Source organism: Taudactylus pleione, unplaced genomic scaffold (genome assembly GCF_031769625.1).
Source record: "Taudactylus pleione unplaced genomic scaffold, aTauple2 ptg000012l, whole genome shotgun sequence".
NCBI classification, from domain to species: domain Eukaryota; kingdom Metazoa; phylum Chordata; class Amphibia; order Anura; family Myobatrachidae; genus Taudactylus; species Taudactylus pleione.
This window is the reverse complement of record NW_028284415.1, coordinates 4,711,856-4,783,944: the sequence shown is the minus strand read 5'-3', so window position 1 is coordinate 4,783,944 and position 72,089 is coordinate 4,711,856. Positions and strand designations below refer to the sequence as shown.

Here is a 72,089-nt window from a genome sequence, read left to right as displayed (position 1 = left end):
CTGTGATGCAATATATATATATACAGTCAATGGTGCTTAAGAAATATATATGATATGTATATATATGTATCCTTTTAAAGACATATATATTGCAATGGCCTACCAAATGCTTGTGTGCCTGGTGTATCTCAGAAGCCTGATGTAATGTTAGTCAGAGTGTGCAGGGTGCAGAGTGCAGAGTAGGTAGAATCAAGCTTTCTGCCTTTCCAATGCACAATTGGAGTGGTTCATATTTTCTGCAATCATACTGTAGTACCAGTTCAGGGACAGATGTAACCCTGGATGATTTACCACACCACTCAAAAATTCAAAGAATTGCAACAGAAACTCTATACAGCACTCTTGCAAAAACTATTTCACAGTGCTTAAAGACTAGCAATTCTGTGTGAGCATTTTGTGGAGTAGTTATGAATGTCCGCTGGTAGTGGCTTGTGACGTATGAGGTACTGCTGTGGTAAGGACAGGTATGCCTGAGGCCACTGTGGGATTAACCCTATTATACCTGGGCCCCACTCCACATTATTTTTTTATTTCCCTTATCAATAACCAAAAACTTACCATTCTTTCAAATCCTTTCTGGACAACTTTAAGTTTAAATTTGGTTGCTCTCTTCCAGAGTGCATTATAATAATAAAGAATTATACTCATATTGTTTTGCATACACAGCAGGAACATCTAAATGGGAATTTACAGGAAACCCCTCTTAGATAGATCACTTACGGAAAGAACAACCTGAGTTTGAAGAGATCAGCTTCCCTCAATTCACCCCTATTACAACCCACCACTTTAAGGGACAACTGAAATGGTCCCCTTATCATCATTATAATCACTTAGTGTTCATTCCAGCACCCTGCTCCTGTCACACCCTGTGCAGTTCCTATTTCCTGCCTGGGGTGTCGCTCCCTGCCCTGATGCTTGTAGCACACTCAGCTGATCCAACAAAATGCTGAGATACAGATCAGAGAGTGCTAGAAGCACCAGAGCAGAAGGCGACACACCAGGCAAGGAGAGAGGAACTGCACGAGTTGTGACACGTACAGGCAGTGGCGGTTCTAGGGGTGGGCTAACAGGGCCGTCGCCCGGGGCGCCGGCCCCTAGAGGATGCCACTGAGTCCCCAGAAGGTTAAAAAAACCAAACCCCATAATAAAAAAAAAACAGCGCCAGTCCCCCCCCGCGTTGCCGGGCGCCCGCTGATATTTGTTATCAGCGGGCACCTGGCTCCCTCCCTGCAAAGGCAGCCGAAGCTCACTCCAGAGCTCCAGCTCCCGCATAGAGCACTATGGGAGGGATGTCATGAAATCACGTCTCTCCCATAGATCCGTGGAGCCGGAGCTCACTCCAGAGCTCTGGCTCCAGCAGAGAGCACTATGGAAGGGACATCATGAAATCACGTCTCTCCCATTGATCCGTGGAGCCGGAGCTCACTCCAGAGCTCCGGCTCCAGCAGAGAGCACTATGGGAGGGACATCATGACGTCTCTCTCATAGATCCGTGGTGGAGCCGTGGTCGGACCGGACGACAGCAAACGCAGGAGCGGGGCCTAAGGTAAGTATTCTGTTTGTATTTTTTATTTTTCAGAAGGGAGGCATGGGGGCATTACTACTAGGGGCATGTCTATAAGGGGGCATTATACTGGGGGCATGTCTATAAGGGGGCATTACTACTGGGGGCATGTCTATAAGGGGCATTACTACTGGGGACATGTCTATAGGGGGGCATTACTACTGGGAGCATGTCTATAAGGGGCATTACTACTGGGGCATGTCTATAAGGGGGCATTACTACTGGGGGCATGTCTATAAGGGGCATTACTACTGGGAGCATGTCTATACAGGGGCATTACTACTGGGGGCATGTCTATAAGGGGGCATTACTACTGGGGGCATGTCTATAAGGGGCAATACTACTGGGGGCATGTCTATAGGGGGGCATTACTACTGGGAGCATGTCTATAAGGGGGCATGTCTATAAGGGGGCATTACTACTGGGGGCATGTCTAGAAGGGGACATTACTACTGGGGCATGTCTATAAGGGGGCATTACTACTGGGGACATGTCTATAAGGGGGCATTCCTACTGGGGGCACTACTATAGGGGGCATTATTACTGGAGCACTACTAATGTGGGCACTACTACTGTGGGCATTGTATTAGGGGCACTACTACTCAGTACTGTGGGCCTTGTGTATAAGGAATTAATTTGGGCATTGTGTAAAAGGGGCACCACTATGTGTCATAACATGAATAAGGGACTAATGTGTGGCGTAATTTGAATTGGGGATACTGTATTATAAAGGGAATTACTGCATGTGGCATAATGTGCTATACAGGGCATTACTGTATGTGGCATAATGTGTTATACAGGCCATTACTGCATGTGGCATAATGTGTTATAAAAGCCATTACTGCATGTGGCATAATGTGTTATAAAGGCCATTACTGCGTGTGGCATAATGTGTTATACAGGGCATTACTGCATGTGGCATAATGTGTTATACAGGGCATTACTGCGTGTGGCATAATGTGTTATAAAGGTCATTACTGCGTGTGGCATAATGTGCTATACAGGGCATTACTGCATGTGGCATAATGTGTTATACAGGGCATTACTGCATGTGGCATAATGTGTTTATAAAGGGCATTACTGCATGTGGCATAATGTGTTATACAGAGCATTACTGCGTGTGGCATAATGTGTTATAAAGGCCATTACTGCGTGTGGCATAATGTGCTATACAGGGCATTACTGCGTGTGGCATAATTTGTTTATAAAGGGCATTACTGCATGTGGCATAATGTATTTATAAAGGGCATTACTGCATGTGGCATAATGTGTTATACAGAGCATTACTGCGTGTGGCATAATGTGTTATAAAGGCCATTACTGCATGTGGCATAATGTGCTATACAGGGCATTACTGCATTTGGCATAATTTGTTTATAAAGGGCATTACTGCATGTGGCATAATGTGTTTATAAAGGGCATTACTATGTAAGACATACTGTGTAAGGCGCATTACTGCACATGGCAATTATTCGCCACGAGGGGAGAGCTTGGGGGAAGCCCAGCACCTTCGTAAGTGCTGGGCATGCCCCACAGTGTGATGAATTGGGGGTGTTCCGCAAGGACACGCCCCCTTTCCGGGAAGCGTGTGCTTTCAGCGCGTGCAGAGGAACGTCATCTACAAAAAGTTGTTGTTTTTTTTTTTTCTTTTGGGGGGGGGGGCGCAACTGTGAACTTTCGCCCTGAGCTCCACAATGTCTAGAACCAGCCCTGCGTACAGGGTGCTAGAATGAACACTATTCACTGATGGGATAAATATCACTATTGTTTTTTTCTTTTAATTAATGTAGAAGCCCCTCTAAAGCATGGTTGCTAAGGCAGCTGCCTCATGTCACTGCATTGTAGAGACTCCTTACAGGTCACTTTTTCTCTATTTGCCACAGTGCTTAAATTGTCGGCCTGCCCCTAGTCCTTACTGCACTGTGAATGACTGTCCCAAAAGCAAAATGGAAATAAAACCTGCAGCATGAAGGACACAACTGTTTATGAGTTATGATGCTGTTTATATGTAGATTAAATTATAATAAAATATGCATTTTATGGGGTAACCATTTATTGAAAACTCAGACTAATAAAATGAAGCGTACTAAGCAAACATATTTTACTCCACCGATTATCATTCATTGATATGGTGGCACTGACGCTGTAGCACCGGACAGATATGAGAACAGTTAGCATTCAGATCTGTCCTCATTCAACTAATGTTTTTGTGGGAGATGGCGCAAAAAACTTGGCATGATATTGTGCCATGGCTTTTTTTTGCATCTTTTTTGCATGGCAGCTTTCAGGTCCTTAACAGTGCCCTCCAGACATGCAACATCACGATATCACGCACAAGACATCATGACATTGCGCAAAATGGGGGTCGGACTGGCAGCACCGGTAACTGCAACGCTGACCAGGCATCCTGAGGATGCCTGGTCGGCTGCAAAGATTGCAGTGTGCCTGTATGGAGCATCCTCAGGATGCTCCGGACAGCACTGCACCAAGCAATCACTTTTTTAATGGAGCACCAAATGGGGGTATTTGGTGCAATTTGAGAATAGATGTATATGGATACATCTGTAAATGAAGATATGTTAGTTATAGTTGTTCCCAGCTTCTTAAATTATATCCAGCAAAATACAACTTAGGTAGGGTATGTGAGGGAAACTACAGCCAATAACTGTATCTGGTCCCGAGGATTCACTTTCAAAAAATCTTTTTTTTTTTTTTTTTTTTTTATATATTATCAAAACAATAATATATCAAAACACCTCAGTTACTTACCTCATGAAATTTCTATGCAACACCCCCAGAGTTTTCTGTTTCTATTTTGAGAGCAGTCCTCAAGCTCAGGTCTGGATGAACTAAAAATAATTGTAAACTGCCTTTTTTCCTGGTACAATAAATATAGCATATGTCCTTTATAATTGACTCATGTGGTGCCACTTTTCAGTCTTTTAGTCATGTTCAGGTGAAGTTTATTTTGGGGTAGAGGCAGGGGCGGATCTAGACTTTTCTTTTAGGAGGGGGCGGTTTAAGAATGAATCATGACTCCTCCCAGCTCTACTCATTCCTCCTCCCACTTCCAGTCCTGGCTCCTCCCATTTTCAGGCAATTACTTTACATCATAGCTTGTGTATCCATTCCGGTCTCCATCTATTTATCTTTTTGCTTCTTCTATCCATTTTTCCCCTTTTATTTTACATTTCACACTCTTCTCCCTTGTCATTATGCCCTGTCCTAAGCACATATTTTATGCCCATCATCTCTTCAATCACCCTCATATATTTTATGCCCAACACCCCCTCCCCTCACCCCTTATTGTATGCCAAATCAACCCCACCCCTCACCCTTTATATATTTTATGCTTGTAAACCATACTTGCCTACGCTCCCAGGAGTCGCGGGAGACTCTCGATTTTTTTGGGTAAACCCCCGCACCCCTGTAAGAGTAGGCAAATCTCCCGCATCCTGCCCACTTCCTAGTGAAGTGGGCAGGATGGACAGATTTTCAGATAAATTTGTGGGTCTGTAGGGAGGGAGCAGCGCTAAATACTGCACTTTATCTTTGTGAGGTCACATCAGGGATCAACCTGTGTGTATGTACACTGTTCTCACCGAAGTGACCGCGCACACAGACACAGCGAGCCGGGGAGCGCTGCATAGGGGAGACAGGGTCTGATTCAGTAAGGAATGCAGTTGCTAAAGTGCACACAATCGGGTGATTGTTGCGTTCTGCGCAAGTGTATGCATCACAGTGCACATGCACGAACCGGCCAATGCAATCGCAGTGACTACGCAGACCCATCGCAGAGTGATTGACTGGAAGTGCCATTTGTGGGTGGTGACGGGGGGATGCTCGGCAAAACGCAGGCATGTCAGTGCGTTTGAACGCCGTTGCGTGGGCGTGTATAAATTATCCACTGCGATGCCGTACACAGCCTGAGAACTCATAGCTTGCGATAAAGTTAGCAATTTCTGAGTAAGGTCAGAGCTTATGGAGGTGTGCATGTGTCGGCGATGGTACTCGATAGTACCGATGGCTTCACAGTCTTACTAAACATTACAGATGTGTGTAAGGTAAAGTGGGCGTCCTTGTGTAGTGCTGCGGCGGCATTGCAATCACAATGAATTAGCATACTATCGCAGTTAAACTGCATGTGTACTCCCTATTGCATTCGTAGTTGCGTTCCATAATGAATCAGGCCCACAGATTACTACGACAGACATGTGCATAATGCATCCCTTTCCCCCCCAACCTGAGGTCACACTCCTAACTACCGCTGGATTACACAGATTACACACTCTACCCAAAAACACACACATTGGCTTTGCATTAACACACAGGCCCCCACATGAAAAAAAACAAAACACATATAGGCTACAGCATGAGAAAAAAAAACACATATAGGGGCATATTCAGTTGGGCGTGAGGTTTAGCAAGGTAAAAAAGCTCACGCCCAATTTTGGAATACCGCAGATATGCGCGCTCCCAATACCCGCGGTATCCAATTAAAAAAAAAATGGTCGCTGGGTTTTCAGCTCTGAAAACCCTGCGCCACATACAAAAAAAAAAAAAAGGATTCGGAACTTACCTGCCCGGGGTCTCCGCAGCTCCCGGTGGCTTCCCCTCTGTCTTCTCACTGGAGAGGGGGCTGCTGGGCCCCGCACTGCACAACCTGCACCCATAATATTACTTACCTTTCCAGAGTCCCACGTCAGCGCGGGGTCCGGCGCTGTAAAATGACTGGAAAATGCCCGCGGTGGTCATTTTCCCGTCGTGTGTGCATGCGCAGTACACAGAAAATGTCCGCCGCGGCTATTTTCCCGGAGACCTGTGCACGCTCTAGTGCCCAGAGTCTATAACTCCAGGCCGCGTACAGTTCAGTGCGCTGCCGGCCGCCGGATGGAGAGGAGGGCGCCCGTGTCGGAGACTGCACATGGGCCCCCTCCTCTCTAGAAATGCCCCTGCCCAGCGCCCATTCCGGGGGGCCACATAGACACTGGGGGTCCCACACACAACAGTCACACACACACACATACTCATACACACTTACAAACATTAATAAACACTCACACACACTGACTGCTGCAGTAGACCCGGCTTCCGAAGCTGGATGAAGAAGGCACCGCTTCGGAAGGTGAGTAATTAAGGACTAATTAAGCCAATTGGTAACTTCCAATTGCTTAATTAGTCCTCGGGGGGTACCTCCGGGGGTCCAGAACTAGTCTCTGTGTCTTTTCCTAAAATTACCGATTTTAGGAAAACACACACTTGCTCTGGAGGTGCGTGGAAAAAAAGAAAAAATCTGCAGCTATTTCAATGGTAAAAAACCTGCACCTGCTGAAAAAACCTTGCAGGTACGGGTTTTTTGCTATTCTCACACCCAATTGAATATGCCCCATAGGCTACCGCATGAGAAAAAAACACACATATAGGCTACCGCATGAGAAAGAAAACACACATATAGGCTACCGCATGAAAAAAATAACCACACATATAGGCTACCGCATGAGAAAAAAACACACACATATAGGCTACCGCATGAGAAAAACAAACACACATATAGGCTACCACATGAGAAAAAAACACACACATTTAGGCTAACGCATGAGAAAAACAAACACACATTTAGGCTACCACATGAGAAAAAAACACACACATTTAGGCTACCACATGAGAAAAAAACACACACATTTAGGCTAACGCATGAGAAAAAAACACACACATTTAGGCTAATGCATGAGAAAAACAAACACACATATAGGCTAAGACATGAGAAAAAAAAACACACATTTAGGCTAACGCATGAGAAAAACAAACACACATTTAGGCTACCACATGAGAAAAAAAAACAAAAACATTTAGGCTACCTCATGAGAAAAAAACACACACATATAGGCTACCACATGAGAAAAAAAAACAAAAACATTTAGGCTACCTCATGAGAAAAAAAACACATATAGGCGCACTGGGCCATCATCGACCCGCTTGCGAGCGCATAGCGCTCGTGAGCGGGTCTGAATCAGGCCCTAAATGCACTAAAACAACCTTGACAATAATATTAACGGCAAAACCAGGAGTGTTTTGCATTTAATATTATTGCCCTATAAACCAGGAGGCCAGAACCGCACTTAGCAAATATACCCCTCAATGTCTTATGAATATGTTGGGTCAGTGCTGAACACTGCACCCTCAGAGCTGGGCTTTGGGCATTCCAACCAGGGTGTTATTTGTGTGTAGCCGTTATATGATTTGCCTGTATATGCATGTTTTTCATCTGTTGCTCCTTATGATATAAAAACATACTGGTTGGGTAATTGGCTTCTGACTAATATGACCCAGGTTTGTGTGCCTCTGGTATGAGATATTAGATTACAAGCTCCACTGGTGCAGGGCCTGAGGATTAAACCTCTGAATTTTGGAGCAATGGAAATATAGCAGGGACGTGCGGTCAGGGGAGGCAGAGCCTCCGCTGTCATACTCCCTCTCCTATCATACTCCCTGTCATGCTCCAGAGTTTTGATATAAACACTGTGTTTTTATACATGTGTGCCTCCCTAGCCATTGACCTCACCGCACATCACTGAAATAAAGTATATAAAAAATTAACACACAAGACCTTATTCAGTGCTAAACGCAAACATAATATCAAATTGGGTACAGATTAAAAAGGTAAATTTTACTACCGATTCTGAACTGGCTGCAGGTGCGAAATGCGACCAACTGTGAATAGGTAGCAAATGCGACTTCCTCCCCATGCAAGTAACAAAACCGTACAGTATATGCCAGGAATATGTCAGGAGGTGTGGCTTGACTGTGAGTACAAAACCTGTTATAAATAGCAATACACAATGCATACACGGGGCCTGATTATGCAAGGATCGCTATTATGCTAATACGCACGCTACGCAGTTGCTAATATCAGCTGACAGTGGTGAAATGCAAATGTTTGCAATCACATTGCGATTACAGCCTAACATAAGGACGCCCACTTCCCCTTACACACATTCGTATACTTGGGCAACATAGCGAAATAATCGGTAACATCGAGTAACATCGGACCCATACGCACAGTTAAGGCAGGTCAGACCTCACTCAAGAATTGCTAACTTCAGCGCACGCTATGAGGCCTCAGGCTGTGTATGGCCACGAAGTGGATAATCTATGCACACCCCTGCAACAGCATTCCAACGCACTGGCAGGCCTGCGTTCGCCCGACCACCCTCCCGTCACCACCCACAAATGGCACTTCCTCTCAATGCTCTGGGTCTGTGTACCCTTTGCAAATGCAGTTCAGATCACAAATGCTAGTTTGCCCACTAGCACCGCGATCACAGTGCAAATTAATTGACCGATTGCGTGCGTATTAACAACTGCGTTCCTTGCTGAATCAAGCCCACAGTCTACTAAATGCTGGAGAGTGCAGATAAGTACTGATTCAGCTTTGGGACTAGAGTACGATATAGCAAGTAACTGTGAACCTGAACAAACTATTGTAATGCAAGGGGTGCAAATACACATATTTGAGTGCAACTCACACCCTGACCTGATGAACCAGCCAGAACAGGGAGCCACATGAGAACGCTCCCAATTCTGACACTCTCCTGGGTTGCATGTAGGGTAAATACTGGCTGCTTTTGCATGTAGCCCACAAATACTGCACAGCTTTATTTGTACACTACAATTTAGATGTCAGTTATGACACCTCCCTACCGAATCTAAATCTCTCTGCACATTTTAAATCTGTCCCACCTGCAGTGCAGCATGGTTTTACCAAGATACACAGTTACTTGCTATATCTAAAGCTGGATACACATTTAAAGATGTGTACCCAGCCGACCTGTTATGCGATGGGCCCTGGCGGGGGTCCCGGCATTGGCAAGTGCATACACAATTGCCAATATCGGGAGTGACATCACAATGGCGGGGGCCATGTTGCATTTGGCGGTATGGCCCTCGCTGACGATGTCGTCCGTCGGACGCGTGGGAGCGCGCATTGTCAGCGACATTGGCCCTCATTCAGAGCCGTACGCTATTTGCGGTCGTTCGTTTAAAAACAAGGGGTGGCTATTCAAATGATCCGTACGCACATTGCAGTCTGTTCACACCTCTAAGTCTGAACGAACGAGCAAAACATACGCTCGTTTATTTGTTAAAAACGCCCCCTGGCCGCACGCATCCTACGTCATGTCCGCTATTTATTAGATTAATCGAGTACATCGACCAGCGTATGAACTGCTCGCTATTCTTGTGGTTGGTGTTTGCTACCACAAATTTGCGTGCAGTTCTGGCTATAAAATAACCCAGTGACGTGGTCAATGACGCTGCTGTTTTAAATATACACACCCATAAAACGCCCGCTTTGACCTTTAAGCACGCCTGCGTTCGGATCTCCACTCCCCATTTTCAAGCACCTTCCCCTGTTACCACCCACATACGCCTCATTCTGTCACTCAAAGTAGCAGGCACTCGCTATATAGCGAACAAACGATTTTCGGCCGCACTGACTGGTTCGCGCATGCGTACTAAAAAGCGTACGCATGCGCAGATGTGCAAACATCGCTCGGAACGAGCGTACTGCCGCTAACGAGCGGCTCTGAATGAGGGCCATTGAGTGGACACACTAGACCACAGGTTCTCAAACTCGGTCCTCAGGACTCCAAAAAGTGCATGTTTTCCATGTCTCCACACTGAATCAAGTGAAATAATTAGCTGAACCTGTGGACCTTTTAAAATGTGTCAGTGAGTAATGATTACACCTGTGCACCTGCTGGGTGACCTGCAAAACATGACCTGTGAGGACTGAGTTTGAGAACCACTGCACCAGACGATGTTGCTGACACTTTGTCCGATTCGCCCGACATATCATCTAGTGAGGCACATTCAATACTACTGGGGACATGTAATAACCATCCACACTCTCCTGTTTCCATCCCCCACTCCTGACACAATACATGAAGCTCAGTCTTGCTTCTTAAGGTGGGTACACACCTGACAGATATACTGTATCTGCAGATCGAGGGATATGGAGATTTAAGATGATGGTCGTTCATACACACTGAACGGCCATCATCTGCTTGTGCCCTCGGCTCCTTGCGGCTGCCGCTGTGTGTGTACGTACACACCTGCTGATGGACAGATATGTCTGCAGACATATCTGTTCATCGGCTGTGCAGTACAGCCAATACGATATGTCGGTGAACGACGACATTCACCGACATATCGCGGTTACACACTGGCCGACGGGCAGCAGATATATTGGCCGATCAATTGATCGGCCAATGTATCTGTCAGTGTGTACCCAGCATAAGGCAGAAATGTGATGTCAATATGTTATGTCCATGAAAATGAGTCGATAGGAGCAGCAAGAAGAACATGTATGGGTCGGACTGTGGGACAGGAAAGGAGAGGGTCGCACAATGTGACATTTATTGTGAACTGGGCACAGTGTGGCATACAATGTGAACTGGGGGGTACAGGGTGACAAATAATTTTCCTTCTGTGAAGCTAAGAAGACTTAGAATTTGCAAAGAGCAGTGAGTCATTTATTTGATATTTGCATTTTAGCCTCCATAAGCTTTTTCCTTATTTCAACTCTGTACCTACTCAGGAGGGATATGCAGGGCCGCTGCTACCATTAGACAGCTGCCTAAGGGTGTTGGCCAGTGGAGGGCGCCGTTTAGTCCACAAAAAATATGTCTCTTACAGTCCCGGTCAGGACTGCTGATTACCAAAGCTGACGCAGGACTCCCCCAGGCCCCGTCACTGCACTCTCACTTGTTAGTGCGGCGGAGTCAGCAGCGGTGGTGGCTGCCCCTTCCCTCTCCTATAGTCTTCTCTTTTCATCCGGAGTGAAGCCTCTGATCGCCAGCGGCCAGCATTCCCAGTGATGCAGTTCGATGAGAGGAGCCTGCCCTACTGGATCTAGTTAGATCCAGTCAGCGGCAGCGTCTACGCAGGTGTGCTGATAGCGTGGACTGGAGCGGAGCCCAGCAGCCAGCATGAAGAAAGGTACAGTAAGTACTGCACAGGAGAAAGGGGCCTGTTCTACACTGGGAGGGGGCACAGCATAAGGGGCTCTACTAGGGGCATTACTGTGGGAACAACATAAGGGGCACTACTAGGGGTGCTATTAGGGGCATTACTGGGGACCAAACATAAGGGGCACTACTAGGGGCATTACTGGGGGCACTGCATAATGGGCACTCCTGGGGCACTGCGTAAGGGGCTCTAATACAGGGGGCATTGCATAATGGGCACAATTACAGTGGCATTGCATAAGGGGCTCATACAGGGGGCATTACATAATAGGCACAATTTAGGGGCATTGCATAAAGGGCTCTAAAACAGGGGGGGCATTGCATAAGGGGCTCTAATACAGGGAGGGGCATTGCATAAGGGGCTCTAATACAGGGAGGGGCATTGCATAAGGGGCACTGCATTGATTTTTATTAATAATAAACGTTTCAAAATTGCATAGAAGACTTTTCTTCTTGCGGCCCACACACTCTTAGACCTTGAATATTTGGCCCGATTGGCATTTTGAGTTTGACATGCCTGGTGTAGTGGGTGGGGGGCTTGTATGTATGTTAATGAGTGCTGACAGGGTTAGTGTGTTTGGGGGGAGTTAATGAGTAGTGTCAGAGTGAGTGTGTGTCTGTGGGGTGGTTTAATGAGTGCAGACAGGTTTAATGTGTGTGGGGACATTGGTTTTATTGAGTGCTGGCAGGGTGAGTGTGTGTGTGGCTTAATGAGTCCTGTTTTTGTGGCACAGATGTGTGGCATATTATGAATTGGGGCAGTGTTATGAGGCACAGTATGATTTTGAGTCTCTGTCGTGTGGCATACTAGTTGGATCATTTCTATATATTATGAATTTGAGACACTGCTGTGTGGGTTGCTAACATGTGGCATAGTATGAATTGGAGGGAGCAGGGACAGTGGGTGAAATGTTGCCTAGGGTGCCTAGAAACCTTGCACAGGCCCTGGGGATATGGGGCCCCAAAAAACATGAATGTACCAGGCCCTAAGATTTATGTTGCCAGCCTGCTTCACGGCATAGAGAACGTTATATGGCCCTGACTTTCTCAGCTTTCTGCCCTTTGGTTGTGTAAATAGATCTGTTTTTGACATCTCAATGTCTTTCTTTTTTCTTTTTCTTTTTACCTCAACTGCTAGCATGTACTCTGGACTTTTTCTTAATGTACTTTATTGTTTAGAGCCCTTAATCACTGGTGTTAAAAAATATGATTTTAGTAGAATTTTAAATAATAGTAAAAGCTTATATGCAGGTATGGGACCTATTGGTCCCATAAACTCTATAGAAATTTGAGCTTGCGCCTTTAGTTGGGAACGGCATGGAGGAGGCCATTGAAGCATACCCACATTGTCAAGTGCTTGTGTGATATGCAGTTTCTTGATTTTCTAGGAAGGGTATAAAGGCTAATAGTATTTGCAGTGTATGGAATATAGGGGCCCATTTATCAAAGTTAATTTGAGGTAAATTCCCCGAAAACACCTGTTTCGGGGGTTTACCTCAAATATTAAGTATGAAAAGATACATCCGGGGGATCTCCGATACCTGCTGCGATCCCTCCATTGCCGCCGGCAGCCGCCTCACCCATAGGTTTCTATGGGGGATGCGATGCTGCCAAATGTATCAATATCGGGAATGCGAAGCATTCCAGATATTGGCCCCCGCAGCTAATGCCATCTGAAGATAGCGTTAGCCGCTGTAGTCTATGGAGACTTACCGCATTTCAGCCGGCGGAGGGATCTCCCAGATCCCGCTGCCGGCAATGGGCGCCGCTCATGTGCAGTCCGCGGGACTGCGCATGCGCAGCAGTCCCGCATGCACTCCAGCCACATCGCAGGGATCTTTCGGAGCCCGTCTCCCTGCATGTGCCGGTACATACATTCAGCCGGTATGATCACATTTTGCAATGCCATCATGGGCGGTACTGGATGTCCTGATCGCATTGCAAAATGCGATCATTAGTAAATGGGCCCCTTAGACCTTTAACAATTGTTTGGGTCCCTGTTAAATGGTCTGGACCATAGTTTTTTGCGTGCCAGATATTATAATGAATGGTGAGGGCTACTACAATCATTTCAAAGTGTGAAACAATCATATGTGATGTTTTGTTATTAAAAGCATTGCCCTTTTATTTTTATGAAATGATGGCTTGTGCTTAGTAAATAAACTAAACTAAGGTACTGAGGAACCAACCTGTCACCTGTTTTACAGTGTACAAAAACCCTGCATGATGACTCAAAGATTTTTATTCAACAGACCATAAGATCTTCTTCCAGTCTTCAGCCCAATGGTGGTGTTTTCATCTAAAACGTTTCATCTGTGTAGAATTTGTGTGTGTATATATGTATATATATATATATATATATATATATAGTATATATAAAAATGTGTGTGTGTATATATATATATATATTTATACAGTATACATGTATAAATATATGTGTATATATCCTGCACTTGCCCTAGGCTTCCATCCATCCTAAACTGTTATTCCATATATCTTTGCCTCGTACTGGCACCTCTGCATGTATGTTCTAGATTGGGAGCACAAATATGTACTTGGATGAATAGACACTGAGGGGTATATTTACCAAAGTGCAGGTTTATAGAAGTGGAGGTGTTGTCCATAGCAACCAATCAGATTCTACTTATCATTTAGCTAGCACCTTCTAGAAGATAATAGCTAGAATCTGGTTGCTATGGGCAAAACCTGCACTTCTATAAACCCGCACTTTAGTAAATATACCCCTGAGAATCGTTGCCTGTGCACACAAAGTTTATTATCACCGATAGGTCTGTGATCATGTATTTAACAAGTCATATTGTGTAAGTTATTTTAACCATAACCATATGTGCAGCAGGAGCGGCTGGCTAGGAGTTCAGGGCTATGAGTAGCGTGCAGATCTGCAGAGCTGTTACATACATTGTGTTACATTATGCCTGTCAACAGTGATATATCAGTGCCGAGAAAAATGCAGATTGGGGCCAGATAAATTATTTAAAAAAAAATGTAAACTTGGAAGCAAACTACATTCTGTCGTGTAGATGTCCCCAGGCCAGTCTTCTCACACTTCCTGCTTCCATCTGAAAACGTATGGGGCAGCAGGAGAGTCTGTGAGAGGGCCCTGTGCCCTTCTTTAGCCCTGCATTGTAACTGACGCACTCCTCTTGATCTGACTGTGCACATCTCTCAGTATTTGTCTTCTATATTGCAAAAAGTAATGCGTTTTTCCATTAGTCAGATGATCTGTTCACTTTATAGAACCCACCAATTTGCAGCACTGTGCAGCAGTACATGCTGACATAATTCCCTTAGAATTGTCTCATCGAGACCCTGAACCACACACTACTTGTTGAAAGTGTATGGATTTTAGAGGCTGGTGTTCTCTTGGGAGTCTGGAGGTGCTTAAACCATAGGGAAAAGGGAACTACTACACTAGAAGATAACAAATCAAGTTACCCCATAATCCAATAAATACATATATTATAATGCGGGGCTGCTGCACACAAACAATATGGAAAACCATATTATAGAGATCAGAAGAGAGGAAAAGATTGTCATATATTGGCGCATGAAAAATAATATATAGAATACAGTAAAAATGTACTTTTATTCAAAAACGGCTGATGTTTGCAATCTGCGCATGCATATGACGCAGTGCGCGTGCGCGAACTGGGTGCTGCGAAGGGGAATGCGATCGCAGACAGCACACAGACCTACCACTCAGTGATTGACAGGAAGTACCGTTTGTGGGCGGTGATGGGGTGTTGTCATGCGAACGCATGCGTGTCAGTGCGTTTCAATGCTGTTGAAGAGGCGTGCATAAATTAGGCATTGTGAGACCCTACGCAGCCTGAGCTGTCACTGCGTGCAGGAGATGTAGCAAAGACTGCGGGAGGGACAGGCCAACCACTAATTGTGCGTATGGTTCCTATAGTTCTCAATGTTACCGATGTTTCCGCTGTCTTGAGGACGCAAGTTAAGGGAAGTGGGTGATACTGTGTAGTGCTGGGCGTCTGCTTATTCCACTGCGATTGCCGTGCGTATGCATTCACTAGCAGATTCTCGCAGTGGTCGGGTGCATGCGCACACTTGCGTTCCTTGCTGAATCATACCTTCTATATATTATTTTTCATGCACCAATATACAACAATACTTTGTCCTGTTTTGATCTCTACAATATAGAGTCCGGGACTGCTCCTAGAAATTCAGAAGTCTCCCAAATATTCTAGAACAGTAGGCAAGTATGGCAATAAGTAGAGTCAATTGTCCCCAAAACTGTAGGACTGAATAGAATGTAATGTAGCATTGAAATTCCTGGTACTCACTTTGGTCATCAGCTACATCCGTTATAGGGAGAGGCAGCATAAGCAGATTTTTTCCCCCGCTCAGAAATTCTAGTTTTTTTTATGTACATATCATGAGTTTTTTTTTTGACTGACACATTGATTAACCTATACTATTTTCATATTTTCAATCCTTTTTCCAGATGTTTTTTGGATTTTTGTTTCCTTAAGTTAATATCTCTTTAATGTCCTCATAAAGTAATTACTACATTACAGTTATATTAGCTCTAATGAGCTAATTAAATTTCATTTTATTAGATCTGGTTTTCTTTATTCTTTCTTTTACATTTTTTTTTAATTGACATTAATTTTTTTTCCAAGTTGACTTGTTTAAACAATGTGGAATTTGGATTTAAACATATTTTTTCAATTTCTGCATAATTATTTTATATAGGCAAGTTTCAAAAGCTTTTACAGCCAAAGTATACCCCTCAATATATTTATAGAGGAATAAAATATAAATAAACTTTATTTTTAGCAATGGATTTATTTATTTTTAAGTATGAGTGTTCAGGGCATAGAAATCCAGCCATGTTTTATAGTGATCCATAAATGATGTCTGCCCTGTCAGTCCCAATGCAGCAAATATTACAGGGGGAAAGGGGGAAATAAAGAGGAACATTTTTCATTTCTTTAAACGCAGCTTGTTCTAGCGAGATGTACTGGAATTCTGAAGACTCCTTACTTCATTTTGTACCATAGCTTTTACTCCTTTCAGTTCCTTCTGGGATAAAAGTGCAATGTGTCCACTTATGGTTTATAAATAAGGCTTATAGATGGCATAAAATGAGCACATTGATAGCTAACAGTAGTGATCTGTGTAGAGTGCAGAGAGAACGTATTGTCCACCTCTTTCTGTGGACTATTTCTAAGAAATCATTACAAGCGGCCACAAGTTATAATTTGTAATACTGAAGTTGTAGCTCAGTTCTATTGACAGAGGAAACCATGCAATTGACGGTGCCATATATCAATATACATAAAACAGTCACGAGTATCTTTTGTTTATGTAGTAACGTGACTTGATCTCCCATTCGATTGTCCCATTAGCTTAATTCCCAACATCCCAAGGGGGATGAGATTCCCGAGCTCCTATATTTCATGAAGAAGTACGATTAAGATGCACAACTAGAAGCAGTTATTGTTGATTAGGAAAAATGGCAGTAACTGAAAGAACCACTCAACTTGAATTGGCGTGTATATTTTCATGTGGATATATGTCCTTTTAGACACACCATAAATAAGAGATATTTCCCTCAGCTATACTAGATGGATAAAAGTCTCCCTGTAAGGATCCTTCATCAGAGAGCCAGATAGTGGAAGTAGCACCAAGAGGATATATAGTACATGTGATAAAATGCTAAAAGGTCCACAAGGGTCCAACATCAGATAATGTAAAGTACATGGAACCAGGTGAGAACCAAATATTGATAGTTAAAGGAAACAAAGTGTAAGGAGTGACCTGCTCTATAGAGTTCACAATCTGATGGGAAATTGGCAGAATGTCAAAATAGGATACTGCTCCAAGGGGCTTACCTTCTGAACCTTGTTGTCTCCAGGTACTGAGACCTCTTCTCAGTCCCTGAGAGTATGCCTGTGGATACTTCCCCTTCCTTTGCTCATGCAGCCTCACATGAGTTTTTGGCACTCCAAACTCAAACCCCCACTGCCTAAAAATTACAGCTCAAAACCTGCCCATACCTAGCTCCATCTATTGTTAGTTACTGATTTTTGCCTTACGTTGTACCAGGCTCCTGCTTGTTCCTGACTCTAAATCTGTTCCTGTGCCCGACTTCGACTTGTTGTACTGAGTTTGTACCTGAACTTCTGCCCCTGGTCTTTTGCCTTGATACCGATACAAACTAGTACCTGTACCCATGACCCCTTGCTACATCTAAGCATTTTCCAGATTACAATTCTGTACCTCATTATGGTACCACACCACCATACCTACCAGCTAGTCATGTTAAGTGGGCAGTTTGAGGGCCATGGCCTACCAGGAACAAAGCCCATACTACCTTCCTGGTGAATGCAGTGGTCCATTAGACTCTGCTCCTAATCAGTGCCAGCACTAACCTGTAAGCAACAAAAAAAAAAAAAAGTGTCCATTAATCCAGCCTGTATATGAGACACAAAGCTGAGTTAAAAAGAGCAAATGAGTTTGGAGTAAAGATTGTTATAAAAGTGTGAATATACTAGTGTAAGATTATGGAACTAGGCTGGTAAAAAGACAAGTGTTTAGAGAATATTTAAAAAACTTAATCGCTTAGGGGGTGTCTGACCAGGCATGTTCTATAGGTAGCTTGCATCACATGAGGAACCTTGCAGGTGAGTGTGAAGGTAGACTTCAGAGGGAAGGAAAAGCAGAGGCTGGTCTAAAAGGGTGTGAGAGTATCTAAAGGTGAGGTTTGAAATGTGTGAAGGGGCGGTGTTGATGGTGGCTTTTGTAAATAAGTGTAAGTCATTTAAATTAGATTCTGGAAGCTATGGGAAGCCAGAGTAGGGATTTGTAGAGGGTGGGGAATTGCCAGAGAGGACGATCAATATTGCTGTGGCTGCAGTAATTGATATGAGAGAATGTATGAGTTTTGGTTGCATCTTGGGTGTTTTAGACATTTTGAACTTAGTAGTGTCGGGACATCCATCTGAAATTAGCACAGGTGATCACACAAGAACTTGTGTGTCTCCAGCATATAGGCGGCACTGGAAAACAATTCACCAATAGGTACAGTAAAAAAAAAAAAAACAGAGGGCAGCTGAGAACACAGTCCTGTGGAACTCCACCCCACGCCAAGAGATTGTAGAAGCGGAGGAGAGCAGTGCCAAATTAAAGCCACTGAATGAACAGTTGGATAGGTAGTAAGCAAACTAGGAGGGATCTGTAACACAAAGGTCAATGCCAATAAAATGAAGGGTATATGGGAAAGGATGGGTTTCATTGGTGTCAAAAGCATAAGAGAGTTTGAGGAGAATGAGTATCAGTAAGTAACCTTTAAGCAAATTGGTGATCACCTTTGTGTGGGCAGTGATTGCAGAAAGTGAGAGGAGAGAAAATGAGTTGGGCAGTGGAGGGGACTTTTGAATGTAGAAGGTATGTTTGGTACGTCAAAGTTAAAGTTTGGATTGTGTAATGGCTACTGTTTGTGATTGTGTTATTGTAGAAAGATGCTGCCAGATTGGATCAGGTTATAAGAGAGCAGAGTTGTTTTAACAAACATGAGTGCTTAGTGCCACCCCATGGCACTAAACAATGGAGGCACTGGGGTAAGTGTATGGACCCTGTCACTGGGATCTATTACAAATAGGAGGGTGGTGGGTGATAAAGGGGGGTTCTTTTGCCTCTGGGGGGGCTATTTTTACTGAGATGATTTTACAGTGGGGGCCTATAGACACAGGGGGTTGCAAAACACCACCTAGGTATGTTTTTTTAAAATAAAATATTTAAATATATTTTTAAAAATACATTCCAAACTTTAATTTTTTTTTTTTAAAAACCTCGACAATTTCTGCATTTATTTAAAAAAAGAAAAGAAAATGTCAGTTAAATTGTTAAGGAACCAGCATTGGAATAACGCAGCTCTTTGAAGCAAAGGTCTTCTTCCATAATCATCTTTAATCCAGTTCTGAGGGGGGTACACTACACTAGGCATCCGAGTTTTCGGAGTGTTGGATCATACTAGTCTCTGTGATGTAGAGCTTCATGTTGTTATCACACCCTGATATTACAGAGCTATTTACATAATTTTGCCATGTTTTTGACAAATCTGCATTGTCAATAACATATTTTATGTAAATTACTTCAACTAAATATCATTTAACTTTGTTATTAAAATCATGTCTGCTTATTACTGTACACACTGATTATTATATCCCTAGACTGTAAGCTTCCTGAGACTTTATCAGATTATTATAGCACTAAATGATCATTTTCTTGGTGCTGGATGTGATTATAGCGACACTTGCGTGAAAAGTCCTCTGGTTGTAAAATTCAATGGAAAGGGTTAATTGTTTATTAACGGATTCCACACCCCAATCCATGGTAGGGCCTTGTTACAGTGTTTCATCTGAAGCTATTTTGGTAACTAGGTCTAATGTCTAATTCTGGCTGCATGGGTTTATGCTGCTCTTGTATGGATCATTTGTTAGCTTACAGATCAGTTAATGTGTTTCTCTTCTGTCCATAGATAAATGATCATAGAACATACATTCACTGCAGCCCCCTCCCCTTGTGACAGCTCTGCAGCTCACTCTCACATATACCCATTGCTGACATCTAACATACAACCACTGGGCCTGATTTAGAGATTTATGCAATGCCGATATTTATGCAGATTGAGCCATTTTTAGCCATTGGGCATACGTGAAAGCCATACTGCGCAAGCGCAGAGTATACACTCGCAAAGTGAGTGACAGTCAGCATTTGGGGAAGGTAGCAGGAGGTGGTCAGACAAAAGCAGGCTTGTCTGACAATTTAAACGTTGTTTCATGGACGTGCATAAATGAGCCTTTGCGATCTCGTTCGCAGCATGACAGCTCTCATCGTGTCAGGAGAGACGTGTCTGCAGACTGTCAGACTTCACTCAGGAGCTGCATGGCATTCCGATTTTTATCAATGTTACCGATGTTTACGCTGTTGCATGTCATCAGATGGATAGGAGAAGGCACCAGTGGGTGTCCGTATGCCTGGCTGTGCTTTGGAAGACATTAGTATATTTTCGTAATTGCGATCCATAAGAGATCACATTAGCGTAAATCTCAGAATCAGTCCCACTGTGACAGCTTCCGTCTCTAACTTCTTCACAGCTCCCATCTAACATACAGCCACTGTGTCTCCCACCTCACATCTAATAAACACCTACTGTGTCCTTCACCTTAAATCTAACATACTAATACTATGTCCCCCTCCGCCTGTAACTGCCCCACTGCAGGCATTTAACATACACCACTGTACCCCCTCCTCAAATACACCAGGAGTTTTCCCCTCATCCTGTAACTGCCCCACTGCTCACATCTAACATTTGCCCACGGTTTCCCCTCACCCTGTAACTGCCCTACTTTTACCCAACCATCTCACAGCAGGGCCGAAACTAGGCTTTTTGTCAGCCGGAGAGAAGCAGTAATTTGGTGCGCCAACCTCCCGAAAAGGCTGTGTGGTTTTGTGGTGACACAGTAATGCCACTTACGCATTATTGCCACAAAGTAATGCCCCTTATAACACAATATGTCACAGAAAATTGCTTTTTAAAAAGATTAGGAATTCTTCTATTGTAGGAAAAGAAAATGTTTTGATAATATTAATTATTTCCTCCAATTGTTTATTGTATAGAAAAAATGTGACACTGTAGCCTATTGCTGTCAATGTGGCAATTTACTTAGAGTAAGTAACTTGAGGATTTTTCATAGAATACAATAGCCTGACTAACTAATTTGTGAGGACTGTCACAGAGTGTGTCTAGGGTTCTGGTTTGGGGGGCTAAAGGGGAGCTGAGCGGGTACATAGTACCCAGGCCTGTCTGGGGGCCAGGGCCTGACATAATTCATGACAGCCATGTCAACTCCCGAACCAACAGGCACCTGTCTACAGACCTTGAGAGACACAGCGCTGCCGTCATTCCAATGTGGTGGTGGTCACGGGCTAATTGGATGCTTGCGGATCAGCAGCCGATGCTCCAATTGGCTCGCGATCGTCGCCACATTAGAATGACAACGATGCTGTGTCCAAGGGCTCCGGCCGGATGCCTGCCAGTGCAGGCGTGCAGCTCCAGATCCACACCAGCCACCCGGGCCCCTCCTCAGTGCCCCTCAAATCTGGCATTCGGGGAACGTACCCCTCTAATCCCCCCCTCCTATGTTGCAGCCCTGCTCACAGTCACCCACTGCGTCCTTATCTTATATATGCATTCACTAAGTCCCCTTTCCTGTAACTGTCCTACTGCTTACATCTAACACAAAACCACTGTGCAACCGCCTCCTTTATATGCCCGACTGGTCTCTCTCACATATTACCTACACATATCACTGCAGTGTGGGCCCAGGTCCAAACCATGAAAAACAGCACCAGACCATTATTCCTCCTCAACCGAACAGCTTGCAACACACATGCAGACAGGAAACGTTCTCCTGGTATCTGCCAAACTTGGATTAATCTGTGATTTGTAACTCCAGAGAATGTGTTTCCACTGCTCCAGAGTCCAATGGCAGTGTGCTCTACACCTCTGCCGCTGACCTCTGATCTTGAGCAGGAGGACCTGAGGCTTATGTGTGGCTGTCTGGCCATGGAAACCCAATGCAATAAGCTCCCTATATATAGTTATTGAGCTGATTTGCTTCATGAAGCAGTTTGGAACTCTGTAGTGATTGTTGCAAGGTCACTCAGCAGTCCCAGTTTGTGACCTTGTGTGGCCTGCTACTTCACGGATGAGTTGTTGTATATAGAGGTTTCCACCTCACAATAACAGCACTTGCAGTCGAAGGGCCAGAATTGGCACGGCAGAAATTTCACCAACTGACTTATTGGAAAGGTGGCATCCTATGACACTGCCACAGTGAAAGTCACTGAGCTTTTCAGTATGAGATTGCATGGTTGTTTTCTTGATTTTTACTGAAATGGTCAAACACACTAATTAGGAGTTTCCACATACTTTTGGCCATGTAGTGTGCAATCACTGTGACCCCACCCCACCTCTTGTAACTGCCCTACAGCTCCTCCTTACATGCAACCACTGTAACCCCCACCTCTTGTAACTGCCCTACAGCTCCTCCTTACATGCAACCGCTGTGACCCACACCCCAACTCTTGTAACTGCCCTACGGCTTCGTCTTACATGCAACCACTGTGACCCCCACCTCTTGTAACTGCCCTATGGCTCCCCCTTACATGCAACTACTGTGACCCCCACCCCAACTCTTTTAACTGCCCAACGGCCCCATCTTACATATAACCACTATGATCCCCACCTCTTGTAACTGCCCTACGGCTCAGTCTTACATGCAACTACTGTGACCCCAACCTCTTGTAACTGCCCTATGGCTCGGTCTTACATGCAACCACTGTGTCCACCTCGGTCTGTAACTCACCCACTGCTTGCCATGATAGCTCACAACCGGAACCACCCACTGTCCCCCTCCTCCTGTAATTGCCCCACGGCTTATATCTAACATACCATACACCACATACACCCTCACCCACAATTTCCCCTGATCCTGTTATAGCAAACCACCTCAGTCACCCACTGTGCTCCCTCTCCCTGCAACGCCGGACTCACATATATCTCACATAAAACTGTGGAATCATTTTTTTATTTTATTTAAGCTACCCCTGATGGAATTCCAAGCTGAATTGGAGCAATGTTCTTACTAGTTAGAAGCATAACTTTTCTCAATACACCCTAGGCAGTTTCCTTGTCTTCAAGACATTGTTTAAAACGAAACTGTTAAAAAATCTATATATTTTGTATAATTCATCATACAAATAATAACAAGTGCAAGCTATTCTCCTAGAGCTGCCTTACTGAAAGGATAATGTGGTTTAATGTCTTTGATAATCAGGTCACTGGGGCCACTGTATATTTATTGCTCTCTGTAAATGGCATCTCATTTACTGTAAGCTCAGCAATGCAAGCAATATAAAAACACTGTACCAAGCTCTGCACTGGACATTGACACTGCAATCAGCTTCGTGCCATTCTTGCAGGTCTCGGGACAGTTGATGGTTCCCAGCATGTTGGTGTCTAATGTGGGTGTTTGGTGGGATGGAGGATTAGGACAGCTTCTTCATTCTACCTTGTCTCTAATGTACTCTATTTTTAAGACAAAAGGGAAAATTATATAGAGCACAAAACCATTTGCTTGTTTAATTATTTTTGTTGTGTCCATCATTGACTATCATGTATCTTTTTATATACACCTTTTATGAGGTGTACCTCAGTACATCCTATAGGCCTGGTACATGCTTAGGTGTTGAAGCTAATGACGACTGTCACATCTGTCCTCTGGGTACATCTGTTTTCAGTATTTAAGGTTGTATATATTTTTGTGCTTCTTTGTGGCCACATTTTGAGTATCAATTGTAAATCAGGCACGTTCATAGAGGTATCATACTCAAATCACCAATCTCGCCAGTTATAACAACATCATCTAAAAAGTGTGCGTTGTGTTGAGCGGCTTTCCTTTATCCAAAGTTACTAAACCAGAATTGTGGTTTATGACCAGCCGATTTTACATAATACGGATTTCACTGTGATAAATCTTACAGCTTGATAAAAACACAAAAAGAAGCATTTTAAAATGCGAAAAAAAAAACTTATTTTGATGCATCCTACCCATAGCCTTACCTTGTCCATTCATATTGTGTATATATATATATATATATAAATATATAGCCATTTTTCCTGCCATAAGTGATGTCACATTTAGTTTATTATATAGTTGAGCTAGAACGTGCCACCCTAACTGTAATCCGTGGGCATTTTAAAAATGTGCCCTCATTCTGCAGGACAACATGGTACATAAAGCTAAATGTAGTTATTTTATGCTTTGTTTGTTTTTTCAACTGAATCCTCTCTCTACATTAATAAAAATAGGAACTGATGCGGTCTAAAATAATTTGGAGAATGGCAATAGAATGTATATTTACTTCAGAGGTTCAAGTCTCTAAAACTGTCCACCAAGGGAGGGAACGGTCCTGTGCTGTGCATAGGACCTTTCGCCTAAATTTAGCATCTCAGAGGCGAAGGTGCCAAACTGATAGCACACTTTTCCACACTGAGCGCAGCCCTTGGAGGTTCCCTGTTTAGTCAGACGTGGTAACAAATGATCTTGTTACATTTAATCATCTGGAAATCAACATCCGGTTCAGGTAGACTTTAGTAGAAACCACCAAAGAGAGAAGAAATTGCTACTGTCCATGTTACTGGGGTGTACACAGTGAAACGTGTTGAGACCCCTTCTGCTCTCCTGTATTACTGCTGGACTATTATTTGGACTTTGCTACACTCCTCCTGGGACCCTTTGGTAAATACTGGAATCTTCCATGTTGATTTACTTCACAGCTTACAAAGCACTGCATCTGGTATGCTAAGGACTGTGCTGGTGGTCATTACACCACCTCATGGTAATTAAGTGTTGCCTTCAGACATTATTTCATCTGTATGGGACGTATTGGAGGTTGTCCAAGGTCCAGCTGTTCAAACATATAGGAGCAGATATTCATTTATCTTGTTCTATTGCAAACTTTTATTTTGTTCATCTTGAGATATCTCTATATTTCTGCTTTTTAAATAAACTATTGTGTTTTTCATTACACCGTCCATCTTATTCAGCGCTGGTTTCTGTATATCTTTGTATGTTGTTTCCCCATAGGGACTGACTATCCCTTTGTTACCAGCTGCTTTGTGACAGCTCACCCCCCCCCTTTTCAAACTGATAGCAAACTATAAAGGTGTGCACTAAGGAACACAGTGCAGCCCTGCAAAAGTAGCTCCTCCGTGAAACCTCGCAGAGTTGCCTGGAAGGTTTCACCGACCTGGTCGAGAGGGCCATGACTGAATCTGGAATCAGCACGTTTGCCAAGGTGAAGGTCTGGTGGATGACCACCTAAACTCAAGTAGCTAATGCTTGCTTTGAAGTGGTCCAACCCCACTCGCTGACATTATCAAGCACAAACCACGCGACAAGGCGACGGAAACCGAGTCCAATAAACTTAGGTCCGTAGAGCCCGCACAACATTCCAATACCGTAAGGACAACCGGGGATCCCGCTGGTCCACCTCAGGTAAAGAAGGGACCACAAGTACCTGGTATATATGGAACCGGGACACCACAGTAACTACAAGACACCCTCTGGTCTGCAAGACCATCCTGTCAAGGCAGAATTTAGGAACTGAAACCTATGAGGTGTCGAAGCTGAATAATTGAGTAAGACAAGTTCAGTTTAAAATTCAATCACAGCGACACCATCTTGCGACTGGCCGCAAGACTCCATTTTAGAAATGCGATCGCAAGACGCCATTTTGCGAATGGCCGCCTAAGTGCCATTTTAGATAAACTCACATTTTAGTACATGTGGCGATAATACCATTAGCATCATGCGAAGGCATCTGTGACCATTATCATATGAAGCAAGTGGCCAGGTGACAACTGGCTTGGGTAGATAAGTTTCCTGCATAGTGTTTGTTCACTACGGGTGGTCTGGCTAGAATAAATAAGCAAGCTTCCTGCAATGACACAGGAAAGGTGGGAGGGCCTGCTGACAGGAGATGTAGAACTATCTGGCCCAGCATGCTAAAATGTTAGAGACAAGGCACTTATCCTCACACACACATTAAATATGTCTTTATATCAAACCCCGAATACTCACACACTTCATATTCACACATAAGGTTCCATAAGCATCAAAATGTATGATTCAAGTTGGTTAAGTTAGTTTAAATGCAAAGAAATAAAGGTTTTTGATAACTAAGGTATTATACATGATAAGCAAGGTGTGTTTGGTCTCGTTCTGATGCATACGCTTTTTACAGCATCCCGTTGTTATCGGTGGAGAGATCGCATCATGCAAACTCAAGTTACGGATCGCAGAACTTACAAGCAACAAAATGTTTAGCTGATGAAATGTTACAGGAGGCGTTACCAGAAAGACTCCGGCTGTTAGAGGCAGGGAAAGTCTATTTGAAACAACCTGTTAAATGTGCCGTAACATATGCTTCTCCTCTGGGAACCAATGATATCAGCAGGAAATTTCCCCTTTGTCCTGCTTTAGTCTGGGGGGAATAAATACATGTGCCCATATACTGGTTTAGGAGTCCATGCTGAAGGTTGTATGTACTAGGGGTCTCTAGTCTGAGGTCTATCTCTGGGTCTGGAAGCGCAGCATATGTATACTGTACTTGGGTCTGCATTATTTCCTTTTTACGCCTAAATTATGTATGTATAGATTGCGTGTAACTGACTGTAATTTTACCTGAATAATACTTGTGCGTTGGAACCACAGATTCCACTCCTGTCTTTATTTGCGGTCATACTGCGTACGCAATTAGCGTTGTGTTTAGAGGTTTATAGGAAGGTTTTCAGAAGGTATAGGCAGGGGTATATAGAGGTTCATTTCTAATATTGTTAGTGGCAGGGCATTAAGGTCTGAACCCTACCCAGCTGAAGATATAGCCCAGAGGAGCAACAGAAACCATAAGTGAAGACTAGATCAGCTCTAAGTAGGAAAAAGGTCAATCCAGAACACTCTGGAGTGGAATTGGGAAAATCCCACGTCAAAAGAGGACCGGCCTGTACACGTGTGTACAGGTAGGGCCCAAGGGACTGTTAAGGAACAGAAAAGGCAATCAGGCTGTTGGACCACTGCAAATTAACAGGGGTTCAGGCGAGAGGGAAACACTCTGCCACAGACCTGACTATCCTGGTTCCCGAAGGACACATGCTTTAGTACTGAAAGGTATGGTCTCCCCTGAGAGATCCCTCTTGAGGGAAAGGAGTCAGTATGCAGAGTTCATCCAGGAGCATAGTGTAGGGCCACGGGCAGTATACTTTGTATAAATCACACTTACCAATTCATCTGCCCGATGTGCTGGGCTTGACAGCTCAAATGGGTGGGCATTTAAATCGCCCGCAGTATGTGCACGGGTCGCCCGTACACACCAGCAGATGACAGATATATCTATCAGTGTGTACCCAACTTTAGATCCCTGCTATCACAATGAGATGCTGCACAAAGAGCAGAAAAATTCTCATCTCAGTTGGGAGAGAGGCTGTGCCATCTGTAAATCTGTAGGACTCCAGTTGATAAAGCCCTTTTTGTCCTCTTGAATTAGTAAAATATGGGGCCTGATAGTGTTGCACTGTGTACACAGAGTCTTCTGCGCTTCAGCTGTGTATAGATTTAGAGAGCCTGTATCACAGAAGCCACCAATTCTGAGCAGCACCTGTAAGCTTGTGCAGGAGATTTATGCACTGGCGCCCCCTTCACAGAGACATCTCTAGAAGAATTTGCTGGGCAGATATATTAAGGATCTGTGTGACAATTCCAACAAAGGGCACTAAAAGTGGCCTGTGAGGAACGATTGAACACTGAAGTGACAAAACCTACACAGCACTATATGTGGCTGTATGCAAAACTAACAGTAGTTAGTGCATCTACATGTACAAAATTATAGGCACTTTAGCAAAATTGTTCAAAATATGCAGTATATAAGTACACAACAAGATATGCATGTATATAATATTTAGCATAATATACAAATTATAAGAACAGTCTTCATAATGACAATGTGTAAAAAGTTTTTTTGAGATTTTTGCAAATTTAATAAAAAAAAACCTAAGAAATCACATGTACATAAGTATTCACAGCCTTTGCTCAATACTTTGTTGATGCACCTTTGGTAGCAATTACAGCCTCAAGTCTTTTTGAATATGATGCCACAAGCTTGGCACACCTATCTTTGGACAGTTTCACCCATTCCTCTTTGCAGCACCTCTCAAGCTCCATCAGGTTGGATGGGAAGCGTCGGTGCACAGCCATTTTCAGATCTCTCCAGAGATGTTCAAATCGGATTCAAGTCTGGGCTCTGGCTGGGCTACTCAAGGACATTCACAGAGTTGTCCTGAAGCCACTCCTTTGATATCTTGGCTGTTTGCTTAGGGTCGTTGTCCTGCTGAAAGATGAACCGTCGCCCCAGGTCAACAGCGCTCTGGAGCAGGTTTTCATCCAGGATGTCTCTGTACATTGCTGCATTCATCTTTCCCTCTATCCTATCTAGTCTCCCAGTTTCTGCCACTGAAAAACATCTCCACAGCATGATGCTGCCACCAACATGCTTCACTGTAGGGATGGTGTTGGCTTGGTGATGAGTGGTACCTGGTTTCCTCCAAACATAACGTCTGGCATTCATGCCAAAGAGTTCAATATTTGTCTCATCAGACCAGAGAATTTTGTTTCTCATGCTCCGAGAGTCCTTCAGGTGCATTTTGGCAAATTCCAGGCAGGCTGCCACGTGCTTTTTACTAAGGAGTGGCTTCTGTCTGGCCACTCTACCATACAGGCCTGATTGGTGGATTGCTACAGAGATGGTTGTCCTTCTGGAAGGTTCTCCTCTCTCCACAGAGAAATGCTGTAGCTCTGACAGAGTGATCATCGGGTTCTTGGTCACCTCCCTGACTTCTCCCCCGATCGTTCAGTTTAGACGGCCGGCCAACTCTAGGAAGAGTCCTGGTGGTTCTGAACTTCTTCCATTTACGGATGATGGAGGCCACTGTGCTCATTGGGACCTTCAAAGCAGCAGATATTTTTCTGTACCCTTCCCCAGATTTGTGCCTCGAGACAATCCTGTCTCGGAGGTCTACAGACAATTCCTTGGACTTCATGGTTGGTTTTGTGCTCTGACATGCACTGTCAAGTGTGGATCCTTATATAGACAGGTGTATGCCTTTCAAAATCATGTAAAAACAACTGAATTTACTACAGGTGGACTCCAATTAAGCTGTAGGATCAGTGGAAACAGGATTACCCTGAGCTCAATTTTGAGCTTCATGGCAAAGGCTGTGAATACATGTGATTTCTTAGGTTTTTTTTTTTTTTTATAAAATTTGCAAAAATCTCAATAAAAAAACTTTTTACACCTTGTCATTATGGGGTATTGTGTGTAGAATTTTGAGGACAAAAATGAATTTATTCCATTTTGGAATAAGGCTGTAACATAACAAAATATGGAAAAAGTGAAGCGCTGTGAATACTTTCCGGATGCACTGTAAGTATGTGTCAGTCCCTTAATTCTTTTGTATAGAATCTTTTTCCCAGCATCAAGCCCTGTCCTTAATGAACAACCAGGAAAACAAATGAACGGGTTTCCACACCTAGAGAGTATACTTGTACTTGCAGTGCCACAACAGGTACATCTATATTTTTAGGGGTACCATGAGGGGCATAGTGCTACTCAGCATTGGGCCAGTACCCTTTAGGTGCAGTGGCCTGATTATTTTATTAGGCATCCCTCAACGGACTGGGGGGTTCTATTCACCAAGCCTTGGAGAGAGATAAAATGGAGAAGTATAAGTCCCAGCCAATCAGCTCCTAAATGTCAGTTTACAAGCTGTGAAAAATGACAGCTGATTGGCTGGGAATTAGCTTTCTCCATTTTATTTCTCTCCAAGGCTTAGTGAATAGACCCCTGGGTTTGTTGCTGAGGAAGCAGTGTTTTAAAAAAATAAATTGAAGGGAGTGGACCATTTTATTTATACTTTATTTTCGGTTCTGATCGCATGCGGTTTGAGCTATTTTTACTATATGCACTCTCTCATCTATAAGAACCAAATTTTTTGAACTAAGAAGTGGTGATTTGCCATTTAGTTTATGAAGTCACTGCAGTAGGATTGCAGTTTCTGACTGGGCGGTATTCATTCATGCACACTGATGTGCTATATGACCTTTAGTAAATTTCACGGTTTACAGACTGCACATTAAAGCATATCAAAACCGTCCGTTTACTCAAAAGTCACTCTTGACTTACCTTCAAAAACCATGGCTAACCAATACTATACCATTCATTACTGCACAGATTATCCGAACCCCTCTCATTTATTAGTTAAACTATTCATCAACAGTCCAACTTTTAAAAGAAAAAGTCAGTGTCCCAACAATCATCATCATCTTATGGTGCATACACACGGTATGGTTAAAATGCCTGATATGAACGATAACTATATCGATCATATCGTTAATATCGTACATTTTTTGTTGCATCCAACCCACCAACAGCCTGCGATGCGCGGGCACAAATGGACGATAACGATATCATCCATCGCCCGTGCATGCAGGCCAACCTGGTCGAAATCGACAAGGTTAATATAGGGACCCGCGATCGTTGGCGGTTCGTGGTGTGCTGGATGATCGATATCGGTCATCCAGCACACCCAGGAGATCGTTCAACGATATCATTATCGTTGATGATCGTCCCATATGTATGCACCATTATCTTATTTGTAAGGAGGCACTAAACTCTGCAGACTTCAAATAAACAGAGAACAGAGCTATTTGGTCAGAAGGTCGACAGTAACCATGTTGTCATTAATGTCACTATGCCGGCATTACAATGTCAACATTGTTAAAAATGTCGACAGGCACCATGTCAACATCCTCATGTTCATAATGTCGCCACCAGGAGGGTTAGGCTGGGGAGAGGGGGGGGAGGCGGATTGGGAGGTTAGGGGTGGTTAGGGATTAAGATTAGGGATAGAGAGGAAAATACTGACATGAACAGCACTGCTGAGACTGTCGATATGCTGTGTGTTGATATTTCGACCATGTCTAGCTTTCTATTGCATCCTCATTACACCCGACTAGAACTATAATAGTGATTGGAACAGGCAGGTGTACATTCACTCAATTATATCACGGCTGTAGAAATACTACAATGGGATTCCATGCTAACTCGGTAGAGCTATGTACAAATTGAGCCTCTATCCTATCAGATTAGGCATCCAAATGCTCCTGATGGCAGACATGACAGCTACACATACTACACTCCATGAAGTGACAACTATACATCCATGGGAATAAGAGCTGCCACATCTTCTGCCTCTCTAGCAGTCACTAGCTATGCCACAGAAATGATGGAGGAACTGATAGTCCTTGTTGTTATCGATAAATAACAATCAGAAGGACCAGCTCAAATACCAATACCAGGTAGCATTGTACTTTGGAAAATATTACTGCTGATATAGGCCCTTCTTTTCACCACAAAGACACTGTCAGACATGGCGAGCCCCTTCCAAATAAGACACACTCACCTGCAAGCATTTACCTCAGAAACATTAGGGTACAGGCACACAAATGTAAAGTAAATTGAACTTATTGGGTGGGCTACTGCATGCACACCTCAGAAACCTTTCTGACTTTGTCCCAGCAAAAAGCATCAGTCCTACACGAGTACATCACATGATCCTGTGTGGTAAAATGGGTGAAGAGTACAATGTTGTTTTATTACAAGAAAAAAAAAATGTATTGCTGTCCCAGCGAGAGCCAAGATGAACTAATTACTCTGATGGCAAGTAGGTCACGTCTTTTAATAGCTTCAATTTGGCAGAATTATAAGCAATGGGAGTTGCAGGTGAACCAGTGATATGTAGTGTGGGAGATGAGAACTGACAAACCAAAGTCACATCATGACCCCCTCTGTCTGTGCGATTGAGCAGTGATCATATCCTTTCGGGTTATGTTCATGGTGCAACATGCCGACATCCTCTGTGATACGTGAGGGTGAAATTATAATTTTGTTGTATCTTTCTAATGTAGAATTTTGAACCCTGAAGACACCGCCATTTTGTCACACAACTCCATGTGTTTCCCTTTAAACCAGTAAGTGTGAAACAATGCAAAGAACCATTTGGGATTCATAAATGACCCTTTTCAACTAATGATAGGGGAAATCAATGACCATGGGCTACTCATCCACATCTATGAACGGCTGCCCATTTCCAGGTAAAGATTATTAGGACAAATCATTTCCATCAATCCATGGGCCTGATTAAGAGATGTACTTTAATCCGATGATTAACGTTCATCTCAGATGTCGTGACTATCGGTTGCAATTAGTGATCCCAGCCTGAGACGTCGGTCACAGTGCTGTGATTGCAAATGCAGCAAAGAGGTGTCTGACACTTCCTTCTGCATTTGCATCTGAGATGGACGGAATTGCACAGCCGGTTGTGTGCAGCTCTGTAATTCCATCCATCTCTGAATAAGGCCCTATGTGTATTACATTGTCAGGCTTTGTCACATAGACCTTGGACCTAAATTATATTCTAACAGGACTTGACCTGTGACACCATAAAGGTCTGGGTGTGCAGCTTTTTCATTTCCCTAAATATATTTATATTTTTATGTTCAACTACTTCCCCAATCTTTACTCTATTTCCTCAATATTTGGATGTTTATGCATGATAGCCCCAACACATGCATTTACTACAGAGCTGCCTTTAGAACACTTGTGGCACATTTATGATGCTGACCAGTCCGGGGCTACTTTCCACTATGGTCTCCCTGTTGTGGCAGACACTGGCCTCAGCTGTTCAGCATTGCAGCAGGTTGAGGATCTGACAAGGAGCACACTGGTTTTATTACAAGTGTCAATTGTGTGACAGGGACACTACTACTTCTACAAAAGGTGCCACCTAGTGTCTGTAGGAGATAGTTATGTTTATTGCTGTTATTATATGTAACTTACTCAGTTATACCCAAGTCTACACACTCAATTTAAACACAGGGATACTGTGGTCATTTAATTTTACATTGTGGTATAAAGGTTAATTAAGAAAACTAAAATCTTCAAAATTGATTTTACACCTATAAAGTTAACCGAAAATCCCTAAATTAATGTAAATTAATGTAAAGCAAATATGAACACTTCCCACAGTTTCTATTTTAGCAGTTCTGTCTGTGAAGATTCACGCAGTAATGCGATTTATCTGCAGTATTACAGGAACACCATAGACCAAATACCAATAGAACGGAAGCAGAGGATTGAGCTATATTGAATTATACCTTTCTATACTAAATACCAGACATCCTAGTCAAAGGCTGAGTCACCCACCGCAAATCCTCCGTCACCATATTACCTCCCAAGTCTCAGATACTGGTGACTCATGGGATTATTTCGCAGAGGGCTCCACTCTCTGCATTTCTCACCCTTCCTACCTCTATGGCTACCGTTTTAGAATGCCAGGAGTTGATGAATCAGGTTTGCTAGAGAATCAACAAATACTTTATCTTACGTGTCATCTTTCCCTACAACAAGTATATCTCAGCTTTTGTTTACCCTACACAAAGAGACCTCAGTATTGTGTGCATGAGCTACTATACACACGCAACCAGAAGTACCTACATTCATTATGACAGTCAAATGACTTCTGGTGTTTTCTTGAAGTTGGTTATTATAAAGTGTGAATTACGGTGATTGAGAAAGATCTCTCAGAGTGAGCATTTGATGAAGAACTTAATGTAATGTAAATAGGAAAGAGAACAATGCAGTTTTCAGGAAAGTAATTTCCTTTACATAAACACCACGGTTATACCACTGTAAGATTCCTGGCAGAGGGGAAACACCTGATGCAGTATATACGACCATATACAGTATATCGTACATGCTTCCATTTCACGTTTTCCCTTAGATTACATTAAATTGAAAATGTTATTTAATAGCATTAGGGGTGTGCACCGGCCACTTTTCGTGTTTTGTGTTTTGGTTTTGGATCTGGATCTTTCTTCGTGTTTTGGATCTGGATTGGTTTTGCCAAAACCACCCTTCCGTGTTTTGGGTTCTGGGTTTTGTGTTTTGGATCTGTATTTTTTTGAAAAAAAGCATAAAAACAGCTAAAATCACAGAATTTGTAGGTTTTTCTGCTCCTATGCTATTATTAACCTCAATAACCTTAATTTCCACTCATTTCCAGTCTATTCTGAACACCTCACACCTCACAATAGTGTTTTTATGTCCAAAAGGTTGCACCGAGGTAGCTGGATAACTATGCTAAGCGACACGAGTGGGCGGCACAAACACGTGACCCATCTAGGCGTGAAACTGCAGTGGCAGACAGGATGGCAGTTTGAAAAACTAGGCCCCAAACTGTACATAATGCAAAGAAAAAAAAGAGGTGCAAGATGGAATTGTCCTTGGGCCCTCCCACCCACCCTTATGTTGTATAAACAGGACATGCACACTTTAACAAACCAATCATTTCAGCGCCAGGGTCTGCCACACAACTGTGGCTGAAATGATTGGTTCGTTTGGGCCCCCACAAAACAAGCTGGCAATGAATGTGTCCCTGCACAAACTGGCTCTACGGAGGCAAGATGTCATCCTCATCCTCCTCATCCACCGATTCCTCACCCTCTTCAGTGTGTACATCCTCATCCTCACAAAGTATTAACTCGTCCCCACTTGAATCCACCACCACAGGTCCCTCTGTACCTTCTGGAGGCTGGTCTCCCTGGAAGAGCTGATAATTCATTTTGATGAACATCATCTTCTCCACATTCTGTGGAAGCAACCTCCTACGCCTTTCGCTGACAAGGTTCCCGGCTGCACTAAACACTCTTTCGGAGTACACACTGGAGGGGGGGCAACTCAGGTAAAATAGAGCCAGTTTGTACAGGGGCCTCCAAATTGCCTCTTTTTCCTGCCAGTACAGGTATGGACTGTCTGCCATGCCTACTTGGATGCTGTCACCGATGTAATCCTCCACCATTCTGTCAATGGTGACAGTATCATATGCAGTGACAGTAGACATGTCAGAAATTGTTGCCAGGTCCTTCAGTCCGGACCAGATGTCCAAACTTGGTCCTGCCTGCCCTGCATCACCGCCAGCGGGTTGCTTAGGATACCTAAGTTTTTCCTGGCAGCCCCAGTTGCAGGAGAAAATGAAGAAGGAGCCGTTGACGTGTCACGTTCCGCTTCAGCTGACAGTGTGTTCACCAGCAGGTCTTTGCACCTCTGCAGGCTTGTGTCGGCCGGAAAGAGAGACACCACATAGGCTTTAAACCTAGGATCGAGCACGGTGGCCAAAACGTAGTGGTCTGATTTCAACAGATTGACCACCCTGGAATCCTGGCAAAGCGAATGAAGGGCTTCATCCACAAGTCCCACATGCCGAGCGGAATCGCTCCGTCTTAGCTCCTCCTTCACTTTCTCCAGCTGCTTCTGCAAAAGCCTGATGAGGGGAATGACCTGACTCAAGCTGGCAGTGTCTGAACTGACTTCACGTGTGGCAAGTTCGAAGGGCTGGAGAACCTTGCACAACACGGAAATCATTCTCCACTGCGCTTGAGTCAGGTGCATACCCCCTCCTTTGCCTATGTCATAGGTGGATGTATAGGCTTGTATGGCCTTTTGCTGCTCCTCCATCCTCTGAAGCATATAGAGGGTTGAGTTCCACCGCGTCACAACCTCTTGCTTCAGGTGATGGCGGGGCAGGTTCAAGAGTGTTTGCTGGCGCTCCAGTCTTCGGCACGCAGTCGCTGAATGGCGAAAGTGGCCAGAAATTTTTCGGGCCACCCAAAGCGTCTCCTGCACGCCCCTGTCGCTTTTCAGAAAATTCTGCACCACCAAGTTTATTGTGTGAGCAAAACATGGGACGTGCTGGAATTTGCCCAGATGTAATGCCCGCACAATATTGGTGGCGTTGTCAGATATCACAAATCCCCAGGAGAGTCTAAGTGGGGTAAGCCACTGGGCGATGATTTCCCTCAGTTTCTCTAAGAGGTTGTCGGCGGTGTGCCTCTTACTGAAACCGGTGATACACAGCGTAGCCTGCCTTGTAACGAGCTGGCATTTCTGAGATGCTGCTACTGGTGACGCTGCTGCTGTTGCTGCGTAAGGTGATACATCTACCCAGTGGGCTGTCACAGTCATATAGTCCTTAGTCTGCCCTGTTCCACTTGTCCACATGTCCGTGGTTAAGTGGACATTGTGTACAACGGCATTTTTCAGGACACTGAGGACACTTTTTCTGACGTTTCTGTACAGTCTCGGTATCGCCTGCCTAGTGAAGTGGAATCTAGACGGGATTTGGAACCGGGGACACACTACCTCCATCAATTGTCTAAATCCCACTGCACTAATGGCGGATACCGGACGCACGTCTAACACCAACATAGCAGTCAAGGCCTCAGTTATACGTTTTGCTTCAGGATGACTGCTGTCGTACTTCATCCTCCTCGCTAAGGACTGTTGGAGGGTCAATTGTTTAGTAAAAGTAGTGGTGTTCCTACTTCCTCTCTGGGATGATGAACGACTCCCAGCAGCAGCAACAGCAGCAGCGGCAGCAGTAGGCGTAGCAATGCAGGATCCTCCAGAGGAATCCCGGATAGGAGAGTCAGTCATGCCAGTGACATGGCCTGCAGGACTACTTCCGATCCTGACTAAGGAGGAAATTGACGAGGAGGGAGTTGACGGTGTGGTTTGCAGGCGCTTGGATACAACAGGACAACGGGATTTAGGTGTCCCTGGACTGCTTACGGTCTTAGCCAAAGTTTCTGAACTTGACAGTAACTTTTTATGAACGCGCTGCAGGTGCCGTATAAGGGAGGATGTTCCTAGGTGGTTGACGTCCCTACCCCTACTTATTTCACCTTTACATATGGCAAGACAGTTGTTGTCCGGATTTGGATAGAAATATTGCCAGACCAAAGAGGTGGAATGTTTGGTCAGGCATGACCGTGATGGGCTTTTTCATCCCACGGACAACAACTGTCTCCCCCGGAGCCTGATTTAAACAAACCACATCACCATCAGAATCCTCCTCGCCAACTTCCTCCTCAGCGCCAGCTACACCAGTATCCTCATCCTGTTGTACTTCAACAGTGACATCTTCAATTTGCATATCAGCAAGTGGACTGTGGGTGCTCCTTTCAGCACTTGCAGGGGGCGTGCAAATGGTGGAAAGAGCCACCTCTTCCCGTCCAGTGCTGGGAAGGTCAGGCATCGCAACCACCACCACACTTGGACTCTCCTTGGGGATTTGTGATATCTTCTTAGAAAGCACAGTTCTTCGCTGTGCTTTTGCCAGCTTAACTCTTTTGATTTTTTTAGTGGGAGGAGGGCTTCCATCGTCATGTGAAGCTGAACCACTAGTCATGAACATACTAGGGATCGACCTTAGCCGTTCCTTGCCACTCCGTGTCGTAAATGGCATATTGGCAAGTTTACGTTTCTCTTCAGCTGATTTAAATGTCTTTTTCAGGGTCATTTTCCTGAACTTTGCCATTTGGGATTGTATGTGCCCTCTACTATGACATTGGGCATCGGCCTTGGCAGACGACGTTGATGGCATGTTATCGTCTATGTCATGACTAGTGGCAGCAGCTTCAGCACTAGGAGGAAGTGGTTCTTGATCTTTCTCTATTTTATTTTTATCGGAGAAAGTTTGGTCCTCCATTTATGTTATATCGATTTGATATATACGTGCGGCTAAACACAGAAAATAATTTTTTTTTTGGTTTGGACTGGAGTGTACTTTGTGGGTTACAGCACCCTTTAACGGTCAAGCCAGCCGGCCCTTTACTTATGACACAGGCGCACGCTTGGCACTACTTTGTTGATGCACGTGCGGCTACTGCGCACACAATTCACAAACACAGAAAATAATTTTTTTTTTGGTTTGGACTGGAGTGTACTCTCGGGGGTTACAGCACCCTTAACGGTCAAGCCAGCCGGCCCTTTACTTATGACACAGGTGCACGCTTGGCACTACTTTGTTGATGCACGTGCGGCTACTGCGCACACAATTCACAAACACAGAAAATAATTTTTTTTTGGTTTGGACTGGAGTGTACTTTCGGGGGTTACAGCACCCTTTAAAGGTCAAGCCAGCCGGCCCTTTACTTATGACACAGGCGCACGCTTGGCACTACTTTGTTGATGCACGTGCGGCTACTGCGCACACAATTCACAAACACAGAAAATAATTTTTTTTTTGTTTGGACTGGAGTGTACTTTCGGGGGTTACAGCACCCTTTAACGGTCAAGCCAGCCGGCCCTTTACTTATGACACAGGCGCACGCTTGGCACTACTTTGTTGATGCACGTGCGGCTACTGCGCACACAATTCACAAACACAGAAAATAATTTTTTTTTTGGTTTGGACTGGAGTGTACTTTCGGGGGTTACAGCACCCTTTAACGGTCAAGCCAGCCGGCCCTTTACTTATGACACAGGCGCACGCTTGGCACTACTTTGTTGATGCACGTGCGGCTACTGCGCACACAATTCACAAACACAGAAAATAATTTTTTTTTTGGTTTGGACTGGAGTGTACTTTCGGGGGTTACAGCACCCTTAACGGTCAAGCCAGCCGGCCCTTTACTTATGACACAGGTGCACGCTTGGCACTACTTTGTTGATGCACGTGCGGCTACTGCGCACACAATTCACAAACACAGAAAATAATTTTTTTTTGGTTTGGACTGGAGTGTACTTTCGGGGGTTACAGCACCCTTTAACGGTCAAGCCAGCCGGCCCTTTACTTATGACACAGGCGCACGCTTGGCACTACTTTGTTGATGCACGTGCGGCTACTGCGCACACAATTCACAAACACAGAAAATAATTTTTTTTTTGGTTTGGACTGGAGTGTACTTTGGGGGTTACAGCACCCTTTAACGGTCAAGCCAGCCGGCCCTTTACTTATGACACAGGCGCACGCTTGGCACTACTTTGTTGATGCACGTGCGGCTACTGCGCACACAATTCACAAACACAGAAAATAATTTTTTTTTTGGTTTGGACTGGAGTGTACTTTGGGGGTTACAGCACCCTTTAACGGTCAAGCCAGCCGGCCCTTTACTTATGACACAGGCGCACGCTTGGCACTACTTTGTTGATGCACGTGCGGCTACTGCGCACACAATTCACAAACACAGAAAATAATTTTTTTTTTGGTTTGGACTGGAGTGTACTTTCGGGGGTTACAGCACCCTTAACGGTCAAGCCAGCCGGCCCTTTACTTATGACACAGGCGCACGCTTGGCACTACTTTGTTGATGCACGTGCGGCTACTGCGCACACAATTCACAAACAAAGAAAATAATTTTTTTTTTGGTTTGGACTGGAGTGTACTTTCGGGGGTTACAGCACCCTTAACGGTCAAGCCAGCCGGCCCTTTACTTATGACACAGGTGCACGCTTGGCACTACTTTGTTGATGCACGTGCGGCTACTGCGCACACAATTCACAAACACAGAAAATAATTTTTTTTTGGTTTGGACTGGAGTGTACTTTCGGGGGTTACAGCACCCTTTAACGGTCAAGCCAGCCGGCCCTTTACTTATGACACAGGCGCACGCTTGGCACTACTTTGTTGATGCACGTGCGGCTACTGCGCACACAATTCACAAACACAGAAAATAATTTTTTTTTTGGTTTGGACTGGAGTGTACTTTCGGGGGTTACAGCACCCTTAACGGTCAAGCCAGCCGGCCCTTTACTTATGACACAGGCGCACGCTTGGCACTACTTTGTTGATGCACGTGCGGCTACTGCGCACACAATTCACAAACACAGAAAATAATTTTTTTTTTGGTTTGGACTGGAGTGTACTTTCGGGGGTTACAGCACCCTTAACGGTCAAGCCAGCCGGCCCTTTACTTATGACACAGGCGCACGCTTGGCACTACTTTGTTGATGCACGTGCGGCTACTGCGCACACAATTCACAAACACAGAAAATAATTTTTTTTTGGTTTGGACTGGAGTGTACTTTCGGGGGTTACAGCACCCTTTAACGGTCAAGCCAGCCGGCCCTTTACTTATGACACAGGCGCACGCTTGGCACTACTTTGTTGATGCACGTGCGGCTACTGCGCACACAATTCACAAACACAGAAAATATATTATTTTTTTAGCACTTGGGGGGAGCACCCCTGATGGACAGAGCACCCCCTGGACAACACTACAGCACTCCTTTAGGACTGGGACACTGCACAGGACTTTGGAGTGGACACAGCCCCTATGGAGAACTGACTGCACAACACAGTCCAGCCAGCCCCTATGGACTTTGAAGTAGTGGACACAGCCCCTATTAACAACAGCAGCACAGCACAACACAGCCAGCCCCTATGGACTTTGAAGTAGTGGACAACAGCAGCACTACACTACACTACACTACACAGCCCTAACTCCCACCCTCCCTCTTCACTGTCCACAGCCGAGTGAGAAAATGGCGCCGACGTGGGTACCTTATATAGGATCCAAAACCCGCGAGACTCGGAAGGCGGGAAGATGACGTTTTGCCTCGATTTCAGAATCCGAGTCAGGCGGGAAAAGTCGAGCCTGACTCGGATCGGACTCGGATCGGGGGGGCTCGGGGGGGTTCGGATTTCAGAAATCCGAACCCGCTCACCCCTAAATAGCATATACATTTTACCCAGTACAAAACATACCTATGTCATACGTATGGTAAAGAAATTCTGAATGGAGAACTTTGTTTTTCTTAATTTTATTAAGAGTTTAAGTAAACAGTTTCCCCTGACCACTGGGCCAGTCATCTTGCGTAAAATAGCAAAGTAACATTTACACAGAACGTTTTTACTCAGCGATAAGGCTAGCAAAAACATTTCGATTTTTGCCATATATATATAATAAAATATATTCGCATTGTAAAACAAAGCAGCTAGAAATCACATTAGATACAATACAGAGAACAGTAACATATTTTGTTTTTTTTTTAAATGTAATATTTTAGGATAAATGTCCTGATCCAAATGGATTTAGAACTTTTTTTATTGAAGCAAAATATTACAAATATATGTTTAAAAAAGTACAGTAAGTTGTCAATATTAACAGTAGAAGACAATCGCAGAACGTCCAGTGAAATAACATGACAAAAAAGAAACTGTAAATAATGACATTATTTAACTTATATAAAAAAGGTGCATACAATACCAAATTAACAATTAAAAAATTTGGCAAATTAAACGTGCGATACTCATCTCCTGTTTCTGGGCGGTGACTGGAGGGGGGTAACTTTTGTTGGAAGGCGTGCCAGTGTCAGGGTATGTGTTGAAAGACGCAGTTCCACTGGTAAAAGCGGACATGTACAGTTGGACATTCGGAGTAACCATAGGGTTGCATTAATGTCTGACGGTGCATCTGATGGTGCCACGGTCATCGCGCTGCAGTGGATTAGAGCCGCAGCCGGCAAGCATCTCAGTAGGAGGCTGCGGCAACAGTGGCGTAAGTTCAGCCCAGACACCCAGAGGTAAGTTATAATTTGGCACCCTGCCCCCCCCGTCATAGCCGCTGACACTGTAATGTAGTAATTTGCATGCAGACAGACTATAGCTAGACGAAGGCAGCAGCTGATGGTCTGATATGGAGCTCGCAACTAGTGTATGGTGGCTTCTCAGGTGCCCGGGAAGGGGTGCCATGTATTGGGCGGCCATGATGGTACACACCGGGGACAATTGTAACAGCCCTAAGTGGGCTGAATATGTTGTGGACAATGGAGGTGCCCCTTCAGAGCTGGCGCCCGGCGGCAGGCGCCTCCATTGTCTCCCATAGTTCTGCCCCTGTGCGGCAAAAACATACATTTGCAGTAGCTACACCTCCGCTTACCTCTTAATCAGACCCAAAGTTCCTTTATTTTCTGTAACATGAATAAAAAGTTCTGTGGGTCCAGGAAAACCCTACCATTTGCATTGTTCAGCTAAGCAGCAACACTTACACTACCCAAGGATGTAGATACATCATCTGAGCCCATATCCTTTCTTCCATGCCTATCGTATAGAAAAATGAAATTGTTCCTTCTTCCAGTAGTAAAGGGTGACCCCAGTGCAGCTCTCTGAATAAAAACAGAACAAATTAAGAAATTGCGTTTTAACTATAGCTGAAGCATGAAGAAATGTAAAGCCGGGTACACAGACACACCAAGACGACCGGCAGTCTTGACAATGTTCAGGGTGATTTGCCTTCACCCTGGACATCTCATGATTGCCGGTGCACACTGCAGCGATTAATGAAAGACGGAACGATCACTTTACTTAACATGCATGGCGCCATATGCAATGTTGCCAGGTTTGATGTGCAATACATCAAGCCTGACGTTGCATGCGACCGCAGGAGCGCGTATATCATGCATACACACTGCACGATATGCACAATTTGTTGTTTCAATTTGGCCAAATCGGAAAATCGCTCCAGTGTGTACCCAGCTTAAGAGCATGGTACCCTCAGTCTTACCTGAGTCAGATGTATACCTTGCTGCGTGTTAGCCTGCCCTTGCTTCAGGCTCATATATAATTTGCATACTCATTTCTTTCTAGTGCAAATGTAGAAACTCTGATCGCATATTCCTAGTGGTAAGATCCTACAACTTTAGGGTACCATTGTATCCATTTTGTGATGTTGTGGTGAAATTATTTATTCTTCAAATTACATTCTACTCACCCTAATTGCAGTACACGTTCTACCTTACATTTATTATACTCTGAAAAAGGTGATATCTATTTCATTATATAAATCAGCCATGTAGCTGGATAATACACTACATATGGGGGCCATGGTCATTCACATTATGAATTTGGCTAAATGACATTCAGATATATTGGAAAAGTTTGAAAACCAAAGCATATGATCCAGACCGTTTTTAAGCTGTTTTCAGGCTGTGAAGGATCATCGTTCAGTATAATCATTTAAATTAGTATTTTGGTAAGCTGGTTTGCTAAACTTAAAGTGCAAAGTATGGCCAGCTTTTCTCTTTTCTTTAACAATAGTAATTTATATAGCGCACCCAGCACAGTGCTTTATACAGAATATTCCAGTCATTCACATGGACACACATATACACCATGGTTAATTTTTTTCAGAAGCCATTTATCCTACTAGTATGTTTTTTGAGTGTGAGAGGAAACCAGAGTAGGTGGAGAAAACCCATGCAAACACAGTGGAACATACAAACGCCACACAGATGGGCCTTACCCGGGAATTGAACTCATGACCTCAGTGTTGTAAAGCAGTAATGCTAACCATTACGCCAACTGTGCTGCCCACGATTCATCACACGTTATAGACTCATCTGCCACACTGAACAGTGTTTAATCATATTAATGTACTGACACCAATAAGCTCTTTCACTGTCATTGTACTGTTTTCTTATCCTGCCTCCCCCTTAACTAGTTCCTACAAGTGGTTGTCTTGTATGGTTTTTTGAGCTGATAACCACACATTGCATAAGCCTATCAATCAGTAATTTGTAGACGGAATACATGGTAAACCTAATCCCCAATTGCTCCTCTGTTTGCAGAGAGAACTACAAAATCAGGGACCCAGAGTCCAATGGTATTCTGTGTTGGTCCATTTGAGATGCACAGGCCATGGGCAATATGTAGAGATTCTAAGTCACCACAGCCAGGCCAGACTCTGGTATACCCACACAACTAGTTTATGTGAGATGTCACACAGTCCTTATCTTTGCAGGAGGCCCAGAGGGGTGCATGGTAAGGCTAGTCTATAGACTATCACTGTACCTGTAACCATTCTATCGATGCAGGGCAATATATAGGATACACCGCCAATGTACAGCAGACCATAAGAGATAACATTATCCTGAAATCTGGACCAAAGAAGAAGGTAGAGGCAAGCGAAGAAGCAGGGTTCGAAGAGAAAACACAATATTTCCATGGGCCCATATCCAGCATTCCTTCTTGTGAAATGCCACATTACATTTTTAGCAAACATATAATATTCACAATAACATGAAAAATCTATGAATAATCCCCTAATATAGTATAAATCCATTGTACAATATGCAGTATAAATAGAAGGGCTCTGCCACCTGCTACTATATTTTGCTTACTTAGCTTTCTATTTGTGTGAATCTTTTAGACAATATTTCTTGACAGACCCCAGAAACCTGTAATCTCCCTAAATAGATGCAGCAGCAGGACCATGCACCTATGCAGGTATAACAGTCAAGTCACCTGGTTGTATTATATTGCATTAGTATTACAGACAAATTATTACAGTATATTGGTTCATTGTGTGATAAGATGATATTACTGTACATGCATCAAGTAATCACAGATGTCCATGTTATAGTAATACTGCATCAAAGGATTCTTTGCAATGTTTGATCATTTAAATACAATAATCTTGTTGACTTCAGAGTGTTGAATATTGCAAGAACAATAAGGATTTTTAGGGGCATTATGACTGGTTTACTTAAACACAGCTGCCCCTCAAAGTCCTTCATTTTTCTTGCTGCCTGCTGGAGTCCTCGAGGGCTTCTTGTCACACGATACATTGAGGCATTGCAAACACACCTCCTGGTTCTGATACTGCAAATGGAAACATTGACAGTCACAATAGACATCATTCCAGGTCTCAGACAGATCAATGCACCATTTATAGTGGTTCTACCTCATGTTGGAGTGTAAAGGAAAAGCATCCTTAAAATTGTATCATCCCTTTATACCTATCGAGAAAACAATGGGGGCAATTAAATTCCCTGTGCAGCAATGTAGCTCTCGGGGTGAGTGCCCGGAGCTATTCAATTGGCCGTGTTGTGAATCTGCAACTAGAGGATTTCTATCGCACACTCCTGGGATGCGAGCACAAACCTGATTTAACTAGTGTCTCGGGGCAGCATTGCGTGTGGTCACAGTATCGTACCTGGTACTTAAGTGTGAGAATGCATTAGTTGCATTAAACTGCATCTAACAGCTTAAGTGCAGGGCGCAATGAATAGCTCTGGGCACTACATTACCATGCTGGGAATTAAATTGCCCCAGATGAATATATAGTCTATGCATCTGCTAATGTTTTGCTTTTCCCGTGGAGAGATCAAGAGAACGTTTCACTTCTGCACTCAGTTATAAGGTACCAAAATACAGGCCTGATGAGAAGAGAGCATAGGTTAGTCTGCTGCTAAATCACCTAAACTAGTATAAAAACTGTGGGCAGTAGTTTCAGTAAGAATTTAAGGCATCTCAGTGCTCTGGGAAACTGTTCATGTAACATAAAAGTATAAGTCCAGGTAACAAGTCTATTAGGATTTTCTTAATAATAGTTCTCCATTAATGTGTCACGATGGGGTATTTTTCCTTGAAAGTCCTTTTAAAGAATGAAACGCGTTGGTTCATGCCCACAATCGTTATTACTTGTTATTCCATTACACCTGGTCTGTGCATACTTTTATGCACCATACCAGGTTAAGCCTGTACATATTGTATGCTGATTTATATAAATAAAAGTCCCTGATTGCACTATATGTAGCCAGCATTTCTACATAGTAAGATACCCTTACCCTCACACGCACTCCTCCTCAGCTTGAACCACAGCACCAGAACCACCAGGACCAGCAGACCTCATGGATAGTTCTGAGTGAGTAAAAACTATCTTACCTCACAACGGGCTCTAATCAGGGCCGGTGCAAGGTGTCTGGGTGCCCTAGGTAAGATTTCATCCACCACCCCTGCTCCCTCCAATACTATGCCACACATTAGTGACGCCAATTTATAATAAGCCACACAGCAGTGTTCCAAATACATAATATACTATATAGAAATGCCCCAACTAATTTGCCACACAGCAGAGCTCCAAAATCATACTGTGCTTCATAACACTGCCCCCAATCAATAATATGCCACACATCTGTGCCACAAATTCATTATATACTACACAGCTGTATCCCCAATTCATAATTACTCTATACATCAATACCTCCAGTACATAATATGCCACACAGCTGTGCACAAAATGTATTGTATACTACATAGCCATGTATTATGCTATACAATGCCCCAATACATATGCCACACATGTGCCCCAAATTCTTTATATGCCATACAGCTGTGTCCCCAATACATTATGCTACACATACATGCCCCAATATATATTTATGCCACACATCTGTGCCCCAATATATGTCAGCAGCCATTAACCGCCCCTCCACACACACCGCACCCTGCCAGCACTCATTAAACCTACACATACACTTACCCTGTCAGCACTCAGCCTACAGATTCCCTGCAAGTGGTATGGAGTAAGGGCTATGTATGTACTGCAAAGAACATCCAACCTACGGAATCCCTATCAGTGTATCTTTGATGCAAGAGGAATCACATCCATTTTTTGGTTTGGAATACCCCACTGTGACATATTAGTGGGGAACTATTGCTAAGAATATCCTTATAGATTTGTCACCTGTAATTATACTTTTATGTTACATGAACAGTTTCCCAGAACGTGGAGCACCTTACATTTTTGTTGTTATCAGAGGCTGGGACACCTCTTATAGCCTCCAGCTGCTAGGGAAACGTACATCCAGAGTGCTGTACACTATTTTATTTTTTAATTTCCCATTCACCATTTTTATAAATTAAATCTCTGGGATATTTATTAAAAGAGGAAAACTATTATCTGATAATACTTACTTGCAATATAGAAGGGATTAGTCGTGGTTTTAGAGGATTACAATTAGCCAAGTGCTTAATTACATTAAATATTAAGATTTAGTATTTACTTATATTCGTAACCTCGTGTATCAAGTATATTCCCCATAGGTTGTAGAGTCATTTGGACAGGGAAATCTTTACCTTTTGTTCATTAGTCTACAGCACTGCATAATATGTTGGCTCTTTCTAAGTAAAAAATAATTATATATACATGGAAATACACATCAGGATTATTTTTGCAAAGTTTTTATAATGTTACATTCAGAAAAGGTTGAACATCCGTATGTGCTAAATAGATTTCAAGGAGTTAAACAGTAAAATGTAGGTTAAACTGTAGGGCGTTAAACACCCGTCCCTTTGAATTGAGCTACCAAGGGTTAATCAGAGCTGCAAGGGTTAAGCAGTAGCAGGCTTACATGAGGTTGCAGGAAATACAGGGTTAACACAGGTTACACCCCAGCATAGATATAGACTTATAAATGGTATATATTTGCTCTTGAATTCTCTATCAAGAATTTAAGTACAGCCAAAAAGTAATCCAAAACAGCAGAGCATGTAATCCATTGATTAAGTCATATTAGAATAGATATGAAATTGGTTAATCTAAAACCAATATTACACATTTAATGGGTGGTATAAACAAAAAGAGGCTGGTCTGTATTACCAGGCTAACAAGGATTTAAATACATTTTGTGCACTACCAGTGTTACAAGAGATTTTATTTCAGCATTTACAGATGGTTAAACACCAGACCAGCTGAGCACAAAAGAGTTAAGCAATAATCTTATTCACATTTTTACTGTCAGGCAGAATTTTCTGACATATTGAGGTGTTAAAAAAAGGTCCATGTCAGGTGAAAAGCCAGAATGTGTTGTAAATGTTGTTAAACAGCAGTCCATGGGGAAGCAGACATAGGGTGTTAATGTTAGGCCAGCACTGCAGGTTCATAATATAATGTTAGCTCGATGATAACGTGATAAGGGGTTAAGCAGAGCCCGTGTTACATGCTATTATAGTGTTAATAAGGGTTATACATCATGCATAATAAACACGCCGTCACTTGTACTGTTATTCCAGACTCAGCAATAATCCTGGTATCCAGTCTGCAGTGATCTCTTCCATTCACCCTCCAGGTACAAGATATACGTCAACCCCAGGTAATCGGATCATTTGCAGTTTGTAACAGGTACTGACAACTCAATATGCTCTTTAATTTTCTGCCAACATTTACTATAGGGGCTCTACAGCCTTCCATATAAATGACCCATCAATGCATGATCTAATGTGATAAAATGTACAAAATAGCCTTTTACTCTCCAAATACGCAAAAATCTCAGCTCAACACCTTATCATTATGTTTTAGAAGAACTAGTGGGGCCAATTCAATTAGCCACAAGGTTTTATTGTAACCTTGTAGCTATGTCTCTCCAATGGAATGCAGTTTATATGCAGGCGGACGGGATGCCGGCAGTCGAAATATTGATGCTGAAGTCCCGCCGCCAGGCATAATTCCAACGGCGATAATCCAAAAAACATCAGGATACCGGCGTCGGCATCCCGGTGCCGGAATCCCAAACGCCTGGACGTCGGTAAGTTAGGGATGGGGGGGGGATTAGGATTGGCACCACTGGGGGGAGTGTAGGGCTAAGCGACCCCCGGGAGGGTTTGGTTTAGGTGGATTCAGTATAATTTACCGCCGGCTGCAAATCCTGACAGCGGCTTCCCGGCATCACTGAAAATCCTGATTGTTCCCAGGTAAGTATTAACTAACCTATTCTACCCTCTAACCCTCCCTTAGGTGTGCCTAACCCTAACCTCCCCCCTAAGTGCCTAACCCTAATCCCCCCTCTAAGTCCCTAAACCTAACCCCCCCTTCCCCGCCGCCTAAACCTAAGTCCCCCGGGGGGGGTGCCTAACCCTCCCCTCCCCCCGGAGGTGCCTAACCCTAAGCTCCCCCTTCCCCTAGCCTAAACCTAACCTCCCAGGGGTGTGCCTAACCCTAAATCCCCTCCTAGAACCCTAAACCTAACCTCCCCCCCCCACCGCAGCTGTCGTCGCCCGGCTTACCTTCGATCGGTAAGCCGGGTGTCGGGCTCCCGGCATAGGGAAAATGACAGGTATCGGGATTTCAACGCTTGTCATTTAACCCTTGCCGGGATTATACAGTTGGGAGGCCAGCGGCCGGGATTACGTCCATCGGCTTCCCGACTGTTTCCCGTTTAGGGTGTGGGAAGGGGGAGTTAGGGTTAGGCACCACCGGGGGTAGGTTAGCATTAGGCACCCCCCGGGGAGGTTAGGGTTAGTATGCACCACTAAGGGAGGGTTAGGAGGGGGGGAGAGGGGAGGGTTATGGTACTTACCTGCACTGTTGGGATTCTGCACCATTCGGGCTTCCAGCGTCGGTATTTGAACTATTGGCTATTCAGCTGCCAGCATCTCATACTGATTCCTTCTCCAATGCCGCAATTATGGTAATGAAAACAATACTCATTTTTGAGGTATGAGCATAAATGAGGAAAGCATTACCTAGAACATCATGCAGGTAACATAGCCACGAGGTTACGGTAGAACTTTGTTGCTATTTGAATCAGCCTCTCTGTGCAACAAGATAAATAATGAAGTGTTCAGGAGCTTAACTGTACATTATCATTCTTGGTTTTATTAACAACTCTTTCAAAAAGTGTGTGTGGGTGAAATTCACACTATATTGTACTGTCAAAAACAGGACCACAGTATAAAAAAAAATGTGAATCCACTATCTAATAAAATAAATATTATTACCATATAAGCCAACCAAAGAAGAAAATGAAGACTCCATTGAGTGCCCACAAAGGAGTCCTTCCATTCTTCGGTTGACTTGTATGCTTATTACATATGACTCTAGTGAGTACCGTCAACTTTCTTCAACTTTCTTCGTGATAGATAACCCGAATACGGGTCTCATTCAAAAGATCTACAGTATGAAAAGAGAATTTTAAGGCAAGCACAGGGGATAGTAAATGATGCATTCCATCCAAGTCATGGCTTATTTAGTTTGTTGCCCCTGAACAGATGGTATAGGTCAATATAATGTCACACTACTTGATTAAAAAATAGCTTCTTTCCAACAGTTATAAATAGGCTATATAGCAAATTGTGCAATTTGTTGAAGGTCTTAGGTAACGGTTTCCTGTTTTTATGATTGTAGATGACTTGCAAATATGTATCATTGGCAGTTCATGTGTTGTGACTTTGTTAATGACAATAAAGTTATTGGTTGTAAGTATTGGTTTCAGCTGTCTTTAATGGAATGGGGGTTAATACTTTTTAAGAGAGCTGAACTGGAATGTGAGGGTGACAAATGGACAATGCATTTTACCTTCACAGTTCATATCTAAAAATGTCAGTTTTGGGATGAGTGCTCCTCTGACAACAATGATTAACATGTATTATAGTAATACACTCCTGAGGCAAGCTTGTCCAAGGCCAGAAACAGATCCCAATACATACATGGCTTTCTGAGCTGCTCTTCATTTCCAGGCCTGCCAAAGGCCTTACACATGCGGCAACTGAGAATTCGGGCAGCTTGGACTAACCACTCTGACTTATCAATTCCCATGTGACAATACCATTTTACCTGCAATGATGACACACAGTGAATATTGATCTACCCTGACATTCCACTGAAACATTACCATCTTGGCTCATCAAATCTGCATGTACCTGGGCCAGCTCTTCAGATTACTTTAGAAGTTTTCATAATTCAACTAATTTAACTGTATAGAATCTTCCTAAAGATTATAGAATCTTTACTAGCTTATTACTGTTCTTGCTGCAATAAGCCAGGCACAGAGCCCAACAACAAGACGGGGAGGCCCCAGAAGATATTCAGTCTAGTGCCTATGACATACTTCAAGGACTGTGTATACTTGTGTATATTACGCAAAGGTATAAGAAGATCTCAGGAGACAGGATGCTTGTATATATTACACAGAAGTATATGATATATTTCCGAGAACAAGATCCTTGTGTATATTACATAGAGGTATATTAAATATAACCAGGATAGGGAGTCCTCTGTACATTACCTAAAGTTATAGGATGCCAGATCCTTGTGCATATTACATAATTGTATATGATATACTACTAGGACACAAGTGGTATATGTAATATGCCCAGGACATAAGATGTCTTTATATTACCTAATGTTAAATGATACTTGAACCTTGTGCATATTACATAGAGGTATGATATATACCCCCAGGACACTGGTTCATTATGTATATTTCTTAGAGGAATATGATAAACCCCAGGGACTCAAGATAAACTCTGTTTAGTAATACAGCTACCATGTGCCTGATTTCTAGAAAATATGATTAAAAGATTCTTAGGACATACCTGGTACATGTAAGCGAGCCTTGGGAGTCCTCCTTCTGGAGGGGAGAGGATCTGGGATAATTACAGATACTGGGGCTGGTGCAGAGTTGAATATACATCTTTTTGCAGGGTGCATATTTCATGCTTACACACTGCGCATGCTTACATAACTATGGTCGATGAAAAGTTGTACACGTTCTAATTGTCTCTATGCTCACAACCAAAGAATTGCAACTGGGATGTACGTAGGCACATTTCTGTCAGGGGATATTGACACAACTGTGGTCTATGCAGAGTTAGATGTAAGATAAAATACATATATTTGCACCTGCTATAAGGCAGTGTACAGGGGCGTTTTAAGAGAGGAGGGGGCCCGTGTGCACTCCCCGTGCGGGGCCCCCTCCTCTCTTCCCAGTGGCCAGCCACCGGAGCATTAGTAGACTCCGGGCACTAGAGTGTGCCCGGAGTCTACTGCGCATGCGCAGAACACCGGGAAAATGGCCACGGCGGCCATTTTCCGGTTTTCTGAGCAGCGCTGACACCCGCCGCAGGACCACGGACAGTTAAGTTTAAAATAATATGGGTGCAGGGTGTGCGGTGTGGGGCCCCCCTGGACACGAGGGGCCCGTGTGCCCCGCACACACTGCACTCATTATAGATACGCCACTAGCAGTGTGATAGGATTAGGGGGACAGATACCATCTCCTGGGGTAGATTGGTAGTGAACAGTGGGCGAGAGATCACACAAGTCCAAGGTTTCGGGTACAACTGATCTCAGACAGTTTTATTAAGCTGAGAAATAGAATAAAACTACAAAATTAGCACATTGCCTGTCCAGCACTAACTAAACATAAATCTTTCCTGACTAACAACTACAAAACCATTGGAAATTGCAGCAAGCACAGCTCAATTGTACCAGATAGCAGGTTTTCTCTGCAGGGGAAAGCGATAAAGTGGAAAAAGAAAGTACCAACCAATCAGATCATAGCTATAATTTTTTTTTTTTTTTTAAACACAGCCTGTAAAATTAAAAATTACAATTGGAAGCTGATTGGTTGGTACTTTCCCTCTCCACGGCTTGATACATCTCCCCAACACAGACTTTGCAGTCCCTTTCCTCATTCTGTGAGAGCCTTGATGTCCAGCCTGACCGCTTTTTCACAGAAGAAAAAGGGGGGCTTTATCCAGCTGTTTCACATACACACACAGGTACAAGTACTAATCAGCCTACTCTTATGGTGACCATACATTGCACGATATACGTCGGATCGGCACGATATAGGTGCTATATAATGCCGTGTATGGGCACGATATTGTACCTGATATCGTGCTGCGCGCTCCTGCGGGATCGTACATTGCATCCCCAGATCTTCCCGCAGGTTCATCTGATCTGGGATGCGATGTACGATCCCATTCAGATGGAGGAGGGGAGAGCCGGCATATTGTGAGGTCAGCGTGGACCGCACTGGGAAAGCACGATCTGTCTGCCGACGGATCGGCAGTGGCCATACACGGTGCATCGCACAGTGTATGGGCACCTTTAGACTAGAAGCCCTAAAGACCCAAACTGGGCCTAATGGACGGAGCCCATCCTCACTCTCCATCCATAATCCCAGGAACCCTTAACCGACTTTTACCACAGCACAAACGCTCTCAGCAAGCAGGTTAAACAACAACAAACATTTTCTTGTCGTTTTTAAACATGTAAGCCAGAAACCTGGGACAAATATACCTGCCCTCAAACAATATTCCAGTGTTCTTGTCACGTGCATGTACATGCTAATAGTGATGACTTATAGCAAACCAGACATTCACATAGAGAGAGGGCACATCGCAAGATGCCTAAAACTCTGCATATGGGCAAATATATGCTTTTTTTCCATGCACACAATACGAGAGCAACATAACGCCCAAGTTACTTCCATCTCTGTATCGGCCCACTAGGTGCAGTAGTGCTGGAATATATGTGACAAGTAAGCAGACATATTCCTAGAATTAGACTTTAATGCAGGAAGTCAGTAATGTGGCACCAGGGACGTGGACAATGGAATTCATCAGCTCGCACTGTAACTATGTAGAGATATACACGCAAGCCTTCATGGTTTTATTTCAACTGGTCTCTGTACGTATCGTGTTTCACAATTAGCACTACTGGGCCTCAGATCAAAACTTCAGTCTAAATACTAGATATTTAATTATTTACTGTTGTGCTGAGATTCTGAGCATGTAATATAAACATAGAGATCGTAATCAAAAATAACATTCCAAGGGTAAAACACAAATCTTAACACGGCAAAAGCTACAAACTCCAGTATAAATCAGAATTCGCTCTACACCTCCCCGTAGTGGAGAATACAGGGCCCATACTTTCAGGTTAACCCTTTACCACTACTTAGAAAATGCACAAATTTAGGTAATCTAAGACATTTCAAACTGATAACATTAGGAGTTTTTGTGCAGTAATAAAACAATACAATTATAAGTCTGAGCACTAGATTTAATGTACAAACTCGGACTGCAAATTCTGACTGTAGGCACGTAGCATGTACTGTAAGTTTTATATAGAGATAAGTAAATGGAAAATAAAAAAATTAAAAATTGAGCAGATACAGAATATTGGGCCTCATTCAGAGGCGGACGGAGGATGCAAGCGGTCGCTCAGAAACTGGGCGGCCGCTTGCATCCTGACCGCCCGCCTCTGTTTCGGTCGTTAGGCTGTGGGTTTACACCCACAGCTCTAACGACCGCTAGGGTGATGGTCGCGATGGTCAGAGACCATCGCGACCATCGGGGCTTACGACGAGACCCTAGGGTAGGGTCTCACTTGTCGTAGGCCCCGGAGAGCTTCTGGCTCTGTCAGAGCCGGAAGCTCTCCACTGACATCACTAGTGATGTCAGTGGGGCCTCCCCCAAACAGTAGGCGTTCCCATGGGAACGCCTCCGTTTGGGCTGCCAACCCCCCCCCGGCCCCCTGTCAATCAACATCGACAGCTCGCCCCCTTTGGAAAGAGACCTGCTACGACCGGCGCTGTCGGTCGTAGCGGGTCTCACGCATGCGCACAAAAGAGCCGGCTCCCTCGTGTGCATGCGCACTTGACAAACATCGAGGCGGCCGTGCGGTCGTAGACCGTACGGCCACCTCTGAATGAAGGCCATAGTTCCTTGCTCTCTACTATCATCGCCACTCACCAGTCCTGTTTAATGTGCCAATCACTGCTTTTTACCTGCATTAGAGGTGGGATGGCATAAAACACCCACTGGCTGGCCACTGTGACATCACATTCAACATTTCCTCTTTAATCGTAGAAAAGAGAAAATGGCACCTGGGACATACTGCATTCTTTTTTCATTACATTATACAGAAACTGCAGTTTCTGCCTAGTTGTATGTATCCCAGCTATGCAACAACAGCTTAATGCAGGACTGCAGACCACAGTCCCCATTAATATCAATGGGGACTGGAGTCTGACTCCTATGCACCAAACTCGGAAAAGCAAAGCTTTTCGGAGTTTGGGCCCGTTGGTTTAGTCCATTCTAAGATGGCCTAAACCGCTTTATGAAGGCATACTCCAAGGAGACAGATCTTACAATCCTTCTCTCGCAGGCTATGGAAATTGACACTGTTCACATGCGCAGTTTCAGTTTCCCAAGAGGAGTGTGAAAATGTGAAAGACTCCTCCGATACCCCTAGGATGAAGCTCCCAGAGACAGTGGTTACCGCTACCCCTGTCCCTGCAAGTTACATTTAGTACATTTTGTGAATAATCATGTAAAAAAATTATTATCTTGTTGCAGTGTGCAATATCATGTCTCTCCTATTCCACGATTTTTAGTACCTATGGCCCTAAATCACAAAAAAGATATGGATTATGTTTGTCAAATCTGACTCTCATTAAAAACCCTTGGGGACAGGTTCTACATATATAACCTCCATAGTATACGAGCAGAAATCAGCTCTGAGACAGATCCTGCAAAAATGTACCAGTGGCAGCTTGAGGCTAACTGAATCGTAACAAAAATTGTGGTTATGAAGTGTACCAAAATTAATATGGGCTGAATTAATTCATTTATAATGAAGCCAATTTTTATGATCATCAAAAACTTTTATTTTGTCTCTGTTAATTTAACATGACAACAGCAGACCACTGTGTGGAAATGCATTATACTGAGAAGTAAAGACAGCTGTACAATACCTCCTAATGGCTTTTACTGTGTAAAGTTGCATACACACACAACGATTTTTTGAACGATTATCGATAACGATATCGTTTATCATTCAATCGTTGAAAAAAATTGTTCACTTTCTGAGTTAAAACGATTATCGTTCATGCGCGTTCACATTTGTAGTTCAGTCAGACTGACCAACTCAACAATTTTCAGTAAGGGAATATGCAAAAATCGTTTGTAGTTAAAAAAAAATCGTTCATTACATTTAGTAAATGAACGATTTTAGTAAACGATTTTCCCTTGAAAAAAATTCCGAAAATCGTTTACTAAAATCGTTCATTTACTAAATCGTTGTGTGTGTATGCAGCTTAAATCAATCATAGAATAAACCTACTTAAAAAGAGTAGAGCCTAAAATGATACTGAAATCACTATACACCAGAGAAAATTCAACGTTGAATGTTTTTAATTGAGATCAAACCCATAGCAACTGTGACAAACCATCACGGGCCAAATTCTGCAGGTTCAGGCTACAAATAAACATATAAAAGTTAGACAAGTTATTTGTAGAAAATAAAATAAACAGAAATTACCCTGGCCTAATCCACACTGTTTAGGCTTTTAAACTTTACACTATGTTAAAAATCAAAGGCAACAAATAAGAGAAAAAATTAATTAGCTAAAATGTGTTACTGATATTTCCATACTAGGAAACAGTAACACAATCCACTAAACAGGGCACAGATGGCTCAGAATAGCATAGCTGCAAAAAGAATCTGTGTTATTGCAAATTAAAAATTAAGAACAATTACATGTCTCTATGTGGCCAGTATGCAAGATGCCCAAGTTTGTGGTTTATAGTTTAAAAAATAAATAAATAAAAATTAAGTCTACTTGGCGATAATAAAATAAAGAAATGTTTTTGTATTTTTGGGGGTTGGCAGGGAGAGTGTTAAAAGTGTACTTATAAATCCACTTTTGACACTTTGGAATCACAAAGTTGGGCAGGCGATGTGTGTACTACCTGGTGGAAAACTGGGCATGAAAGTTTTACTGCCGTTATTGAAACTTTTGGGCTTATGGAAGTTTGTCAGCAATATGCTTTTTTTTTTTTTATCTCTACCGTATATATCTAAGGGTTAACACTGGCAATATCAGCGACAACTCCCATTGGTGGTAAGTTTCATCAGCTTATGCAGAAGAAAGCTTGTCCATGCTACTGTATGGTGACACCTATTTAACAAATATCGCTGAAATATATGTGGTTATTGCCATTTAGGATATAAAATTAACAGTATTTTTAAAAAATGCTGTATTCATAAATGCATTATGCTTTCAGTAAGCCATTTTAGTGAATAAATGTTTTTAAATATTTTTTAATTTTTGCAATACATATAAAGCACATATCTGCAAAGACCGTACTGACAAAGTGGTAACTTAACCCTCACTGCTGCAGGCCAGTACTGTGGGGGCAAAGGAGCATTAATTACTGCCCTGGCAATATTTTATTATTAATCAGCGAAAAGTGTTTTTTTTTTTTTTTTTTATTGCCCTGATAATTTTTTTTGTACTTGACACTGAGGTCAGGATTATATTGATCAATAGGAATCTGTGTGATTTTAGATATATAGCTACCACTAGCCCATAACAGATAGATACAATGTTTGGGGCGCTCACCTATAGAGTCAGGACTGTAGACATGCGATGCCGAGATGTTAGGAAGTCAGGATTGCTGATTAGGAAAGGTCAGAACTGGGACTTTGTAGGCCAGTTGGAAATGGCACGCACCTCGCCCGCAAAGACCCAGCTCCAAACTCTCTTCCTCCGCAGAGGGCAACACATGTCCCCTGGAAATGGCAAGCATGGATATTAAATGTCGCTGGAACCACAAGTCTCTAGGTCCAAATTTATTTCACAGCACGGAATCTGAGAAGTCTCATTCTCACCAACACACTACAGATATAGCAATGTCTCTGATATTCAACCTAAAATCAAATCACCTGGCTCTATCAGAATTAATTATTTCTAATACCGGAGACATACACATTTTATTCCTTGTCTATTCTAGAATGTATTGTTAATATCATACTCCTCAAATCTAATCTTCTGGGTTCCTAAACATAGACACTACAGCGCCTATACAATCATCCTGACACTGAAGACCAAAGCCTAGTTCTCTGTCCGGAGAGAGAGATATCCCAAACTTTGTATAAATGACATGGATAAATGCGCCTTTCCTCACTTTTTCTGTGCGGTTTTAGAGCTAAAATCCTCATCAACAAAGGCTGCCATAATACACCTCTTATTTGCCGATTTCAGCAGCCTGTTCCAGAATTTCTCATTTCTCTGCTGTACCTTTTTAGTTTCTGAGGATGAAAAACCCACTTGTGGCCCCAGGCCCTAAAAATTATTATCACACAATGCCCGCCCTACTGTGGAACTCACACAACTATATATCATCATGTGTGTGTGTGTGCAGACACAATATATATATACATACATACATACATACATACATACATACATATATATACACACATACATATACACACACTCATTTTCACCTCTGAACACACACACTCCACCCTGCTATCTCACGGTTTATACCTAATTAGAATGATGAGAGATGAATATTAGGAAAACCTCTGGATTGTGAATCGCAGCACTTGTGGTACAACAACAAAACACACTACCTGACCTGTATGTTTATTTCACACTTATGTGCTCCTGAGTTAAGGAATTTAAGAGTTAACCTCTTGAGTGCTAGAGTGCAGTCAGTACTTACACAGCACATTGACCATTTCCATAGTGGATCTCTCTGGCCGTGGACTGGGGTAGGGACGCAGCGGACACCAGGCAACTTTATCGGGAAGCTGCCCTGAGATCTCATGTTTGCAGACAGGTGCTGAGGGTCTCCTCTCTATGCAGCTGGTCTCCTGCAGGAGGTGGGACAGGGCTGGCAGATCCTAGAAAGTTTCCCACGTGTTAAATGACACATCTATCGCCAGTGGCCCCTCTGCTGGTGCAAATGCTGAATGAGGAGGCACTTCCAGCCCCACCACACCCCCTTCCCCGTACTGACTCAGCAGCAGCAGTAGGTCTGCCCAGACTCTCTCTCCAAGAGGATGTGCTGTGGGGGTCCTAGGATCTCCTGCAGGCTGAGAGTCTCACTGCAGTAGTTCTCTCTCCTCCTCACCATATACATTCATCACGCTGCAGAGTGTCTGTCCATAGCTCCTTCTTTAGTAACCCCATCCGTGTATGCATGCAGCCAGGCACAGGGGAGGGGAACAGCGCGCCCTGGCGGCCGCAATTAGAACAACACCAGAAGAAATTACTTCTAGGGACATCATTATTATTATTACTTGCTGTCACTGCCTGGGAGGGTTTCATCCCGCTCTTACACAGTTTATTTGTTTCTGAAAAATACTATCTGGTATTTATAGATGAAGCGTAGCGCTGTATATATCTGTGTATAGACGGGTACGGAATGATTGATTATCACATTTTTTTTTATTCCAAAATTTCGTATATTTTTGACGAGGCACGGATGGAGACGGGGGATATTACGCGAGGATTTTTTTTGTTTTTTTTATACTCTAAAACGTCTGCATGTGTATAAGGCACAGACAGGATTCGAACCCGTGATCTTCGGTTTACGAGACCGACGCCTTACCACTTGGCCACCGCGCCTCCATTTAACTAGTCACGTGTCGGATGACGTCTGACTAAATGTTTGCAGAATAACTTCGTAAATGAAGATATTTGACAGTATAGATAAGTTTATGTTTTACACATTGGTGAATGGCATAAATCCACTTATACTAGTATGCAGTGTATAAGTAAATCTACTTGATATAAAGATTCGGGTATATGGTATAGTAATGCACATAGTATATATAATATACTTACAATCTTACCAGAGAGAGAGATCCACTATTCAGCAATAGATAAGTTTATGTTTTACACATTGGTGAATGGCATAAATCCACTTATACTAGTATGCAGTGTATAAGTAAATCTACTTGATATAAAGATTCGGGTATATGGTATAGTAATGCACATAGTATATATAATATACTTACAATCTTACCAGAGAGAGAGATCCACTATTCAGCAATGGGTTAATGGAGAAGATAAAGCAATATCTTCTCCACTAATTCCCATTTCGCAGAGTACCAAACTGCAGTTAGGTCACAAGGAAGGTGCGGGCCGCCAAGGGGTGACACCAAAGTGCCGACTAACCCTCAGTGAAAGGAGCTGGGTGCTGCATTGTAACATTACGTGTAGCACTCAGCTCCTGACAAAGTGAGGGAGCCGGCACTGCCCGCAGAGTGGTCCACGGGTGCAGTCCGCAACTCAGGGACACCCCCCTCCACCGGAGCTCCCCAGTTGTTATGGGGTTCGGCCCATGAGACCACGCCCCCTTTCTCCCGGTGCGCAGTGGAAACTTGAAAACAATGCCTTCTGTAACATCGCAGGGACGGCATGTTACCGCAACCGCTGTCCTTGCTTGAAATAATGCTGCCATAAATATTTTGAATTGATAAAAAGTCCTGACTATGTTGCCCGATAATATTGTGGGCAACATCGTCACTATTGCTGAATAGACGAGAGAGAGAGAGATTACAGCAATGGTTTTAGGATGATACAGTAATTGCACTATATATATATATATTATATATATATATATATATATATATATATATATATATATACCAGCAGATATCGGTCAACGTTTCAGAGGTCTTCCCTCTTTTATCAAGACATCATGATGTCTTGATAAAAGAGGGAAGACCTCTGAAGCGTTGACCAATTTCTGCCAGTGTGGGCTGTTTTACCGGAGTGCTGTCATATATAGCTGCTATTTCTATGGCTGCAGGAGGGGCACCCATGGCGGTGAGATATTAATCAAAGGAGTGCTGGGCAACATTTGTTATATATATAGTAAGTATGTGTGTGTATGTATATATAATGTAATTTACAGCAATGGTTTTAGGATGACACAGTAAGTGAACATGATTTATAAAGTTATTTTAATGCATGTATAGTATAAATTTAGTTTGGGGATAAAATCTCAGGCACAGATGGGGATTGAACCCATGATCTTCGGTTTACGAGACCGACGCCTTACCACTTGGCCACTGCGCCTTCTATAGCAATGTCGGGGAGCTTGTCTGTATGTATCTGTGTGTATACAAATGTGGTAAGGGTTAAACTGAGGATGATTCTGCTACCATCACTTCACCCATGCAATAATAGTTGTTACATTGGTATGATGTATTGGGATACAAATGTGACATTAAGAAGGATAGTATCATATTAGTATATTGAACCCATCATTTGAATGTGCACGTTGAGTGGATGTATAGATATTTATATATATATATATATATATATATATATATATATATTTGCATTTCGTATTATTAAATGGGTGATCGGAGCGTTCTCTTTCGGTTGAGTTGCTATTTAGGCTGTAAGGAGGCCATACCATTTCTCAAAGCTTTTCTGAAGAATGCCAGGATTCAGTGGTGGATCCAGGTAGGGAGGGGGGCAATCAATGCAAATACCCCATAATACACACACTTTCTACACATTAGCACTTCAGACTGCCTTCCTCTCCTCCCAGCTGCCTCATCTCCTCCCCGTGCCAAGCTCTTGGTAATGCTCAGTGAGGTGTCGGACTCAACTGAGAGTTTGGCACCGTAGCCCTGACTGATCTATCTCTCTCTGGATTGTTCACTGCCTGCATGTACCCCATCTAAACACTGTCTCTGTAGATTGGTTCTAATAACAAGAGTAACCAAAACACCTTTACTAAGTAATAGCTAAATTACAGTAACTGACAGTTGGTCTGAGCTTTGACCCCTCCCACCAGTATCAGTGACATCATTAGCTGCCTTTAATCACAGCTATAGTGCAGAGCAGAAACTGCACTGTGAGCTGAATATGAGGGAGGTGGAATACGTAAATCTCACTTTACATCATGTTATTTAATGTTTCACATTGATTTTGTTGAAAGTACCAAAAAAATCTAAAGATTTAATTTTATTGATAATTTACATTTTTATTCCTGTGAATGGGTGAGCAGGGGCCCCAATGCAATGCTTTACCCAGGGCCTACAATGCTGTTAAGACGGCCCTGGCACTGCCCCATCCCGCTCCCACTTTGTCACACCCTGTTCCCCTCTCTGTCCTCTGTCCTGTCCTGTTCTCTCTTGCACCGCTCTCCTCTCTGTCCTGCACTCACACAACCCCCACCCCCTGCCTCTCTGTCATTCCAGCAGATGCATACGTTCCCGTCGGGTCTTCCTTATATCTGACTAGATTAGGGTCTGGGTCTGTCCTGTCGCTCTAAAGGCCCCTACACATGGCACAATATTTTAAACGATATTGCCATTTTCGACCAATTGGAACGAGAAATTATTTAAAAACTGCGGCATGTACGCACGATAACGATTCGCGCTCCTGCTGATCGTTGGTTGGGGTCTGTGATCTTTTGAACTTGCAGAAAGATCACGACCTGTCTTTTACGATTTGCCACACATCGTTCCGTGTGTACGCTTTATGAACAATTCCATGGACGGTGAATGATTTGTCATCACTTTTCCTGGATACTCCCCTCCATCATTTTGTGCCAGCCGACGGAGAGACAGAAGATGCATCGTGAGGTTGTTTGCTGCCAAACGATATATCGCTAACAGATCGTATCGTTGCCTGCATTGTTCCGTGTGTAGGGGCCTTCAGTAGGAGCCTATGGAGGAGTGACCCGGCTCCCAATGTGCATGCATGTCGGTAGGGCCGAAACTAGGATTTTTGTCACACGGAGTAAGGTAGTAATTTGGGGCCCCACGCCGGTGTCACTGCAGCAGTCTGGGTCCCCCCCCTTCCCGTATTACTGCAGCAGCCTTATTATGGAGGTGAAGCAGGTCCAGACACCAAATCACAAAAGAGGACAACCCTCAAATCTCTGCGCACTCCTTATAAAGTAACAAAACACTGTTCAACCAAGAAACCAATGCAATACTGTAAGTCTTATCTTACTGCTCATAGGGGATGTTCAGTATGGTGGATAGAATAGTAGTCCTTCTTGTATGGAATCTTGTAGGTATGGGAAGAGAAAACAAACAAAAAGAAAACATTATAGTGTAGTAGTTCGTGACAAGGAGGTTCGTAGGTGACACAAAAGTGTGACTTCTTTCTCTAATTGTGGACAGAAGGGATGGTCGTACTGCACTCACGTTCAGATACTATGGATTCTACATATAAAGGTATCTTTAAGTTAGAAGGCCTCGTCACCACTGTGAATCATTCCAATAGTGTACCTCACCCATGCATATGGTGCAGTATAAAAGGCGGGCGTACCCCAAATCAGCACGTGTCATACCGCATGGTCTGACAAGCCAATTGCCACGAAAACGCCTACCTGAGCGCGTGTCAGTAGCGTTGGTGCATAAATGTAGGTATGTACGCGACTCGTGGCAATTGGCCTTGCCAGACCATGTGGTACGACACGTGCCCGTCCCTAATACCTTATAATCAAAGTGTAACGATCATTGCGGGCGGGTAATTTAGTATAGCGTTCCAAACCATGGAGCGCATCATGTCTGGAAGTAGTCCTCCACGTGCCACACCTCGTGATCGCTGGATTCAATCATCGCGAATCACGCAGGTAAGTGGTAGGTCTAAACATAGCGTTCTACCCTGTGGAACGCATCGTACCTGAAAGTCCAGGAAGGGACGGGCACGTGTCGTACCACATGGTCTGGCAAGGCCAATTGCCACGAGTCGCGTCTAGGACCTAGCTATCATAACACGCCTACCTGAGCATGTGTCAGTAGCGTCGGCGCATATATGTATCACTTATGATTTTAATATTGCTCACTGTTCATGATAATTTATGAAGAAGCTAAACCTTCTAATCTTTGGGTGTTTGGAATGCACCGTCGCGCTCCATAAGTGGAGATTTGGAACACTCATTGGATAGATAGAACATGTGACCACAGACCTACGTAAAGGTTCTAAAATCTGCCTTTGATTTCCGGACATGATGGGCTCCACGGTTTGGAACGCTATACTAAATTACCCGCCCGCAATGATCGTTACACTTTGATTATAAGGTATTGTTTCCCGAACGAGGAAACCTATTACTGCGTTGTCGAAGCTGGATAATTGGCTAAGACAAGATCAGCTTAAAATTAGATCGTAAAGACGCCATCTTGCGACTGGCCGCAAAGACGCCATTTTAGAAAATTAGATCGCAAGACGCCATTTTGCGAATGGCCGCCCAAGCGCCATTTTAGGTAAACTCACATTTAAGTACATATGGCGATATTACTATTAGCATCATGCGATTGCATCTTTCACCATTTCTCATACACACATTAATACGCACAATTACGCTGTTAACTAGTCGCATATTAGCGAATGCATAAGATCCTGTATGAAAACGCTGTTTATTAGCTTCATGCGCACGCATCTGCCCCAAGTTAACTAGCGTCTTTATATCAAACCCCAAATACTTACACAGTACATATTCACATAAAAGGTCTCATAAGCTTTAAAGTATAAGATTCAAGTTTGTTCATTTATTATAATTGCTGAGAAATAAAGGTTATTTGGTAGCTAAGGTTTAATACATGATAAGTAAGTCATGTTTGATATTATACTGATCTGCACTCTTTCAACAGCATTTTGATATCGTCAGTGTGAAGATCGCAACATGCATTCTCAACTTATGGACCGCAGAGACTTAAAGCACCGAAATGTACATTATATGACCAACTGTTAGGATGTGCATGAGGCAGGAAACCAGAGACAACCAGTTGTTAGAGGCTGGACTGTGTCTATTTGAATCAACCTGTTAAATGCTCTGCAACAGATGCATCCTCCTGGGAACCAATTGCATCAGCAACAAGCCTCTCTATTGTGTTGTCTGTTTCTGTGAGAGTATAAACGTGTGTGTTGTGACCCCAGTCTGAGTCTTCTTGCTGAATGCTGATAGACGGGGGTTTCTTGCTGAAACCTACATCTGGCCCAGAGCGCTGCGTATGTATAACTGTACTTGGGTCTGTATAATTCTTTGCGCTAAATTGTACTTAGATCATAGCGTGTAACTGACTGTACTTTTACTTTAAATATCACTTTGTGCTTTGGAACCACAGGTAAAAGGTCTGGAGTCTTTATTTACTATATGACTGCGTACGCAAAATAGCGTCATCCTTAGAGGTTTATAGGCAGGATATTAGAAGGTATAGGCAGGATATTAGAAGGTATAGGCAGGATATTAGAAGGTATAGGCAGGAGTGTATAGAGGTTCTATCCTTAGCGTTATGTTTTGATGATTTTTATTTCTATTCAATATGTATTATGTTTAATTGAGACCCCCGTCCCTTCTTGGGAGGAGCGAGATTGTATGGGTATATAGAGCTGTTTGATGTACCCTGCTTACACACCTTGAAAAAGACCTATAGTCGAAACGCGTTGGTGAACAGCAGGATATAAGGGAACTTTGTGGATTTATGAACCAGTGACCTATGGTGAAAGAGTCCGGACCTTCTTTCTACTCCAGGTCATTGTTTTTCATTTCCATCAGCATTCTATTTCACTTGGTTATCCCTTTTTAACTTGTATTGTAAGAAGAACTATTAAATATATTTTCAAACTGACTTATGATGGTTGGTTTTCACTTTATCCTATACATCTATCCATTTGAGATAAGAGGATACGATACCAACCACTGCATAAGAAGAAGAGTATCAAGATTGAAAGATACCTTTATGGGCCTATGAATTTACGACTAGTGTGAGTTGGGGTACGCCCGCCTTTTATACTGCACCATATGCATGGGTGAGGTACACTATTGGAATGATTCACAGTGGTGACGAGGCCTTCTAACTTAAAGATACCTTTATATGTGGAATCCATAGTATTTGAACGTGAGTGCGGTATGACCAACCCTTCTGTCCACAAATAGAGAAAGAAGTCACACTTTTGTGTCACCTAAGAACCTCCTTGTCACGAACTACTACACTATATTGTTTTCTTTTTGTTTGTTTTCTCTTCCCATACCTGCAAGATTCCATACAAGAAGGACTACTATTCTATCCACCATACTGAACATCCCCTATAAGCAGTAAGATAAGACTTACAGTATTGCATTGGTTTCTTGGTTGAACAGTGTTTTGTTACTTTATAAGGAGTGCGCAGAGTTTTGAGGGTTGTCCTCTTTTGTGATTTGTGGTTTATTTATTGGGGGTTGGTGATCCCCCCACGGTCAATCCTCACTTTGCAGCCCCTTTGTGCGCAGTTGTCCACTGTATTTTTTCATATTCAGGTCCAGACACCGCCCACATGTATTAAAATTCATAATCATAGATGGTTTATGGCCGATGTCGATTGTTTTTCCCAGATGGTCTTCCTCCATCGATGGAAGAACATAACGGAATATTTTTTTTGTTTTGTTTTTTCAAGATGATGGGACACGGCGCCTAGCTCTACCCCCGACACCCGCGATGCCATGACCCCCGGTCCTGATTGGCCCACGGGCCACAGTCATGGAACAGGGATGACCATCAGTTGGTGAAGCGATCAATGGTCATCCATTGTATAGTTGATTACCATCGATGGCCACTTTATATTTTGCCATCGATGGTAACCATACCAATGGCCATCCTTACTCAGAAGGTAGATATTGATTGGAGAAGGAAGGAGGATGGGAGACAGGATAGGGGGCACAAGCCTGAAAAGCTGTTCAGCTAATTGATGGCTGGTCCCAGGAGAGGGGCCAGCCACTGTACAGTATTGGCTAAAAAGGGGCTGTCCATAATAATCCTGGAGGACAGCAGTTGGTAGAGAGGACTCGCTATGACCTGAATGGCTCCGCCCCCTGAAACTACGCCCCACTCAGTAACACTGCTGTGTGTGTCTCAGAGCAGCCGGGAGCACAGTCTGCTGGTCTCCCAACCCCTAACAGCAACATTGTGCCGTGCTGGGGGGCAGATGGCACCCTGCCCCCCCTCAGCCCGACCCTGCCTATGGCGCCCCCTCAACACCGGTGACTAGGGCACTTGCAGCCCTCCCCGCACACACACACACCACCCCATCCCACCCCCTGTTGCGGCCCTGATGTCGGAGGCGGGACAGACCTTAGCTGATTATACTATAGCCTAGTAAATTGACCTTTCAAATTCTGGGTCACCTTGTCCACTCTGTCCCTGTCTCACCCCCTTCCTGGTATACTTACCTGCAGTTGCCGGTGCAATGGTCCTTCTCTCTGTGGGGGAGATGTATTAATCTCTGAAAAGTGATAAATTAGAGAATGATAAACTGCCAGCCACTCAGTTCCTAACTGTCATGTTATACGCTGTGTTTGCAAAATGACAGTTAGGAGCTGATTGGTTGTTAGTTTATCACTCTCCAATTTATCACTTTTCAGAGCTTAGTACATCTGCCTTGCAGTGTTCTGCTCCATCGTTGTGGCTCCTACGTGCATGAAAGAGAGAGACAGCCGATAATTATATAAATATTTGACAATAGGAGGGAAGGTCATAGCAACCAGCTTCTAACTGTCATTTATCTAACATAGTCTATAAAATGAATTAAAAGCTAATTGGTTACTATGGGCAACTTCTCAACTCGATCACACGGTGGTGGTGTTCTGGGAGTGCCATAGTGCCTGGCAACATTATGAGAAGGATGTACTAAAAGGAAAATGTGAGCTAAAATTTGAAAACTGCAGTTTCGAAATTTGGCTAAATTTCCCATATGTACCAAGCTCGGGAATGTGATACATTTAGAACTTTAGAAGTCTATGGCTTCTTTTCACATTCCTAACTGAGAGGGATCCAATTGGATCTCTTCCCGCACCCTCTGCGGTGCACACATCATACGATACATGCGCAGAGGGATTCTGGGTCATAAACCCGAAATTCCCCTCTTCGCAAAGTACAGCTCTTTTCGGATTGTAATGATTGTAATCGCATTTCTAGGTACATACCGGTGTTATTAATGCTGGTATGTACCCAATAAGTGTTGGGATGTACAGCATCCACGATGCAATGCTTTTATATCCTGTCCGAATGTTCACAAGACCACTACATACCACACATGTGAGTCATTATATATTATGTGGCGTGCAGTGTGAGGTGCCACACAGTGTTTGTTTGACAAATAGTTGAAACTTGTGTAGGATAGAGGCCATGGCATACATACAGCCTAGTACCCAAGGTCATCTTTATCCACTGCTGACTGTGGGCGCCAGACTCTTTACCAAGATTTGGACCCTTTAATCTTGGTAAAGGGGGGGAGACAAATACCGTAAACTTTGTATCTGTGAGGCTTTTTGGATATATACGTTGGATACATACATTGTGAACAATGTTTCTAGAAGGCTTGAATGAGACAGTGGAAATGGATTTTTGAAGAATTTTATTAATTTATTTAAAATTTTTAATACAAGTGAATGCATCATTAAAGGATTTTAAGTAAGTTATTAACATGAATGATATATATATGTATATATATATATATATATATATATATATTAGGAGCTAACATAGGAATGGTGTGACAATTGAATAGTTTACTAATATACATGTATATATATATATATATATATATATATATATACTAGGACAGTGGTTCCCAAACTTTTTTGAACCAAGGCACCCTAGAGTATCAGCACTGTTTTCACGGCACCCCTAAGCCAAAAGATTATTGAGAAATTCAGAATTTTTTTTTAGTAAAGTAGTAATATGAAGTAAATTGTGCTGACCTGTCATCCTTAGGGTCAGTTATGTACTGGGGGACAGGTTTGTGCTTCTGTTTGTCAACATATTTACATAACATTGACCATAAATAATTTTATTTAGTGCTGGACCACCAACCTGAGGCACCCCTGCAAGTGTCCCAAGGCACCCCAGGGTGCCACGGCGCACAGTTTGGGAAGCACTGCACTAGGAGACAGTTCAGAAATTGTGTGGTAATTGATTGCTAGCACACAATACTGAGGTATTTAAATGGTTAAAAATGAGCAGGATTCCCAGAAGCTGGTTGTTTGTATTGATTGATGACATGTAACAGATGTGTTTAAACTTAGTTTATTGGCTATTTGCCATATAACTATGCATCTACTTGAACCGTGATATATCATTGCCTTTTGAAAAAAAAAAACTGTGAGAGGGGAGAAATGCATCAAGGGTGTTTTTATGCATATTATAGACTGCAGAATTCCATTCTAAGCATTGCCTCTATAATTGTATAGCGTATGGCCAGCATAAGCATTGCCTCTATAATTGTATAGTGTATGGCCAGCATAAGCATTGCCTCTATAATTGTATAGTGTATGGCCAGCATAAGCATTGCCTCTATAATTGGATTTGACTCTCACAGCCTTGGATTACTCTGGAGATTTGCTTCCCTTCATCCAGAGAAATATACACTCAGACACCTTTGTTTGTGCCAGTGGCGTAACTAGGGTATTTGGCGCCCAGGGGACATTTAAAAATGGAGCCCCCCATCTGTGCGTGTGCTGAAAAATGGGCATGGTCACAAGGGGCGTGGTCTCTTAAAAATGGGGCATGTCAACATGACACATATACCCCTTTCTCGTCACTCTGAACATTCTTATCCATTCCATATGCACCTTAACCCCAGTAGTGCCCCTTATACAGTGCCCCCAGTATGCAATGTCCCCAGTAGTGGTCCCTCTTATGCAGGCCCCCAGTAGTGTTCCTTGTAAAGTACCCCCAGTATGCAATGTCTCCAGTAGGGATGTGAGAACTGGACAGAGTGGAGAGTGAGAACCAGACTGAGTGCACTGTGCTTGGTGGGAGGTCAGAACCGTACTGAGTGGACCGCACTTAGCGGGAGGTGAGAACCAGACCAAACACATATTGTGCACAGTGCTGCTATACTCACTTCTTAATACTCACTATGAGGACTAGCCGGGAACTGTTTTTATAGCGCGGCTAAAACAGGGAGATCTGCTAACCTGTCAGGTGGCTCCAAGTTGTGTGGCTGTGCCGCTTAATAGAAATCACATGTACTTATTCTTGCAGAGACATGTCACACAGTTTTGTCATCGGTGTCTGGATTGGTGAATATAACATCTATCAACATTTAATAGAGATATACATTATCCTAGTGCTGTTTGGGAGCTTTCAGTGAACTTTTGAGATCTATTCACATACCATTGATAAAATTCATATGTTGCAATGTATTGAGGCAATTGTTGTAGTAAATATGCATAAATGTGTGTTTTATATATGATATTGAATTTATTTTAGTTTTGAACTGCAGTTCAGTTTTATATGTAATAAATTGACAATTAATATCGGCTCCTGGGAATCCTGAGTGTTTATACTGGCTCAGACACATTGTTTCTTCTTCTATTTGTTTCAGTTGAGGGAATACACAGAAGCACTCAGATGTTGGCTGCAAGTATTTATACAGGATAGCATTTGTATAAAAGCACACCTATTTTTCTATATTTAATCATTTGGAGATGCAATTTAAGTTGTTACATAGGCTGTATTATACCCCAACTAAACTCCATAGGATCTGGCCCTCCCAATTGAAATTCTGTTGGCGAAATTCTTCAGAGCCAGGAGATATTTTTTCATGTTTTTTTGGAGTTGCCCCATAATCCAACCGTTGTGGCGGGAGGTATTTGCCCTGGCCAATAAAGTTGTTGACGTTCGTTTTTAGGAGTCACCCTTCATAGCTCACCCTCAGATCTGTCCAATGCTGATCAATATCTTATAGGTCATATCTTGATTGCCGCTAGAGCAGCCATAGCGCAAACTTGGGAATGCCCCCCCCCCCCGATCTATGCATAAAATCCTACATGAAATTCACTTTGCTTTTAAAATGGAGACCCTAGGCATCCCATACCCCTCTGTGGCTACCTCTCCTTTGGTAAAGTGGTTTAAATGGCACAAATTTGTAACAGTTGGGGAGGGTGCAATGTTGCTCTACCTTTTGTGTTACAAACTACCTTTTTACCCTTAGGGGTAAATTTACTAAGATGGGAGTTCTATTAAGAAGCGATGTTGCCCATAAAATGTCTGGAAAATGGCTGTCGTGGCCATTTTCCCATAGTTTTGTGCATGCACAGTACAGGGAAAATGGCTGCCGCGGCCATTTTCCCTGTGACCTGTGCATGTGCTATAGACTCTGGGCACACTCTAGTGCCCAGAGTCTATCAATGCGGCGCTGGCCGCAGTGCGCTGCCGGCTGCCAGACAGACTAGGGGACCCGGGAAGGAGACTGCACACAGGCCCCCTCCTCTCTAGAGACGCCCCTGGATCATACCGCATATACAAAGTATCCCAGTATGTGATGTAATTGTGAATAAATGCTTTCATCTGCATAAACAATTAAAAATGATCACTTCTTATTTACTGAAAAATTTTATAATACAAGCGGTGCCGCTGATCAGGGTGCAAAGAAAAAAGGGGGCCGCTGCTGCCCCAGTGACACCTGTATTGGGATTGCATAGTAACTGAAATGGCACCCTACAGCCTGGAGAGCCACCCATAATGTATTTAGGAAGCAGCTCTTGTTTCTGGACCTGGCCCCCTGTTCGTGATATCCTGTCATTACATTTCCGTGGATGGGGGAGGCTGGTCTAAGGCCATTAGAGCACTGCTACAGTGGCTAGGGCAAAAACAGGAGCTGGGGCTGGGGGCTCTACTATGGGGCATACTATATATTCATAGGGACAGGGCTGCCATCAGCAATTATGGGGCCCGGGACTGACAAAATAGGCAGGCCCCCGTGCATTCCAAACCCCCATCCTGCCCCCTAACCTGCGGGGCCCACCAGTCCCTTCCTCTGCTACCATTTTCCCATTTCCCTGGTTTATTAAATCTGTGCCAGTGCTCCTCTGCCCAGCTCTTTTCACAACTTCCCTTTTTCCTGGCTTATTAAATCTTATGATTTACTTACCTTACTCTGAGTCCTTTCTTCTGGCTTCTTCTCCTCTGGCAGACGCTGGCGCTGCTTCTCTCACGCCACGGCTCCTCTGACATTTCCCATCCAGACAGGCACGGTGTGACGTCATGACGTTATGGGCGTTATTGAATATACGTTATTGAATATAGGGGTTGGCAGACCTCAGCACGCAATGTAGTTTGTAGCGGTGGGAGTGGGCCCTCCTCCTTTCACTTTATGGGGACCGGGCAGTGAGGGCCGGGTCAGCGGCGGATGTTAGCAGCAGGCCCACCTTTTTCACTCAAGGGAGCTGCAGGCTGTGCAGTGGCAGTAATAGCAGGTGGCCCCCCCTGTTCTGACAGTGTCCGGGCCCCGTACTACAGTCCTTGCAGTCCCCCCCTGATGGCGGCCCTGCATAGAGAACATTATGCGGTTGTTGGATAACATATTATGGGGTAGCGACTACAGGGCTGATTCTGAGCTGGTAGTAAAGCAAAAAAAGCAAATAATTTTGTACCTGGACAAACCATGGAGCAATGCATGGGGCGCAAAATATATTTCTTTTCCTGCATGCAGGACAAATACTGGCTGCTTTTGCATGAAGCCCACAAATGCAGGACAGCATTATTTTTATACAGCAATTTAGATTTGAATTTGGAGACGCCTCAAATATAAATCTCTTTAAACGTGTGTTCACAATTGGAACACACCTTACTGTACAGGTCAATGTCTGTCTCTCCAGTCGCAGT

At 43.4% G+C, this 72,089-nt stretch overlaps 2 non-coding genes across 2 annotated transcripts; both read right to left on the bottom strand.

Annotated features, from left to right (window-relative positions):
- Positions 1–59,022: 59,022 nt before the first annotated feature.
- On the bottom strand, positions 59,023–59,094 carry TRNAT-CGU (transfer RNA threonine (anticodon CGU)). The gene has a single exon. It is a non-coding gene; the product is annotated as a tRNA-Thr (tRNA).
- Positions 59,095–60,480: 1,386 nt separating this feature from the next.
- TRNAT-CGU (transfer RNA threonine (anticodon CGU)) lies at positions 60,481–60,552 on the bottom strand. Its single transcript has one exon. It is a non-coding gene; the product is annotated as a tRNA-Thr (tRNA).
- Positions 60,553–72,089: the final 11,537 nt, after the last annotated feature.